Here is a 72,089-nt window from a genome sequence, read left to right as displayed (position 1 = left end):
TTTTTGCCTACACTGAAAAATAGAATATGCTTATCAACATTATTTCTAGATATTTTAAGGGATGAAAATGTAGGGGAAAACATATTAAAACTTAAAAATTAATCATATATTTATCTTTGATAGCCTTCAATATTTGGGAAGTGAGTTTGGAGCTCTGTAGACAAGGGTTCAATATCTCTCACTGACAAAGTTTTGCAATATTAACATCATCATGCAACTTCACAAATCCATGCAGCTTCCAGTCTTTTCAGCTGAACCATGTTGTAAATCCTACATGAGCGTTCCCCAAGAGGTTAGCTTGAAAAGTCATTGCTAGATTACACCAAGCAGCAGAGGTATTTCCATGCAATGTTCTAGCTAGTGATTTCACTCTCTGAGCATGCATGCATGTGTTTGTAGGTTAAACACAACTATGGTTTTGTTCTTCTGTCCTTAAATTTCCTTAAATGTATGCTTGCATGTTGAATACTAGAGATCTCTAGATATTTTTAGACTAGATGGTATCCTTCCGAGAATGCCACTTCATTGAGTCATACTGAAATAGTTTTTGAGAAATATTTAGATCATTCAGTTGAGTAAGTGGTATATATTTGGGGACAAAATTACTTCATTATATTCTCGGTCCAAATCTTCTTTTATTCAGTTCTTTTTGTGAAACCGGAGCACATATCTACAACGCATCCTGCCAGGACATTGACTTGAAATTTGAATCTCTAAATGGGGCAGCTTCAGCTGAGAGTATCTAGACCATCTAGAGAATGAGATCTTAGTGTTTGGCTACATATTGCAATTCTGTGGAGGATTACAAATCTTTGTTCCCTACCTTGCTGGGTAACTAATGTCAAGGATAGACCACTGTATAAAAGTTAGCTGGTGGTGCCAATATACGTACTTTGTAAAGTGATTGTGACTACTGTGTGTCTTGCTGAACTCAAGGCTGTCACTGTACAGTAGGAATGCTCTGAACACAGGAGTGATAGGTTTCCCTGTGGTCCTAGGCAATACCTTGTGTTGTTTCTGTATGGATCTGATATTTAAGCAATAGCTGAGTTTCTAGCTATTCAGTTTGGAGCGCTAACAGCAATACCTAAGTTCAGGTATCTTGAGATACGTGCTGTTCAAAACGGAGCTACCAGTCAATTTAAAAGTCCATTGAGGTTAGCCTGAACTTGTGAACAGGCTGACTGAGTCATTGTTTCGTTCAAGAACAGTAATAATGTCTAACTCCCATGTTGGGGAAATTTTTGATGGCTTAAAGCTACCCATTTATACATTTATGCTTTGTTTCCTATTCTGTGACATAGATCACAGAATGGAATAGAGTACATTTCTTTCTTACAGTTTTGTAAGTCTATATGTTTAAATGTTTCTAAAATGCTATTGGTATAAATGGAAGGTCTTCACAAATTCTGCCATGCAAATGCAAGTAGAGCTACACCTAAAATTAAATCAAAGAGTGATAAGTAAAATACATCTGACCCAGGCAAACCTATCCTCTTCTAAATAATTCATATATATATATGAAACTAGAATATTCCAGATTTCTTCCTTATTATAGGTTTGCACATTGTCACCCACTTTCACAGACTAAAATAAATTATCATCACAGATACTGCAGTTCTGTATTAGTTGAACTCAGCAATGGGGAACATTCCTGGATGCATTCAATTTACTCATCCAGGTAAAATTTACATCTATCAACTATTCTATTTTGGCCAACACAGATTTTAAAGCCTTCTTCATTGTCAGTCTGATGGCAAGAAGGAAGTTTACTCTCTTATTATTTTGCCATGGTATGTTCACACATATATAACTAGAACAGTAAATACTCTCTTAAAACTGTATTCCTTTATAATATCATGTCTATTTTTTGACCATTTTATTATTTCCTTGTTGATCTGTTATGAGTAGAAAGACACTAGACTGCAGGAAGATTTGGAAGAATTTAGTTGTCCTTCACATTAAAGTTACCCCTATAAAACTTTTTGTAAGCCACAATGCCCCTTTGCTGTATTCTGCCCCTTTGCTGCCCACAATGCCCCTTTGCTGAAATTTCTGTGGGAAGCTGGAAGGCTAAGGTGCTACTTGAGTGGTAATACAAAACAGGATTTATATAGTAATGCAAATTGAGTTCAGTTACGATTACTTGGACTTTGTGGTCCTAATATTACTGAGCTGAGGTAATACAAAAAGGTTGTAAATAATGAATGTGCTTGAATACTGGTAGCACTTAAAATTGGGAGGAAGTTCAAAGAACAAACAGATTAACACTATGGCATAGAAGTCTAACCTGTGACATGAGAAATATAACCAATGAGAAGAAAGATTTTGTCTATTTATTTTGTTAAAGAAAATGAAAATAAGACATTACAACTTTTCACAGTAACAGATTTTACATGGATATATGATATACAACTCATAATCTCAAAAAATAAATTTTCAATTAATGCTGATAGATCAAGGTTACCGATTGTTCTTCAAGTGGGGAAATTTTTTCCAGATATTCTACACAACGGCCAACACATTTTAGATCTCTGCATCATACAAGTCTGTGCTGACATCCTATTTATAGATTAGACTCATAATAATTTGATATTTAAACACACATCATACATTTTCAAATATGTTTAATTTCATCTAATAACTTTTGAAGGCATTTAGTTTTTGATATATTTATAACCTGTTTTTCTATTAAATGTGCCTTTGAAATACAATGAGATTTATGTTTTAGTGGAATGCTCAAGGTCACATCCTGTTGTGGAGAATACAGGTGCCAATTTCACAGCCCACTACTCAGATCACCCGACCACACTCCTAATATTTTTGTTAGAGAAAGAGCAACGGAGTTTATTAGATGGTAACAGAGTGCTATAATGTGCAATTTATTTTGGTATGGATTTCCTGTTATAATGACAAGATTATATGGCAAAGCTATATTCCAATTGTTAGAGCTAAATAAATATTACTGTAACTACAGTGACTAGGTTTTCACTTTAACAAAAAGTTATTTTGTATTTCATAGATAAAAGTTGCATAAATATTCTTTCATACTGGTAAGACCATCATTTATCAGTGCTTAGCATTTTCACATTTTTCTCTAGGTCCTGTTTGTTTTATCCAAATTGTGGCTTAGAAATCAAGTTCTCTCTGAACTTAAGTATTCTTTTTTCATTAAATCCAAATATTTAATTTTAATTCTAAACTGCAAGCAGCATATTTTTTGTAATTTGACCTATCTTTTTACATTAGAAGAAAATACATTTGTTATTTTAACTTCTTTACATTACTACAGCTGTAGAGCAAATATTTCAGTAAAAAGTCTTATGCTTCATATTGGATAAATGGGGACACTTCACCATGCTGATTAGTGGTCTGACAGCTCCAAATTGAAGGTTACTTCATTACACTTCAACACTCCGGCCCTGGAGCTGCAAACTCACAGGCTCAGCCAGGAGTTTTACTTTAAAATGTATATATATATATCATCATCATCATCATGGCTAGGCTTTGCAAACGAAGATTTGGGAAGGGCTTATAGGGTTCTTTAATACCTCAAGATAGTGTCAAGAGAACAAAGCACAGACTTGTTCCCAAGAGGTATTTTTTATTAGTAATTTAGGGGAGAAAATAAGGGAACTTGGCAAAAGTTTAAAAAAGCACCACACAAGCTAGACCTTCCACCACCATACTAACCCAGCACATATTAATCCACAACTTTTAAGTCAAAACCTAATCCCTTCAGGTCCAAGCCACCTTAAACATCAACAAAGGAGCAAAGAAAGAGAAGCAGAGGGAGCAAGAAGAGAGAAGGAGAAAGAGGGAGAGATAGATTATGTAGCTACCATTGGAACCCTGTGGAAGACCAGCTCTCACACATCCAAATTGCAGGGGCGCGACACGAAGCAAACATATGCCCTTGGTTTTATCTGCTCTGGTCCCTATGGCCAGCCCTCCAGGTGGGGTCTCTGACCCACCAGCCACTCTGGGGGTTCTAGTCCAGGGTGAGGGGCAATATCCTCACTGTCCCTGCCAAGCTGAACCTGGCTTAGGGGCTGCAGGTGTACTGTGTTATAGTTTTCCCGTGCTGTTTGTGACCGACAGCTACTCCTGAGCTTCCCCATGTGGGCTCCAGGGGCCTACCATGAGGGATATGACGTCACCCCACCTCTGTGAGGTTCAACCCATCCCTTCTCCCTCCACGCACGCACCTACCTATCCCTCCAAAAGGTGGTTCTGACACAACAATTACTGATCTGGTGTCTAACAACACTGCTTCTGAAAATTTCATAGAAGAATTTAATATGTTGGTGAATGGATTCATTAAACCAGAAGATTAAATTAACTGTTCTTAAATGAAATAAAATTAGAAAGTAACATCTAGTATATAATGAATCCATGCACTTTATGTCTTCAAATACAAATGTACTTAGAATGCTTAATAAACAGTTGTGAAATGTAACTTATAGTGACTTTGTAATTCTTATTAACAAAGCATAGACTTCTCTTTTAATTTCATTGTTTTTGGAGATAATTTGATTCATAAAGTAGTAAATATCTTATGGTTATTTATAATAATAATTTCTGCTAATGAAGATCAACTACTAAGAACTCAGGATATCAGCAAAACCAGAGTCAGCAAGGTCATTATGTTATACTGCCAGAATGGAGACATGGAAACAGGCTACCCAGGCAAATGGTTGTGTCACCATTCCTGGAGGTATTTAGAAAATGTGTAGATGTGGTGCTTAGGGATGTGGTTTAGTGGTGGGTTTGACAGTGTCAGGTTAAGGGTTGGACTTGATAATATCAAGGATCTTTTCCAATCTACATAATTCTATGATTCTAGGACACACACTCTACAAGAAATGCCAACAAATTGGGCCTGAAGGCAACAGTAGTCTTCCCCTTCCATTGTTCATTTCTCCCTGGAATATTTTTGCTTTTTGCTGATATCATAGTGCTTTTCCGTATGATGATCTCTAATCATAGAATTGTTTGGGTTGGAAGGGACCTTAAAAGACCATCTTATCGAACCTCAGTTCCATGGGACATCTTCCACTCAATTAGGTTACTCAAAGCTGCATCCAACCTGGCCTTGAACACTTCCAGGGATGGGGCATCCACTACTTTTATGGGCAACCAGTTCCTGTGTCTTATCACTCTCATAGTAAAGAATTTCATCCTTACGTCTTGTAGCAGCTCAAACCCAGCTGTCAGCAAAAAGAGGCTTGGTCAATTTGAGCCATAAACCTTGAGCAACAAGAGCTAACAAGATTCCTGTGATTTGAAGAAGCTGGACCCTTGTCATAAGACCTATTAAAGAACAACCTTATGGATTACACTGGCACCAGCAGAATTAAGAAAGGACTTTTTGAAATTTTGTTATCGAACAAAAGCTGTGTAATCCTGCTTGAAGAAAAATTAACTATCTGGAAACTGCAGTAAAAACTTGTGTAACTCCCTAATTAACATAGCTTGTCCCCTTCATTAACATGTCCAGCCCCAGAGGCCCTTAAAATGTGTTCTTACATTCAATAAAGGATTCCAGTTATACCCCATACTGGAATCATGTTAGCTTTGTTTTTTAGACCTCCACTATGTCTAATCTAAACCTATCTTCTTTCAGTTCAAAATCATTGCCCCCTGTACTGTCACTACAGACCCTGGTAAAAAGTATCTCTCCATCTTTCTTATACTGACCCTTTACATATATTGAAAGGCTGCAATAAGGTCTCCCTAAAGCCTTCTCTTCTCCAGATTGAATGACCCCAATTCTCTTAGCCTGTATTCACAGGAGTGGTCTTCAATCCCATCCAATCTGTTTGGGGTCCTCCTCTAACAAGCCCATGTCTTGAGCTGGCTGCTCAAGAACTGCATATCGTACTCCATTTTGTCTCTCACTAGAGCAGAGTACAGGGTCAGATTCACCTCTTTTTACGCAGACCAGGACACAGTTGGTCTCCTGGGCTGAAAACATATATTGCTGGCTCCTGTCTAATTTTTCATCCATCAGTTTCTCCAAATGCTCCTCAGCAGGGCTGCTCTGAATCCATTTATCCTCCAGTCTGTATTGATGCTGGGGATTGCCTCAGGCCACACACGGGACCTTGCACTTGGCCTTGCTGAACTTCATGAGGTTCACATATGCCCACTCTTGAAGCCTGTTAAGGTCCTTCTTGTGCTGGTTTTGACTGAAGTAATTTTCTTCACACTGGCTGTGTTTTGGATTTATTATGGAAACAGTGTTGATATTATAGAGAAATTTTTGTCATTGCTGAGCAGCACTTACATGGAGCTAAGGCCTTTTTACCTCTCACCCCTCCTGACCAGCGAGGAGCCTGGGAGTACACATGAAGATGGGAGGGGACACATTTGGGACAGCTGACCCCAAATAACCTTAGGGATACAATGTGACATTATGCTCAGCATATAAAGCTGGGGGAAGAAGAAAAAAGGGATTAATGAAGTTTGGTCTTCCTACGTCAACATTATGCATGATGAAGCCTTGCCTGGAAATAGCTGAACACTTGCCTGCCCATAGGAAGTGGTGAAAGAATTTCTTGTTTTGCTTTTCTTGGTTGTTCTGCTTTTGCTTTGCCTGTTAAGCTGCCTTTATCTCAATCTACGAGTTTTCTCATTCCTCCTCTTCTGATTGTCTCCTCCACTGTGCAAGGAATTGCATGGGGCTGAATTGCCTGCTGCGCTTAAGCCATGACCCTTCTGGATGGCACCCCATCCTTCACTCATGTCAACCATATTACACAGCTTGGTGTTATCTGCAAATTTACTGTGAGGATACTCAATCTCACTGTTTATGTAGTTATTAGAGACATTGAACAGTACTGGTCCTAAGGACACCACTTGTTGCTGATCTCCCTTTGGACAAAAAACCATTGACTTCAACTCCTTGAATGTAGTCATCTATCCAATCCTTATTATTTTAATATCCATTCATCAAATCCATAGCTCATCAATTTAATAGCAAGGGTGTTCTTGGGCACTGCATCAGAGGCTTTACAGAAGTCCCGGTTGATGACACTTGTAGTTCTTCCCTTATTCACTACCACAGTCACTCCATTGTACAAGGACGTGAGATTAGTGAGGCATGATTTGATTTTCATGAAGCCATGTTGGCTATCACTGATCACCTCCCTGTCTTCCATATCTTTTGACATATCTTTCAGGAAGGTCTGTTCCATGATTGTTCTGGGCACAGAGGTAAGGTTGACTAGTTGGCAGTTCCCAGGGTTCTCCTGTTTACCCTTTTAAAAAAATGCAGTCACTCAGGACTTTGTCTGACTGCCATGACTTTTCAAATATGATGATGGTAAAGATATGACAGTGTGGGAGGTTCATATTTAGTCATGATATTTCCTTTTTCCATTTGAAATTAAAATATCTGTTCAGATTACTGGAGAAATGTAACTGTACAAATTAGGGAAAGGTATGCAAGCTAAATTTGTGGAAATGTATGTGTCACACTACGCCATATTAAGGTATAAAATACATAACTTAGAGAAGACAATATTTAAATATCAGGTAAAAAACTCAAGTCTGACGTGGTCCCAAAGGGAAAAAGGGGTTCGCCACTCTCGAGATGGTTGCAAAAAATGGCACTTTATTAAGGGAGCTCCGGCTTTATATAAGGTTGGGGCAGAAATCACCAGAAGGAGAGGAGGAACCAGGGAGGAGCATGCAAATAACAACCATAAAAGGGAAACTAGGGGTTGGCACTGCCCATATAGGGAATCTTAGCCATAAAAGGAATTGCTGTGATGCAGCAAGCAGGAACCAATCAGAGAAAGGGATGAAAGGGTATATAGAACCAGGGGAAACTTCATAAAAATTGTTTTTAAAATACAACTGAGGGTAACATACAATAAACACTTGAACATAATAGTAAAAACCCAAGGCACATTGGGGGCAAATTTCTCAGTTGCTTCATATGGGAGTTTCATTCTCTGAGGTACCACAGATCTCTTGACAAATCTCCTGTTCTCTTTTCCATTTCTTGTAGCTTTCTTTATCCTCAATCACGACAAAAGTCCACCACGGGAAGACATTTGGAAGAAACCTGAATCTTCACACTACTACTGTTATTAAGAGTAATATTCTTCTAACATTTAATGTGCTGGCTCTAATAAGTGTTCCTGTTCTGAAGATGATCTTCCCACATAGAAAATGAAATGATCAAAACTAGCAAGGAATTATCTGTCTGTGGTCCATATTGGAGGCTGTATATGTTTATTGCAGAAAACAGTAACATATATAAAAATATTCTCTCATTTTCATATTAAATAATTCCATTTCTCTCTTCTGACACATCTCTGAAGGAGCATAGAACAATCAGTTGAAGTTCAAATAAAGTAGTGTCAAGAATATCCACAAAAATAAAAGAGAATATGTCACATACATCCTAGAAATACTTAAAATATAACTCTATATTGCCTTCTTTCTCTCCTTCCTCTTCTGTCCATCTGTTGTTTATGCTGTAATTTTTGCTTCAGCAGCAGAATTGCATGTTTTTTTCATTAATTTCTGTGGATCAGTTATGATAGACTTTATGATTTAAGATTTTTTTTTTCATGAGTTGTATTTTTTTGATCCAATGAAACAAATATCTGTTTGTATAAGCTAATATACAGCTTGCTTGGTTTTGAGCTCTGGCTTTTTTAGTTTTCTTATTACTGGGTGCTCACAAGGACTGACCTGATTGTTAAGACCTATTCAGCTTTCAAGTGAATAAAGTAAAACCTAAAAATATAATAATTATTATTCCCAAGCCTTCTTTATTTCTACTTTTCTTAAAAACAAAAATGTTACCAAACAAAAAACAGTCCATTTCTATTTAATTGACTAAATGAATCTAATCTCTTTAGCTTATTTTCTAATCAGGCCATTATTACCTTAATGCTTGAGAACAGATGATTTTTTTTCACTTTCTCGTTTATGTAAAAATCCTTGAAAAGTCCTGCTGATTTTTTAATGTATCCATGCTACAGAGGACACACTTATGTAATGTGTGAGGAGAGCACAAAAAGGATTAATATCATCCTGAACTCAAAGTTAATATAGTCTTGCACCAAAAACTGGATAGAATGACATGTCAGTTTTTAAACAACCACTTATCATCAAATATAGACCACATAGAATTCCCATAAATATTTCATGCAAAATGATATCCATCTGTGTCCATGAATTTACAATATTTTTCACTCTAATAACATGTATTCTTCAAGTAATGGGTCTTTCCATCCATCATGAAGTTTCTCCTATAATCATATTTCATATCTGACAAGGTAATCATCTTGCTAAGTCAGCCAAAGAGTTTTGTTATTCTTTATATATATATAAACTAATACAAATATTTTAACTATTTCCCGCATTAGATTTGGACATCGACACTCTCACCAATCCTAAAAGAAACGTAGCTTCTACTATTTAAACACATATCATGAAGAAATGGCTGCAATGCTTAGCACTTACAGGAAAATTCTTCTAAGATTGTCAAAACTGTTTTTTCATCTCAAGGTCTCTTAACCATCATCTAGGTGTGTACTCATGAAATGATGAGATGTAAAGAAACCACTAAAGCAACATGATTCTCACCAGTACTCTTTGAATAGTATCAAGGAGGTCTCAGTACAATGAAAGGAAGGTTCAATTTTGGCATCTTAACTTATTTGTCTGTGCTTGCTAGTTGACCCAAATTGCTTGTATTCTTACAAACTGTAGTAGATTCTCTTAAAATTTGCATTTTTACAGAACAGGCATTTTCTTTCTTCCAAATGTGTGGCTGTGTTCACATTTGCTTGACAATTTAAAGCCAGTGAACTAGTTGGATTTGAAAATTGTTTCAGTGGAAATAGATTGTCCTTTTAGAAATTGTAATTACCTGATCAGTAGTTCAGCATAAGGTTTTCATAAGATTCAGTTATCACCTAAAAATGGGCCTCAACTGGCACTTAGCTAGACACTCAGCATAAAGGAGATTTCTCCCTGATATGGAACACTTCAAGTATTATCTGGGTATGAAAATTGCTTTTTTTCCCTTGAATTCTTTTGTGTAGAAATCGGTTCTTTTTTAAAAAATCTTTGTACTTTAATCTTAAGATTGCTTAATTAGAAGAACATTCTTTTTATTTGTATTCTTTTCAATTATTTGTATCTACCATATCTAAAAAGTGGGATAATATAAAGAATAGACAAGCTTAAAATTAAATTTTTATGTCCTATTTCAATGAATAAACTGTATGACAATTACTAATATACAATAGAGATGACTAACACTCATTACCAACTACAAACAGCATCCGTAAGATTATGCAACTAAAGAAAATGCTGGGATGATGTATTCATCAGTGCAAGCACTGAAAAGAGGTGACTAAATTTGCTGATCTGTGCATTCTAACTTAAGCCGAGAAAGTTTTTTTCTAATTTATTCATTGAATTTCACCTCTCTGTGTTCTTCAATTCTCTGACGGCAAATTAAAACACTCTCAAAGGTATTAATCATTTCACAGTGTCCATAAAATATTGCTTGTGGATTATTTTTGTAAAAATTTAAAAGTAGTATGTAAAAAAATTAATATTCAAAATTCAAATCAGCCTTGTAACATAAGTTAATATGTGAATCTAAAACCTAAATCAGATTCTCAAATGCTTATGTTTTCTTCTACCTGTCCGAAATGGGCCAAATTTAAGTGCTTAATTTTGCATAAATACTAACCTATTTAATTTATCGTTAAGGAGTTTTAGGATAAGTAAATACATTAAATTATTTTAATATTATATTTTCTGCATTATAATAAAATTGTAAGAAAATTTAAAATATTACATTGTTCCATTCCTGAGGGTATGTGAAAGCAATTAACTGCACTGTATGTGTCAAATGAAAATTAAATATCAAATTAGTCAATCTAAAAGTTTTTCCCTTTAATCAACCTATTACTTGTTTTAAATCAAACTCATGGAAGTATATTTTATATCTAGTGTGTTCTAGAAAATATAAATTTGGTATTACTTTCCTGTCAGACATTGTTGACTATATAAGTAAGATAGATTAACTAGCTAATAATGAAATGGTACTAAAGATTTGTCTCTTGTCTTTAGTTTCTCTTTTTGTCTGCTATCAGTCTACCATTTACTTTATTTAAATATGTTCTCATTCAATATCTGTGGGCACCATATGGTGAATTCAGCATATACAACTGCTGAATTGCATATAAATTTGTGCTAGAATTCTTCCCATTACACCTGCCAAGACTATCTTTTTGTTAGACTCTGTTTGCCTATGTATTTATTGCATTACTGTCCGTTGTTATTTTTGAGGGGAAAAAAAAGCTTATTTGTTGTCTGAGATGTGCAATGCATCTGCTATTTTCGAGTTCTCTTAAGTGACTGAGAAAATAACATTTTTAAAGGATGATCTACACAAAATTTTCCAAACATTTCTTATTCCTTTGAAAAAAAATTCATAATGAAAAATAAAATCTATAAAGATTTTGAAAGTTGGTTACAGGGTACATATGTTGAGATTCAACTGATTATCTAAGAAGTAAACTTTCATTTGAGCACCAATCTGTAAATATCAAATGCACACACACAGAGGGAAACAAAATGTAAAAGGAGGTTGTTCCATATATCTATTTCTAAATGGCTCTTCAAATTTCGGAAAGGGTGGTGCTTTACATGTTTTTAATTCCTGTCCAAGTCTGTTTTAGCAGTACTGTTTTACAGTAACTAGTAAACAAAATCTCTGTCTTTATCTTGACCTATGAGCTTTCTCAGCCTATTTTCTTCCCCATCTTCTTGAGAAGTGAGAGACTGTGTGTGTGTCTGGGTGTTAGTCGAAGCTAATCTGGTACAAAAACTAACCATTATTTTCTGTCAGTTTCAAACTCTGTTGTATTTTACCCATTACAGTTCATATTATAATTGTTACTGATATTTATGTTAACAGGAGAAAACTTCAGTATATTTTAAAATCCTGTTTTTAGGAAGCACACTTTTTTAATTAGAGAGCTTTGAGAGGTTGGAGTACTCCAACATATTCCTTTGATTTCAGAGAAAATTTTGAGCCCTGAAGCATAGCTGAGTACAGATAGGGTTCTCTGGTAACTCTTCACAGTTAATTTGGGGGTTTGGATACTAAGAAACAAGAATTTTCTCACTTTTAATGTTTACCGAGGCCTTAACACAGTATATTGCCAGAGGCAAAATACAAACACTTTTTACCTGTGAGGAAAGGTCTTCAGGCTGAATTTCTATTTAATTGAATTTGATTCAACTGGAGCAGAGGTGCCAGAAAGTACCAACAAACTGCATTCAATGAATGTGATTCATATGCCCCTCTGAGTACAAGGAAAGAAGACTGAACTCATTCCCTTCTGTCAGCCTACAAAAAATTACATTTTCTTGTTTTATTTTCTACCACCATATGAGTTGTTCACAGAGAACCTAGCCTGCCTGTTAAGCTTAAGCCTCAACCCTACTGAGGTCAAAGCCTTTAAAGTGGAGGAAGTGTTGACAGAGTTTTAATTGCTTATCAGGTTGTTCTATTATATATGCATTATAAAGTAAAATATTTCATAAGCCAATATAAAAACTGTGAAGATAGGAAGTGTATCACATAAACTACACAATAAAATAGTAATTCTTGTATTATGTAGCTGATTTCTTTTCAATCTTCCTTCTTTTTTTGTTTGTTGTGGCACTATAAGAGGGTCCCAAACAGTAGGACCTCATTTCACCAGCAGTTGACATGCATGGTAATAGATATACATAACTTCTAAAGAAATAATAAGTGGCTTCCTATCTGTCATAATAGTCATACTCCAAGACAATGTAAATGGCTCTTACCTGCAAAAAATGGAATAATGATGTGATAAAGGAAAAAAGACAAAAATTACACTGGTATATATTTAAGTGAATAGAATGTGATTCCAGATAAATAATTGTGATCTAGAATGCTAGTGGTTTAGTTATATGAAAAGCTGCAACTGTAGTCTTTTACAAGAAAAAACTTTAATTTTTTATTACTTTTATCATAAATGGTTTTCTACTTAATTGTTCTTGGTGAAATTTGATCTTTTGATCTTTTTCTCTTTACTCTGTAACCTTTAAGGAAGATGTCAGAATCTTTTGTAAATTCCTCCAATTTAAGCCTAGGGAAATTACAGTGGTTCAAAGCAGGTGGTAGTTAAAATGATTGTATGAAAGAATATTAAAAATATAGACCTGATACTGAAATGTTAAGAACACATCCTTTTCTCTATGCTTTTCACTCATGACATCTATAACAAGGCAGAAAATTAATACAAATTTCCAGACACACAACCCAAGGGATAATGTTTTTCCCCAACTGCTTGCCCAGAAATGCCGTGAGTCATTCTATTGTGTAGCCTTTCATTCTCTTATCAGCTTCAAATTTCCGTTGTCTGTTTCAAATTTTGCAAGAAAAATTTGACCTTTGCATTTAAGCCGAGCTAGTCCAATTGTCCCCTTGCACCTCCAAAAAAAGGACAACACGAATAAACCTTCTAAGAAGATCATTTCCAGTTTTGTGCCTAGAAAAGTGCTCTCTGGATCACTTGAGTGAGTAAACGTCATTTTTGTTTCTCTTATTTTCCCACTTTAGACATAGTAGCAATTCAGAAAATCAGTTTTTAACAGTAAGAAAAAAAAAGGGAACATGCAGGATCTTGTTTCATAAAAAAGAGTCAATATTTTTAATACCTCTGCAGAGGGAGTTAGGCCTCAAGACATTAAGCAAAATTGAATAATAATTTAAGGGAGGTTTCTAGAAACAATAGAAAAGCCCCTGACATCACACCCTTATATTCAAAGGAAACTAGAAGGGATTATAAACTGTGAAAGCATAAAGAGTAATTAAAAAGAACAAACAAGTGGCAAAGGGAAACAAAATATATTCTTCTTTTAAACATGTCAGGATATAGAAGTCTATATGGCCATTTGATAATCAGAATACAATAGGTGTACTGAAAAAGAAAGCAAGCAGAAAAAGATCATTCTTGAGAGGCTTCAGAGGTGATCCTTGCAGGTGAAAAAGGGGAGATGAGAGTCCCATTAGGGAGCTGCTCTCAGTGGGAGACTTATCAAGGATCTATCAGAAACTGTGTGACTGTAGGAGAAGAGGGGGAAATTATTTAGTTTACATAGATTTCAAAAGGCCTTTGGACAAAATATCTCACACAAAGCTTTTAAGTAAATTAGGTGGCATGAGCAAAGCCATTTGTTGCACCGATAAATGGCTGGTTAGGAGAAAGAAAACACAAGTAGGAGTAAGTTGTCAGTTCTTGAAGTGGAGACAGGTCATCAATGCTGGTAAGTAGGAGTCTGTACCATAAAACATATTCATCATTGACCTGGAAAGCAGATTACTGGAAAGAAAAAGGCTGCTGACAATACTGTATTATTCAGGATAGTAACTTTGAAAGCTGACTGTGAGAAATTAAAAAAAGACTAGAAGACTGAAGGGCAGCAAAGTGACAAATGAAATTCAGTGTAAATAATATAACATGATGTACATGGGAGAAAAACAATCCTAATTTCACATATAAAATTATAGGCTTTGAACTAACCATTACCTCCCCAGAGTGATATCTTGGGGTGTAAAAAAACATTTCCTGAAATACCAGTTTGATAATATCAGTGTTCAGAAAGACAAATAAGGGGGACTATTAGGGAAAAAAGACAGGACAAGACACAAGCTACCATAATGCTGATAGCTGACTTTACCACAGCTTAATAATGCAAGCAACTCTGATTGTAAAAAAATGATGCAATAGGAAAAAGTGAAGAGAAAGGTAGCAAAATACAAAATAATTTCTGTACAAGAAATGACAATAGGCTAAGAACATTTAATATGAAAAAATGTTACTTAGAGGAAATATGATAGAGGTCCATAAAATCAGGATTAGCAAGGGGTAACAACATTCTATTCTCTCCACATTAGCAAGACCTTGGGCTTGAGACAGCCATGTCAAGGTTACAATTTAACTTTCCTAGGTAGGGATGCAATGAACAGTTGTGGGAAATACTGTGTCCAGGGTGGAAGTGAAACACGAATTTTACTGTGTCTAGAGGATTCAGATAAGGAACATTCTCAGTGTAGCAGGAAAAATATACTAAACTATGCAGTTTAATCTTCCATTCTTTTACTCACGGGAGATTTTCCAGTTTATGTTCATAATATACACACAGGACTGAATGTGGCCTTCAAAACCCTGAAAGAAAAGGTCCTGAATGCTGCGAGCGGGATGCCCAATGAACTGTGCAAGTAGCACATCATCCATCCAGTCCTGCTGAGCGGAAGCTCTTCTGTTTTAATGATACAGACCTGGAGTATTATCTAACCTGCCTTGCTGTGGGGGACAGTTTCTGCCATCTAACACCTGAGTGTTGTGAAAAACAACTCAATTAGCTGTGTTTGCACATTTGTGTCTATGGGGATCTGACAATACAGGAGACTTTACATGCCCTCACAACATGGACAACCCTTGGTCAGAGTCACCTCTTGTACGAAAAGGTTACTGCTGTTCAAGGTGACAGAAGAAGACACATAGCAGCATTCTTTTCACCAACATAGTACCTATATCATAGGAATCTCTGAAAGGCATTGAAGTGGAAGACTTTTATCAGGTCATATGTGTCAGCTTTGTTCCTGTTCTTCAAAGAGGAGACATAGAACAGCCCTTACTAGCAAAAGTTCAGCATTTTCTGCTGGAAATGAATCTGATTCACAGGGGATGAACATCTGCACACATGGCTAATGAGCAGCACTCTGCAGAAGGAAGGTACCACATCAGTTCTGCCTACTCTCCACAGTCAGTATGTCCTAAGCAGTTGCTTGAAAATGATCAGTGGCTGGGCAGATGTAGGTGCTTCAGCAGACAGATAGGAGCTCTGGAGTCCAGCTGAGTAGAGCCAATGAGGCTATAGGATCGGCAACCTAACAGGCCTCTGTGACTCATAAGATGAAAATTGCCACCAGCACCAAAAAGCCTACCTCCTACATGGCTTTCTGAGTACCAAACCCAGCACGTCCTATCAGAGGAGTCAGAGGGAAGGCTTTATGACAGAGGAGTAGAACTGTCCTTACATTAGGCTGCTCCTGGACCCAAACTGTCTGTATTAATCAGGTCCCAAGTCGATTTGAACACGCAGTCTGCAACAGCGTACGTTCTGGAGATGGTTGTTACAAAACCTTTCAGATGCCCTTTTCTGAGTCTTTTCTCATCCTTATCAGGAAGAAGCATTATGGACACAGCATTTAGATCCACCTTTGCAGCAAAACTGCAAGAGATGAAGTCTGAACTATTAGCCTCACATTCCTTTTAAATATACAATTGTAAAGTTAAATGTCATTTAATTATTAAAAAAAAACCCCAAAACCAGAATCCCTCTTACTGAATAAATTTGATCTTTGCTTACTGGTTTTTTCTTTTTCTTTTTTTCCACAGAAATTTTCCAGTTCCAGGCTGCTTTTCATCCTGATTCTAAGTTATGGAACTAGCACAGCATCTCAAGTTATAAAATGTTTGAAATTTAAAGTTATTTGCATTTCAAATTATACAATCCAGAGTCTGAAAATAAATATAACTTTATTTTCCTATATTTCTGTAGAATAATAAAGTAATATTACCATTCTACCCTGTGATGCTGCCTAACAAACAGGACAACACACTAGAAACATGAGCAATTTAATGCTTTGTAGGGACTACAGTTTTACTTGATCATTTTCCAACTGATGTAAGAGCAAAAGGGTTATTTGAGTCCTATAGACCTTGAACAACCTGACTCAAAATAAATAGATGGGTATCAAACCTTATTAGTTGCTTCAGATTACCATGGGTATTCCCAGTTCACATTTTTATTGTGAAGTTTGTCCTCTTGTATGACAGTGAGAAGTTCTACAAAACTACATAATACCAGTTCTGATCGATAAATGAATAGTCAGAGGTTTTGAAATTGCTTTTAGCTGTTAAAATATCTTCAGACAGCATTGTTGAAAACACTTTTATTTGTGTGTTATATGTATGTAGAAGAAACATGTTTGAAGAATAAGCCATAAATATGCATGCTGGTTTTTGGGAGCTTTGTCTGTAGCTTTTTATAATTCAGCTGTTAAAGCTGAAGATTTTTTTTAGTAGTTGTTGATGTAATCACAAAGCTGAGGCTGTGCCCTGTCCTGCAGTGCAAATAGCAGCACGTCAAAAGCAAATGGCCTGCCAATTAATCTAAGCAATGTTGAACACAGGGAATTTGCTAACTCACAGGCAGCTGAGGTATAGTTTACTTGCTGTGACATCTGGTAGCTCTTATTTAAACAAAAGGACATTTTGTGAATTTCTCATATGTTCAGAGAGGTCTGATGGTGTAACCATTTCAGGTTTGAAAACTGAAAAATGTATAAACAATACTGGAATGTCATAGTGTGGCGTTTTGGAGCTGGCTTCCTACCAAGTCCCCAGTACCACAGCAAAAGCTTCCCCCCAAACCAAGGGAAAAGGTAAAAAACCAAAAACCTAGAGAACCGAAATAACAGAACTAATGCTATATATATATATTTTTACATATATTACATTTATATACAGTTACAATACTATATACATATAAAAACAGAACCCCAAACACCCCCCAAAAAGAAAAAAAAAAGAGAAAAAGAAAAAAAACAGATATAAAGAACAGTCAATAAAGAACTAACAAACAAAATCTCAATACTTTCCTTGAGAAAAGCAGGAACATCTCAATCCAGAATCACCGCATCTCCCTCTCAAACTCGGGAAGAAGGCCATGGCCTCTCAACAAACCACGGGCCCACACCCCCATGGCTTGAGGAGCTGCAGGGAGGGCTGCTCTCTCCAAGTACACCAGAAGAGAAGAAGGGCTTGACCTTCTCTTCCCTCCTATTTGTATGTCTGCTTACGCAAAAAAATAGAATGGAATACTGGGATATGGTACTTCCTTAGTTTCAACCTGGTTGCCAGGAAGAGGCCTAGACCAAACCATTACACAGGAGGTTTTTACATACAAAATATCCTGAATGTGGTTTTATTTCTGGTTTTAAAGAGGCAATAAATGGAGATTTTCTGTCATAACAACAGCATACTGTCACATCCTACAGCACTTCCCATTCAAATCAAATTTCTAAATGGAAGTTAGAATACACTTTGGGTAACATTGAAGAAGGTTGATGATCTCTTCTTCAAGTACCAAAGAGATATTGGATAACTTTGCCTCTTGGTAGATATGAAGCATTTAAATACTCTCACAATGAGAACAGTAAGGGTGAATGGGAATATCAGAATATAAGCCATTTTGTTTTCATTATGTATCTTGGACAAAATCTAGAAATTATGTATTGGTGGTATATATCAAAAGGGAGGAACTGGGAACAATCTGTCATTGCCAACCATCCTCATGTGTCAAATAGGAAGGGAGTCTAGAGGAAGAAAATGGAATGCAGTTAAAGATATACGCCTAATACACTTATTGAACAGAAACCCTCAAGACGAAGGGAAACCTTAATTATGTTGTTTCCTAGCTTTTGCATGCCTGAATTCGCATTCTCATTGTTTAGCATTAGTTTTTATACACATGGTTATACATGTTATGGATTTGAAGATACATATAATGTTTATGAAAGATAAAGCACTATTGGGCTTAGTATCATTATTATTTCCATCTATTTTAAAATATTAACAGACAATAACTGGAGTGGTACATACCCTACATGGACACTAGAGACTGATTAAGTAAAAAAACATGCATTCTCTTAAGAAACACACCCTTTATATCTGTCTGCAGACCTTTGTTGCTATTGTTTAAAAATGGGCTGCAAATCAGACAGCATTTTCTAAAACATGTCAGTTTCAGTGCGACATATCACGAAAATCCCAGTTGAAACTTGGAAAACATTGAGATTCCCTACAACTAGCTAGCACTGTAAAAATCAGTGGTTCTTTTCCAGAACAGAAATTAACCTTTTAACCACACCAGTGAGGAGTTATTTACATACAGTGTGACACTGACTGTCCATCCATGTGGGGAATCCACAGATCTTCTGGTAAGTAAAAAAAAACTAAACACCATGTATTCATGCAAATGATACATTAGTAAACTACATGGTGATCATATTTAAAATGTATGAGCTTTCTTTGTCACTGACTACAGTGATGATGCCATCTAATAAAAGAGATGTATTCAGATTAGACTTCCCTACCACAGCATGAGTGTTAAAAACATCAACTGGGCACTTGGTGAGATTATTTCTATGACTTCAAGAAGGAATTTAAATAGTTCTAATTTTAAAGTCTCTTATATCGAAAATAGAACTTTGGCACTAAGGACTTGTCATGGTTTTAAGTCCAACTGGAGACGAAGTACCACATAGCCCCTCACTCTAACTCCCCTCTCTTCCCTCCCCACACCCATGGAATAAGGAGGAGAATCAAAGTAAAACTTGTATATTGAGATAAAAACAGTTTAATAATTGATTAGAGTAGAATCATAGAATGGGTTGAGTTGGAAGTGACCTTTAAATGTAATCTAGTCCAACCCCTCTTGCAATGAGTAGAGACATCTTGAACTAGATCAGGTTGCTCAGAGCCCAGTCCAATCTGATCCTGAATGTTTTCAAGGACAGGACATTTTCCACCTCTCTGGGAAATCTGTTTCAGTGTTCACTGCCCTCATTGTAAAAAGTTTCTTCCTTATGTTCAGTTTAACTAGTTCAGTCTTGTAGTTTAAAGCCATTACTCTTCATCCTATTGGAACAATCCCTTGTAAAAAGTCTGTCCCAGTGTTTCTACCCTTTGAATTTTGAAAGGCCTCAATAAATCTCCACAGAGCCTTTTCTTCTCCAGGCTGAACAACCCCAGTTTTTTCAGCCTATCCTCATACGAGAGATGTTCCACCCCTTTGATCCTTTTTGTGGCCCTTCTCTGTACCCGCTCCAACAGATCCATGTCTTTGCTCTGCTGAGGACCCCAGAGCTGGATGCTCTCAGCTAGATGTACTCAAGGTGAGGTCTCAGCAGTAGACCATCAGAATCACTTCCTTCAGCCTGCTGGTCACACTTGTTTTGATGCAGCCCAGGATACAGTTGCCTTTCTGGGCTGCAAGGATGCATTGCCAGGTCATGTCCAGCCTCTCATTCACTGGTATCCACAAGTTCTTCTCAGCAGAGTTGCTCCCAGTCACATTCCCCAGCCTGTATTGATACCGAGGGTTGTCTTAAGTGCAACACCTTGCCCTCGGTGTTGTTAAATTGCATGAGATTCTTATGTGCCCACTTCTCAAGCTTGTTCAGGTCCCTCTGGATGGCATCCCACCCTTCAGGTGTGTCAACCACACCACTCAGCTTGGTGTCATCTGCAAACTTGCTGAGGGTGCCCTTGATCTCTCTGTCTATATCACCAATGAAGGCATTTAAGTAGTATTGGTTCCGAAACAGACCACTGAGGGCATCACTTGTCACTTGCCACTGAGCATGAGCCCATTAGCATTCAAGATTTGCTTTTTATGTTTCCCTGTGATTTTTAGGAAGGGAGAACAAGTTATCTTGTTCAGTATATAGACCTTACTAGAATATATTTCTGATTTACTGAATGCTTCTCTTTACTTTTACCATCTGTGGCAAATAATATTATCTGCATATTACTGGCATTTGCAGTGTGCTGTACTAGAAGTTTTAAAATTACCTCGACTTGATTTTTCTTCTTACTTAGTTGCATACTTTTCATACATATTTCTATTATGTATGTAAAATATATCTTTTATAAGAAGACTGGACATGTACCTGAGTTCTGAAGTAAATCAGATTATTTTTGCAACTGAATTATAGTTAATTGTCTTGTTTTTACAAAGGTACAGAATTATTCTTTTGTAAAAGCTCAGTTTTTGTACAAATTTTACAGTTCAATTGTCTTGAAAAATTTAAAAGAATCCTTTCTTTATTACATGAACTAATAAATAAATAAGTTCTAAGGGCTTTATTTCAATATTTTTATATGGAAGATTCCCAAAGTAGAGTAATATGAACAGGTATTATACACTTTGCATTACTACAGAAACTAAAATTTTCCTCAAGATTTAAGAACTTAAAAAAAAAAGAAAATCAACAAATTCTCACCAACCCGAAGTTCACCAGTGGTACCCTCACTATAAAATTTCCCCTTTTAGACAAAAGGCCATTTAAAATTATGTTAACTTCTATTAACTTTGAAAAATCTTTTCATATTATGATACTTTGGGCTGTTTAATAAAATGTAAGTCACTCTACATTTAAAAACATTAAACACAAATCATGTCATGGAAGAAATAGTCTTCCCTAGGAATTAACCTTCATCTTTTAAACTGTGACTGAGGTATTTTTGGAAAATACCTATTTTTAAGTATTAGCCTAATATGTGACAAAATGCCTATTTGAATCAATCTGAGATGAGTACTGCATTTACTCTTTATTAAAATGATATACATTTAAAAGTGCCGTCAGGTGTAGATTTTTGGGTCTGTGCCATACATATTATATTTCTGCCATTTTGGAGGCAGAGATGCAGAAAAAATAGAAATGTCAAGAACCGTGAGGCCAGGCACTGAACTAAACTTTATTCAATCTTCTATTGCCATCTTGTGGGTAGATAAAGAATTGTCTTTTGCATGAAGAAATAAAACAATTTTGCATGAAAATCACGTACTTTGTATAGTTGAATTCCAACAGAAAAAAAGAGCTTCCATAATATTTTGGTTTTTTTTTTAATTTAACTCAGTTTTCTAAACTATATCTTCAGAATTTACAGTGATCTCAGCTGGGGAGTAAAAATTACTTTGAAGATACACTTTTCCCGAGAACTAACTTAATCAGTATTTGTTTCTGTCCTCTGAAGCAAATGTAGGTCTCCCAGTCACAGTACATAGCAATATTCTGGGAAAAGCGGACTTCAAATTGTATCCACTACAGCAATTTCTATGTTTTAAGCAACTCTTTTACAAGACCTTCAATTTCAGAGATTCAGTAAATTTCCATAATCAGCTATTCCCTAATTTTTTTCTTTATTTACCAACAGGAAAAATCTAAGAGTAAGTCACTGCCAAACTAAGTGTATCTGTGCTGTCTATGCTGTTCATTATTTTATACCTTGATTATCAGACTCTCCTTGTCAGGAACGTCTTGTCTTTGTTCATTTCCGATTCACTTCTCTTCCACATTATTTATCTGTGACCAAATTCACAGCTAAAGGCCAAGATGTGGTGGGAGGAATGAAAAGTGTAGACATAGATAAGATTCTAAGATTTGCTGGATAATATATGAACAAAATTGGGCATTATAAGACTAACTTCACCAAAAAAAACCAAAAACCCCACACCAAAAAAACCCCTAAAAAACCCCCAAAACCCACCAAAAAAAACCCCACCAAAAAATACACACACACACAAAAACCCCCCCACACACCACCAACCACCCAATCAACCAAAAAAACCCCCCAAAACACCCCAACCAAAAAAAAAAAGACCAACAGAAAACCAAATCAAACCACCACCAACAAAATCCAATTAAACAAAAAATTTAAACCAGTATGCTTTACAGAAACAGTATTCCTCATTCAACTAATTGATAAAATTAAAAGAATTTGCCTGGAATTTTTGCTTTCATCTTTCTTTTTGAAGTTGTGCCACTGTGTGGCCAGCTGTAATAAGAACTTTAAGTATAAGAAAAGGAAAAAAAAAAGGTCCCTACTTCTGTGGCCTTGCTGACAATAGACTTATGTAACTGAAGGGTCTTATGTTTTGATCCGTCTTTGTACATTTTTGCATGCATTCATTCACTTCATGTCACATACATATTTTGTATTGTGTTTGTAGAACTATGGAAGTTGTCCAGAAATCTGAGTAATACCTTTCATTGGGAGTTTTCCTGATCACCACATTATTGAATCATATTCCAGTTTTCTTGCACTCTCACTGTCTTGATGAATCCTGTATTTTTGCCACACTGCCCTAATAACACAACTTCAGTAAATGGGAGATGAAAGTCATTGCTTTGGAAAGCCTTATGAAGAGCAATGGGCTAAATCCAGATTTTTCACTTTCTGGAGAAGTGTTCCAGAAACATTTGTCAGCTCTTTGACATCTCATGAAAAATGACTAACATTCTTGGCTGTGACTTTTAATAAAAATATCTGTGACTGCTGGCCTGTGCACTGAATACTGCTGTCTGTGCATGTGTCAGTCCCAATCAGAATGTCAGCTCCAGGATCAGCAGCCAGTGCATTTATATATAGGGGACTGGTTAATCTATGGGCTCCAGAGAGGCTTAGATTATAATAAAAGGCATCATTTTGCTTAGGCAAACCTTCCACACTTTTAACTGCAATCTACAGAAGCACAGACTAACTTTAGCTTGATTACCTAATAACTGTAGTTAAGGAAAACAAGTAAATAACTGAAATCAGACTCTGAGATCAGTTGTATAGAGTGGATCACACTCACCACACAACAATCTCTAGGACTGTCCATCTACCCAGCATTTTAGTCTTTGCATTTTACAGATCTTACTTTTACAGAACCATTCTTCTAAATGCTTTTGGTTTAAGTTTTGTAGTTTGGTTGGTTTGGTTTTTTTTTTTTTGGGGGGGGTAGTTTGGTTTTGTTTGGGACTTTTTGTGTGGTTTTTTTTTTTTCTTTAATTGGTTTGGGGATTTTTTTGTGTTCCAAGTGTTTTTCTGAAATAATATGTGGACTGTGCTGAAGCTATAAAATGCCATTTTATGGTAAGACTGTGAAGATGTATGTTGCATGTCCTGTGCATGAAGTCATATGGATTCATTTGAGGGTACGAAGCTGCTGCAAGAATATCAGAAGACTGTAACACAAAGGAAACCCAGCAGATAGTCACAGTATGCCATAGCTCAGTTTCTAGAGCTGTGTTGAGCAGAAATTTCTCACTCCAAAAGAGAATCTAGAGTAAAACTACTATTGAAGCAATGTGGACAGTAGAAGACTATCAGTGGGAGTGAATTTCAGAGCTTAAATATTTTATATGTGGGAACACATCAGTCTTAGTCTCAGATCAATGCTTATTCCACTCAAATAGGCATTTGCCTTGCTGCATGACTGTGTTGTAATGGAAAATTGTGATAAAACTGTACTTTTGCATTTCTTAGCAATAAAAAAAAAAAAAATAATAGTCTAGTGACCTTACATAGACTGTATTATCTTGTGGGAGTATTGCCTTGGAATTTCATGTGACATTATATTGGAAGGAACTGTAGTAAGTGCTTTCATACAGTCAGTGAGTAAGACAGCCAAGCAATGTGGATAATCTAAGGCCCAGTTCTCCATGTCATTCCTTGCCTTCATTTATTTAGACTGAAACACATGTATCTACACTGTGTTTTATGAGCTGCCCAGGCTCAGAAACAGTAGCTTTGTGTTCAGACACTACTGATCTCTGAGTAGGATTTATTCAGTAGATTTATATGTTTTTCAGAGTAAATAACAAATATTCACAGTGTGAACTGCAGAGTCACTGCCTTGAGCAAAGCAACTTTGGTACTAAGACAGGAATGAGATTATTTTAGGCTGTGAATCTTGGTTTCACAAAAACCTTTGTTTAGAAAATAAATAATGTAGCAGATACATTCCTCTGATTGCATACCTGTTTTGAGGTGGACTTAATCTCTGTTAATTTATGTCAAATATTTAAATTTAAACATCCAAAGTTGCAAAAACATCCTGAAAGGTGACATGCTCTACCTGTTGCACTGCTATGGAAGATGTTGACCAGTGACACAAACTGTAATCCTTTTTTTCCAGTAAAAAACATATCTATGATATTGTACTAGGGGATGTTTGTGGCCATGTCCCCAGTAGTCATCTAGCGATCTGTTTGCTTCTGCTCAGAGGCTGGTGATGTTGTGCTATTTATCTCTGATGATCAGTAGTATTTCTAGAGCCTTTAGATGCAGAAGGTCAGAATTTAACTAGCACTTGTTTTGACATTTTTGTGCCATGAGCTTACCATCCGTGAAGATCAATTATCTAGTTCAGTTCAATGTAGCATTCACAGAGATATTAAAATTCATTAGATTTCATTTTAGCACACATGGGTAAATTAAACAATACTTGGGAATGTTCTCAGGATCTAGAACTCAGTCATTTAGATTGTTGAATTGTTGAAATGGTGTTTGGCATGTTGACAATTAGTACAAGTACTTTTTTCCAATATAGTTTGTCTCTGCAAATAGAACAGAATTTTTATGCTACTTGTCCCTTGTAAATTAGGTGACTTTTTTTTGGCTAATTCTCCTGATTAGCTGCCTCCATTTTGCCTAGGCTACAACTACAAAACTTTGGGTACCATATTACGTGCCTAATGGTGGGATCATGAAAAGGAAGGCACCAGTGTTATAGAACATAACCAAGCCAATAAAATGGTAAAATCTTAATTGTTAAAGTGATCATCTTGCATCATAACAGGCAGTGGCCGATGAGCTGCAAATCAGATCATAATTTAAACATGAGCTATTCTAAAATAGGTATTATTTGGGGTAAAGTCATCCTTAATATTACTTTGCTCAATTATGAGTAATAGTAGAATATTCTAATGTATTTGGTTTGTCTGGCAAGGTTTTGGTAGCGGGAGAGCTACAGGAGTGAATTCTGTGAGAGGATACCAGAAGATGCCCCATATCCAACAGAGCCAATATCAGTCAGCTCCAGGATGGACCTGCCTCTAGTCAAAGCTGAGCCCATCAGTTATGGTGGTAGCACCTCTGGGATAACCGATTTGAGAAGGGGGGGTGGGGGGGAATGCTGCACAGCTTCAACCAAAGAGAGGAGTCAAAATATGTGAGAGAAATGACTGCAGACACCAAGGTCAGTTAAGGAGGAGGGGGGGGAAATGATCCAGGAACTGAAGCAGAGATTCCCCTGCAGCCTGTGGTGAAGACCATAGTGAGGCAAGCTGTCCCTCTGCAGCCCTTGAAGGTCCATGGAGGAGTAGAGATCCACCTGCAGCCCATGGAGGACTCCATGCTGGAGCAGGTGAACGCCTGAAAAAAAGGCTATGACCCTGTGGGAAGCCCACACTGGAGCAAGCTCTTGGAAGGACCTGTGGCACCATGGAGAGAGGAGCCTATGCTGGAGCAGGTTTGTTGGCAGGATTTGTGATCCTGTGGGGGACCCACATTGGAGCAGTCTGTTCCTGAAGGACTGCAGTGTGTGGAACGGACTCATGCTGGAGCAGTTCATGAAGAACTGCAACCTGTGTGAAGGACCCACATTGAAGAAGCTTATGGAGGACTGCCTCCTGTGGGACACCCCCACTCTGGTGCAGGGGAAGAGAGCAAGGACAAAGGAGCGGCAGAGAAAAAAATGTGATGAACTGAACACAATCCCCATTCCCCATCCCCCCATGCTATTTGGGAGAAGAAGGAGGTAGTGAAAATAGTGAGTGAAATTAAGCCTGGGAAGAAGGGAAGAGTGTGGGTGGTGGGAAGGTGGAACAACGCTTGGTTTTATTTCTCATTAACCTATTCTGATCTGATTGGTAATAACTTAAATGAATTTCCCCAGGCTGAGTCTGTTTTGCTCATGATAGTAACTGATGAGTGATCACTCCCTGTCCATAACTCATGAGCCTTTCAGCATATTTTTCTTGTCCAGTTGAGGAGGAGAGGAATAGAGTGGTTCAGTGGGGTCTGGCATCCAGCCAAGGTCAACCCACTACAATCAGTTTGGTTTTTCTGGCACCTAAATATATAACAGGCAAATCACGTTGACTAAACCAATCTTTTTTGCATCGCTGAGTACCACTGGGTTTACTGGCAGTTAGTTGTTTGTATTCATGCATATTCAGGAAAAATACAGTCACAAAGAGTCAATGAGAATGCATAAATCAAGGCTATGAGGTGATTGATTTAATTTGATTTCTTGTGCTTTTCTGGTTTTGATGGTGGGTTGGCTTTGTGCTTTTTAATCTGTTTATTCATTTCATGTTATTGGTTGTTGTAACAGAACATTTATGCTCCAGCTTTCTTTTAAACAATGTGAATTACTTCTATTTATATATGCATTTCAGTCTTAATAACTAAACTGTGACAAAATAACACTAATATAAAAAAGATTTCACTTTCACTACAATATTACTTGTGTTTAAGTTAATGTCCAGTTTCACAATAATTTTTTTTAATTTCATATCAATATTCCTGTTCAGCCCACCATGACAAAAGAATTTAGGAGACTGTATTTTACTTATTTTGTTCACACTTGGGTGGGGCTTTGAGCAACCTAGTGTACTGGAAGGTGTCCCTGCTTGTGGCAGGGGAGTTGGAACTAGGTGATCTTTAAGGTCCCTTCCAACCCAAACCATTCTACAATTCAATGCTGAAGATGATTGAGATATTATCCATTAGCTTAATTACAAGAGTTACTCTTCTCTTTGACCTGTCTACATTAGGTTTCATGTGTTATGGTAGAATACACAATCCAAATAGTTGAAGTTCCACAATAATACTCTTCCATATTTTCTTATGACGTCATCCCAACTGTAGTCTGACACTTGCTAATGATATTTTTGGTGGGAAACTATTTTAATTCCTTTAAACTTTCCAGTTCCAATGTGGTGCAAATCACTGCCCATGTGAGAATGAAGTTCACTGAAAATCAGAGAAATCTCTTGTGGCATAGGAAAGCAAATCACACTCTCTAGGGAAGCAGGAACAGAAAGTTATGAGAGTAGCAATTCCTAAAATTACACAAAGTCAGAGAAGGTAATAGAGGATTATAATTTTAATTTTTGTTCTCATATATGATTGTGTATTTTTGAGATTGAGAGGAAAAAATTTTAATACAAAACTCCTTAAATTAGGATGTACTGGTTACTCATTTTAGTAAAATACCAAAATTAATAAGACAATTCTTTATTTCCTAGTTGAACTAGGTATATGAAATAACTGTTATTCGAAATAGTAGTGTTCTGCAACATTTTTTTTAGAAGACTATTTGTCTTTTAAATGGTTGAAAACCATTTCCACAATATCATATTCCCATAACACTTCTGTTTCTCAGAACATTTCATAACATGAAGAGTGGTTGTCTCATCACATAAAAATTAATAATTAGAGTAAAACTAAAATAACAAGAGAAAGTAAAAAATAGAGAGGAGTAGCAATGTGGCAAATAAACAGCAATAATCTGGGAATGAATGTGCATATTTGTTCTACTGTTTCATCTGATACTATAATATAATGGCCAGTCTTCGCGAGCGAAGATTTGGGAAAGGTCATTAACCCTTCCAGCCTGCGCAGTGGATTTTTTAGGTGAGACACAGCGTGCGCTGAACTGAGCCCACCCTTTAATCCTGAGGTTCATCTGCCGGGGCCGAGCAAGCTTGGACAGTGGCAGTGAGGGTCTCAGAACGTAGGTTTGTTTAGAGTGACCTTCTCTTAGATGGATTGCCTCACAGGCCCGCCACCACCTACGACTCCTAGAGCGCTTCCATCAACGCTGCCTCCGTTCAATCTTAAACATCCACTGGTCAGATTATGTGACCAATACATCTGTTCTAGAGCAAGCAGCTGTCACAAGTATTGAGGCCATGTTACTGAGAACGCAGCTGCGATGGGCAGGGCACGTCTCAAGGATGAAGGACCACCGCCTCCCTAAGATCCTGCTCTATGGTGAACTTGCCACTGGCTGCCGCATGAGAGGAGCCCCGAAGAAAAGATACAAGGACTCCCTGAAACAACATCTCAGCCTTGGCCATATTGATCACCATGACTGGTCTACTCTGGCCTCAAATCGGGAGGCCTGGAGACACACCATCTATAACGCTGCTGTCTCCTTTGAGAACACACGCAGGATCACTCTCCAGGAAAAAAGGCAACGCAGAAAGAACCGTGTATTGCAAAATACTCCATCTAAGGAGTCTTTCTGCTGTGCCTTTTGCAATCGGATATGTCTGTCACGTATTGGCCTCATAAGCCACCAGCGTGCCTGTAGCAAATGTGGATAGAGCCTTCCCAAATCTTCATTCGCGAAGCCTAGCCATGATGATGATCATCTGATACTTGTTAAAGCTTATCATAACTGTAAGATAGTTGTTAGTGTGCAGTGAACAGACTGTATTACACGTAATACAAAAATTTTCTTCTAATATTACTTTGATATTGCAAATTCTATTGCATTTCATAGAACCATGGTAAGATACAGTACTTGCACAGATTATCACAAAATCATCTTCAAATAAAACATACACAATCATATTTTGGAAAACTATATAGTTAACAAGAAAAATGCACTTTCTACAAAAGCTCATGATTCTCACAAGAAAATTTTATATATTTAACAAAGACCTTTCTTCCACTACAGAACTACAGAACTTATAAATGCAATACTTCATCTCAGGTAAATTTGTACAAGATGGAGTATTTTGGTTACATTTGTTATCACTCGTTGGGGTTTTTTGTTGGTTTTTATTTTGAATAGCAGTTCAGTATAAGTGTTCCTGGCACCTGCATATGCTACCACAGTGATTCCTGACGTCCTATTCTTAGCCTCTTCACCAAGCTAAATCTCCTATAACTTTGTGTAATAAACCACTAATCCTGCTGTTTCAAATGTTATGTGAAGAAGCTTACATTTCATCTTTATCAGACTGATTTGGAATATGATCTTGACATGTGGAATTCCTAGTAGGATAAACACACAGCCTTACTTAGAAACTGGACTTAAATTCCCTTCTTTTTCCTTATTGGTTGTCTTCCTTTTTTTTCCTAGTTGTGTACTTTTAGGATCATTCAGGATCAAGCCAATGACCAAAATTAAGGGTTAGAGGTAAATGAATATGTACTGCATTACCATTCTTGGATATTTTTCTCCTGGTGAGTCGTGACTGGTCTGTGTCTTCTTACATTAATTTTGGGCAATATTGAATCACATAGCTATAAATTCAATGCAGATATATGTAAAGTGAAATCTTGACCTTCTCCAGAGGTTCATAAGATTAGGATTTTCCTTTAATTTCAGAATATGAAAAAAATGTATTTGTGACACCAGAATAAAATCTTCTGTTTAACTTATTAAATGTCCTCAGTAAGTTTTTTGTTTTCTTTTTGTTTAAAACTTTTCTTAGAACCAGGTAGTTTTCGCAACTAGCACTGGAACAACTGGACAATCCATATGGACTTTCCCATCATATCAATTCCATATTATGAAGTTTTAAGCTATCTTTTCCTGGGCATCTGGGTCTCAATGGGTGGATTGATTGACACAATTTTCACTTATGAAGACAGTTAACTGTCCTTATCTAATGAAGGTCAGAGGAAATGCATCATCCTTACTTTTATTTCGTCATTAAGTTCAGCATATGGTCTAGATCTTGAGAACAAATTAATTTTTGATCTTTCCATTTACCGTTGATCCTAGAAGCTTTTAATAGAGCTTTTTTTAATGGAAAAAATATGAGCTTTTGATATGAAACTGCAGCAGTAAAGCCAAGATTTAATTTAATCAAAACAATTAGTTAAGCATTATTTTAAATCATTGCAATGAGTATAGAAAAAGAGCATGCTATAATATTATTTGAAAATAATGTAAAATTAAAGCTGGACTCATATTTGCATCATTTTCAGAATAAAGAAAAATACATTTAAAATTTTTTTGAGGGAAATGATTCATGTATGTTTTAGGTCTATGGTCATGTTATTTTTATAGTTGTCATTAAAAAATATTTGAACAGGAAAATATTAATTATCTTTTCTCCATAACTGGAGCTTGGCTTTGAAGATTATAAACTTCCAATTATTTTGAAGATGTCTATAATCTATAACTACAGAACTGGAAAAACAACATTGCAGCAGATCAAGAACAACAGACTCCATAGGAATTTGTTTTAATCATCTCTACTAAAAGAAGGTGACCTCTTTACTGCTTTTTATAAATGATATAAGAGTGAAGACAAACCAGTCTATATGGATCTGTTACTTCCCATCTTTTCAGATAAACTAGTCTTGCCTACCTCTGCAGTAGAGGGATCTCATCTATGCTGTGTATCAGGCAGTTTATCCATACTCTGAAGAGGACTACAAGGTAGACATGGTTTTTGATTCATAGTTTGCACATTTTTCCCTTGTATACAGTCTATGGCAAAACCAATTCCTAGCTCAATGTTTTAATTTCATGTTTATCATGTCTAAATATAATATCTTCATCGAAAGCCTAAAATTATTCGCTGCACCATTAGTTATTCATTGTGGCAGGAGGAGTTTCATATCTAGTGTTGCTAGCATGTTACTGGATTTCAAGATCAAATATTTTAGGAACTGGTTCTCATATAGCAACTTCTGGCTTTCAGCAAGGAATTACAGGTGTACTTGAAGGGGTACTTTGAGAATCCAAAGAGGATGAGATCTTCATTTTTAGTTTGATTTTTGAGAGTGATCACAGATTTTTATCCTTTACCTTCCAACATGAACACTCACCACCATTTTTAAGATTAAGGTGCTTTAAATAACATCCTGAATTCTGCTAAGGGGGGGAAATTAGTTGCTCTCATTGTAAATACTCTAGGTGCTGAGTAATTTTAGGATTTGTACCTACCTTGGTGTTAAATTCCTTAAGAGCTTAATACAAGGCACCAGAAAGAGCTCACAACCTCTTCTATCAGTGCTGCTTAATTCTGTGTGTACCTAAATCCCTAGTTATCTATATTTCTGCTGACTACGTGTACATGATCAAATTTATATTTACTGCTTGATTTTTATATCTGTACTTTTAAAATATCTTTTGTATTTGTCTCCACGTGTTTATCTACAGGGACTGTCAGTTCTCAGAACATGCCCATGATACAAAGAAGACATCCAGTGTTCTGTACACTCTTTTCTATTCAGGTGTCTGTTATTTTATAAAACAATCAAGTACATATCAGAGTACAAACCCATTCTGAACCATTCTCCTCTCTCTCTGATCCAATTCCTATGATTTACAGAGGGGAACGACTTTGAGTAAGATTATGAGAACAGCACCTTAAAGTAGAGTGCAATAATGGAGCAGCTTAGGAGATAAGTCTTTAAATCCTTTTCCCAAAAGTAAGAAGATTTTAATTTGGATCTTGCAGGTGCATTTTGTGAAAAATGACTGACACAGTCAAGTACCTTTTCCAGAGGGAGCTCATGGCTGACAGTAAGAAATTCCTCTTACCCTACCCTTACACAATACCCAGCTCAGCCTGCTGATTTGTGTGAATCCTATTCCTAATGGTTAACTCTCATCATGCAATGTGAACTAAGATGGAAACCTGAACTGAGTCTTCATATTCCAGTTGTGTCCTTACGCACTCAACAGGAAGAAATGGGAACTTCCAGAGGGCAATGCTAATCCTTAAGTAGACAAAATTACGGAAATTCTTCCCTGTCTTGGTTGTGCCTTTAAAATGCATAGGAAGAACCTAAGATTTTGTGGTTCTCATCTAAGTACCAGAGACCAAGCACTTCTCAGGATTGTATTTGCAAATACTTTTGGTAGCCACATGTCCACATCTTAAAATATGAACACAATGCAGAGTGACTGCAAGAGGCTCTGGAGTTTCAGATCTCCTGACCTGGAAGGCATCTTGTGGTATACTTGTAGATCTAAGATATAATTATTATTTTCACTGTATATTGATTTTTTTCAGTTTGATTCATTTTCATACCTCTCCCTCAGTATCTGTGAAGCTCTGAAGAATTAACTGAAGTATCTGAAGAAGCAGTGAAGCTGGCATCATATCTTACTACCAAGAGATTTCAAAGTGTGTGTGTTGCATAATTTATGATGACAGAGAGAGGATCAGAACACACAACTGCTTTTAGGTAGTGTTGAAAATCTTAGAGTGGATAGCCAAATAGGACGCAATACTTTTCATACTGTCCTTATAGAGCAACCTTTGCAGTGAACTATTACTAAATATCCACCCAATTTTTCTTCCAAAAACAGCTAGTGACTTGACCTGAAAATGAAGAGTGAATTAATGTCTGTACAAATAGGGAATTAATATTTATTTAATAAGGGGGTTCAGCATGTACAAATTAACTAAACTAAGTCAATTGACCATGTACAGTTACCAAATGAATCAAGAAATTTCTTAAGGGTGACTGATGCCCTGGCATAGTCCCAGATTTGAGCTCTACCTGGATTATTAGAAGTAATTTTTATCAGTGTATATGAAATCAGACACATTGAATTCCCAGCCTTACAGTCCATGCAAACGAGAAGCTTAGAAAGTTTTTTTCCTCTAAGCCTGGTCTTCAACACCTGCAGGCCTGTTCTTGGATATAGCAAACTAAGATTTGTAGCTCTAGAATTCTTCAGGGTAAAGGGATTTAACATGTGTTAAATTTTGACTTTAGGTGGCTGCGGTTTTTTTATTTGTATTTAGGAGAAAATTTTAATTGAAGTATTAATAATCTTCAGGCCTTTAGACTATCTTCCAGTGGGAAATGGCTTCTGCATTGTTATCCCAGATGGTAGCATGCTGTCCATGTTCAAATATTTTTCTTTTGGGATCCGAGAAATACTAGACTAATATGTATAATTAAATACATGAACACATGTGCATAGTGCCTGCACAACCAGCTGTTATCAGCAATTATACTGGAAAGAATGGCAAAGTTTATGTAAAATTGTTATAGGCAAGAGGCTGTTGACAGAGCCAGCTCCAATCTTTCCAGTGATTTAGGCAGTGGTGACAGAAGAGGTGGTGGATGAGGAAGGCTGGAAGGAATTTACTGGGTCTGAAATGATAATGGTGGTATGGAGAGAAAAACTAAGATGTTAAAGGAGAAGGTCTTTACTATGAGAGAAGAATTCACTTTCCACTACAATGAGAGGAGGTGATTAGGGTGGGAGGGAAGGATTGCAGCAAGAAAAAAGGGAAGCTTCAGGGCAATTTGAGTGAAGAGAAGTATTTTGCACCTTTTCTGTTCTTTTGCCCAACTCTGGTTGCCAGTCCTTTTGTGTAACTCGTGTGTGCATAGACCATTTTAAAAAAATGCAAACATACTGACAAAAGTATTACAAATTACTCTCATAGAATAAAATATTGTATAGATAAAGGTCACAGTCTGCTTCAGGCTAAATGCTGAATGAAAATGGGTGGCTGGAAGATTAATCAGGAAAATATAAATGTGGTCGAACAACTTTTATTGGGAATAGTCTACTTTAAATCCAAAATGTGCCTATTCAGGAACCTGGAATCACATTACGCCAAGTGATCTGTATTGCAGTATTAATAGAAAAGGAAAGAAAGAGGGTTCCAAGCATCTAAGCCCTCAAGTATGCAGTTTATTAAGGACCAGTTAGATATTAACACCTTGAATTGTACCCACAAGAATGTATGGAATAATGCAATTTTGGAAGCCCTGCAGTAATGTGCTAGTTTTGACTACAACTTCTAAGCAAGACAACAGCTGCTTCACCAGCTGTAGCTTCCCTATCTTTTCCTAAATAGCAAAGGCTGTGTAGTCATGCAGTGCGAAAGCCAGGAAAATATCAAAGGCTGTGTACATCTTTATACAGTGAGTAATTACTATAATTGTGTCAAATTCACATAAATAAAAATCCAAATAAAACCATCAGACAGTCAGGAGAACTTTCATGCTGCAAATTTCTCTTATAAAAGATGAATTTCTCTTACCAATAGTGTCAGTGAGGGAAAATATGACTAAGACATAAAATTTTTTTTTTTTCCTTTTGTAGCAAAGCAATATCATCGTTACTGTGTGTCACAAGCTGTTGAGGTTAAAATAACAAAGCATTCTATATCATGTTCTTTCTTTCTGACTCAGAAGATGACAAAGTACTAGGACTTTCAAAAGGTAAAAGGTAAAACTCTAGAATACCTTATACTTTGGAAATCTTACAAGGAAAAAGGAAATATGGTATTAATACTGCTCAGGCGGGGTATGGAACTGTGGCTTGAAAACAGTCTTTCTTTCACTGTCTAGGCAAGAAGGGTATTTATTATATAACAAGGGGGCACGAACTAAAGCAGAGTTTCATGCTTTTGGGAAAAGGTTCTAGGTTTTTACAGTACAGCATCATGCTCCAAAACAGGAAAAACCTCTGGGTTTGAAAATGCAAGTGAAGATTTTCTCTGACTCTCAGCATTTGTCCACTGACTAACTCCAAGAAGGACTGTGTTATCAGGAAGCAGTGTGCAGATTACTAGCTGCTTTAGGATCCATTTTGAAACTTGGTGCTCTGTTTGTCACTGTAGATATTCCTAACACCTAATTTAGGGTTTGAGATTTCATTTGATGTGCTTAAAGAATATGTTTCACAGCCCATGTCCTTTAGTTCCCTGAGTTCTTTGCCCTTAAAGACAGAAAAACAATTAAGCAACAAAATCTTCTTGGTACTATAAGTTCCTTGAAACATAGTAATAATTTATGTATCATGAAAAAAAAAACAAACCCTACCTAAAAAGCAAGTGAAAAGGTGAAGCCAATCAAAAAAGCGTGTGGGAAGACAAAAGCTAAGGTAGAAAAAGAAAGCTGAATGTTCTGCTTCTGGCATGTACCACTGCAGAAATTAAGGTTACTATGATATAGCTAGCAAAACTAACTGTACTACATTAGTGTCCCAGTATAAAAGAGAATGTCTTACTCTTCTTTACCCATCTTTAAAAAGGGAAAGGAGAACCCTGGGAACTATCAACCTGTCAGATTCAGCTCTGTGGGAAGACCATGGAACAGATCCTCCTAGAAGCTCTACTAAGGCACATGGAGGACGGAGGTGATTTGGGGCACCTGGCACGTCTCGGCCAGGGGCAAGTCCTGCCTGACCTACCTATTGGCCTTCTGTGATGGAATGACTTCATCAGTGTGAAGGGCTACAGATGTCATTTATATGGCTGTAAAGTATATTTACTTCTGTAAAATCTTTGATACAGTCCCCCCCCAAATCCTTCTCTCTAAATTGGAGAGAGATGGATTAGATAAAAGGACTGTTAGATGCATGAGGAATTGGTTGGACAGTTGCATCCAGAAGGCAGTGATCAATGGCTCAGGGTCCCCATGGAGCTCAGTGATGAGTGGTGTCCCTCAGGAAGTCTGTAGTGGGACCAGTGTTATTTAATATCTTTATTAATGACATAGACAGAAGGACTGAGTGTATCCTCAGTAAATTTGCGGAGGACACCAAGCTGAGTGGTGGGGTTGATGCATCTGAAGGACAGGATGCCATCCAGAGAGACCTAGACAAGCTCAAGAAGTGAACCTCTGGGAATCTCATGGGGTTTAACGAGAACAAGTGCAAGGTGCTGCACCTGGGTTGAGGCAACCCTCGGTATCAACACAGTCTGAGGGATGAACAGATTGAGAGCAGCCCTGCCAGGAAGGACTTTGGGGTGCTGATGGGTGAGAGGCTGGACATGAACTGGCAATGTGCATTTGCAGCCCAGAAAGCCAACTGTATTCTGAGCTCCACCAAAAGAAGTGTGTCCAGTAGGGCGAGGAAGGTGATTCTGTCCCTCCATTCCACTTTAAAGGTCTCTTCCAGTCTAAACAGTCTATGATTCTGTGCCAATTTGAAAGGTTGTCGGTACATTGTTGGTTAGGCTGTGCTCTGACATTATACATCTAACATATACAGTCCTCCAAAATAATTAAGGTGACCCTAGGAAAATGATAGAGGTAGTACTTTGGCATACCAGAGGGCCACAGACTAAAGTGTCGTCACGGAATTTTTGACCAGAAATCTAATGGCCACAAATTCAATGCAAATAATTTTCATTACCATTAATAATTGAGATTCTTTCTTATACCTATGTATGAATGTACCCTTGCTTTGAAGTTATACAAAGGATGAGAGATGAATAACATTTTTAGTATATAAGTAACTATGACGATCAGGAAACACCATTGGCCTAATATTTTCAGTATAAAATAGTTATCAGGGAATGAGGACAACATATGGAAATAATACAGTTTTGATTTTTAGTGGAGTTTTTTCCTTCCTTCCTTCTTTCAAATTTATGGAAAACCTAATATATTATAATCCTTAGTCTTCTTTAACTACAAAAAATTTTACAAGAATTCCTAGTCATACTATTAATTATGTCTTCCTAGACAATGCAATGCTGCTGTTTAGGGGGGCAAAACTCTTATATATTTGTTGGAAAATAAATTACAAATTTATAAAGGCAGTATAAAGCTAAAGTACACAGCTACTCTGTGTACACGAAAGAGATAATTTAGCATTTTGTTGTTTTCTGTTGTTATATCAACAGTAACTTAGAGATTTTAAGGCCTGAGATTAAAGTACTTATGAAAGTAATACATCTGAAAGAGTTTGGGGAAAAAATGTAGCAGACAGTTGTATATGTAAAATTGGATTATTACCAAAAGGACAGCTAAATTTGCAATCTTGAATACACATAGAGAGGAGAGAAATACTGAATAAGTGGAATTTAGTTTCATTAACTTTTGCTATTTGAATGTTTTTGGTTTGTTTTTTTTTAAAAACCCAACTTTTGCAAAATCAGCACACACAACCTAAACTAAATCGCGATACTGAATATCTTTACAATGTTCTTTTTATTATCACTAAGCTTGAAATAAAACTTGTTGCCACTAGAGATCATCATTGCTCTTTGCAGAAGTAGCTAGCATTGTGTTTATTTTAGTACATATCAGTAGGTGCAGTCCCGTTCTTCACAGAGAGCATGTCATATCAAAAGAGAAACACAAGCAGAAATTACTTCCAGTTCCAGAAATTTAATGGCACAATAACAGCAAATGGAGTCCTAGATGCTTCTGTCCCAACACCAACATATCGCTGATGACTTGAAATAACTATAGGTTGGACTGAGTAAATATCAGACTTAGCTCTTGCTAAATATTAACTATTTCCCTTCAGTCATGTAATTTTTAAAGTAATTTAGTCCTTTCACAAAGCTCCTTCATCGCTGCTTATAACTGTAATGAAACAAAATTTGAGAGCATTTCTCAAGTTTTGTATAAAATAGTTTTATGAAAGTATTTTTTTCTTGTTACAGCCTCTTTATTATAAAGTCTGTATCTGCACCAATATTTTTTTTGTTTTAATGAAGTATGAGTTGTGGTAGATTTTTGTTCTGAATATCTATGGAATTTCAGACTTGAATATTCATACAAACGGTGAAGCTAATGCAAATCTTCACAAGGAAATTTAATTAGTCTCAAAGTATTTTGAATACAGTGCTCTACATTGCAGTAACATCAAGAGTATAGTGAAAATAGATCAGGTGGGAATAAAATGGGAAATTACCTCTTTTTTCTTCAGATTCTGTTCAAGCAGAAAAAAAAAAGTCATAGAAACAGTGTCTGCTAAGGAGGCACTGAAATTAAATCCTCAATGCACAAATCAATATTTTTTTTTTGACAGGTAAAGCCAGAACTGAATGACATTGATATTTATATATATTTGTACTCAAAGATCCTGGACTGCGATACTGGATCAAACTTGTTTTCTTCTGTACTATAGTTAGTTAAAGTGTAGCCATCAGCAAGCAAGGATCTTCAGGTAAATATCCTCACCATTACATAGCAATTAGACAATATGAAATATGACAAACTGTGTCTTCTTCTTCCTTAAAAAAATAATTAATAATTAAAAAGTAATACTCCCTCTTTCTAAGAGGTAATACTATTTTGTGTAATAAATAATAATTCCTCCATTAAAACAGAGGACTGATGATAAATCTCAGGAAATATTATCTGCAAAATAAATTTTAAAAAAAGGGAAATTACAAATGATAACTGATCAAAGGGGTAACTATGCTTGTCAACCAAACAGCTAGATCCTATAGTATATTAAAATAATCCCAAGTGTACTATTGGCAACACTAACTATACTGACTTCTGAAGTATGAAGGATTTTTAATTTAGGACTCCCTACGGTGATATGTTGTTCATTTTAATGATTGTTGATTGCTTCAGTGATGTATTTTGAAATATGTCTCTAATCTTTTGTGATTTTTTGTCCTCTTGGGATGCATTTCCAATTGTTTTAACATGACATATGTACCATTTAATTGTATCATGTTTTAGTTTTGAGATTTTTATGTATCCAAGCTTTTCCTAACTGTTTAAAATTATTTACATCAGTTTTCAAAATAAAAATTAGAATATAAAATAAGTAGAAAATAAGCTCGTCATTTTATAGGGTTGTGTAAAAGCTCACTGTACCATGCTTTGGCCTGTTCTAAACTGAGTGACCTAATTTAGTTTGTGTAATACTTGAGTAGAACAAAAGGCCCTTAACAGTGTTTTATGTGTCATGTCCATGATTGTCCATGATAAAACACTGAGGTTCAAACCACAAACCCACACTTTCTTCTTGTTTTTCCCTCACTAGCTGCTAATATTTCAATGAACTTCACGATCTTTTTCAGGCAAGGCTTTTGATTCTTCTTTGGGAAGTGTTAAAAACTTATCAGCTACCTAACCTACAGGTAAAATGACAGCATTCTTTCACAGATCCTTTCAATAAATAATTTATTTGTTCCTCTAGGGAATAAAATTGAAATAATTATTTCTTGCTTCCTAGGCTCTTTCTGTCTCTTCTTCCCTCTGCATCTCAGAAGATATATGGCTTCTGTACTGATTTACTGAGCTAGCAAATGCTTTTAAACATTTTGCTTTACTTTGAACTAATTTTGAAGTATATACAAGTCTTTCCTAATGTTAATACAACAAAAGTTTTAGACCTCAAATATCACTGCCTGTTTCTCACACAGACATATATTAAGTCGAATTGCTGTGTTAGTCAAGGGACTGTGCAAATCCTGAAGATTTTCTGTAAAAGTAAATTTCCCTTCACCTGTCTCCCTCCATTTGAGACAGAGGATTTCCTGGAGTGCAGAGAGAATCCAGTTTGAAAGTTAGCATGTTTCCAGATTATACAGCTTCTCCATAAAGGAATAGAAACTTGAAACACTTTCATGACCCTTAGAGAAAATGAGAAGAACAAATATATGAGAAAAAAATATATGAGTAGCGTAAAAAAAAAGAGCATATTTTGTTGTCCTACCTTGTCATTTATTAGCATGTTCCAGGGTTAAAAATAAATATACACAGAATGATCCAGTGAACAAAGACATAAAAGACAATGAAAAGGAGACTCAGAGATTCAAAAGAAATTAGTCTGTTAATATAAGGCTAATGTTTGTATTTTCATGCCTTCAGTGTGGTTTTAAAAAAACAATTGTAACTGGATTCCAAAATGCAATTGCCATAGTCTTTGATCCTTTCTTTCATCTCTTCTTGTCTTCCTGAGTCTTTTACCTACAGTTAAGACTCAATAGCAAGGTCTAGTAGAGTATGATTCCTCTTCACACTAACAAACAGTGGTTTAGTTTCTTACAAATCACACCAAAAGTTGACTAAAATCTGCATAATATATTTCATGGTAATAACACTATTCATAACAGATTAGTAAAGCCCTCATGCTTGCTTTATTACTTTGTCTTTGCATTGCCCGTATAAACAGTTAAAACCTACTTCTTTTTTTAAATTAACATTGCTTCACTTCTGATGTAACTGAAAACAAATATATAGTGGAATGCTTTTTTTCCGGCATATAAACCTACCATATATCTCCTAAATTGTTGAGACACCTATTTTGGGGGACAGTAAATAGGAAGGAAATAAAGTACAGTATATAATTTGATATGAATTTTGGTGCAAGTGATTATAATTTTAGCAGATGCTACATTGTTTGATGAAACATTTTAGATTCTGAATGAAGAGTCCTTGAAGACCAGGAATGAAAATAATGTCTTACATGTGCAAAATAAATCTGACTTCTCAAGTACAATAGTCATTTACTGCTATCCAGAGTGCTGTGCAATGCAGTCAACACAGAGTTCATCAACAGACAATAGATGATGATAATTCTTCTTCCTTGTGAAAGAATTATCTTCTCATATTTTATAGGTATTGGGCCAAATCCTTCAGTCCTTACTCCAAGACTGATTTCTCAGATCTTATTCATGGTAGCAATCCATGCCAATGAAATACTGTTAGTTCCTTCATTCAGATGAATAAAAATATCAGTTCTAAAGCAAAGGAGACATTTAAGGGAGGAGTAATGAATGAGTATTGTGGTTGATAAGGACAAAACCCTTTAATATATATTTAAACTATTCACTTCATACTGGAAAAAATAAAATTTAAGTATATTATATTGGACCTGAACTTGAAGAGTCTGTAAGAATTTATATTAACAAGCTGAAAAGAGAATGAGAGTCTGGACATTAATTCCTTCATATTTGCAAAATAATTATTGTCTGTGAAAATAATATTGGTTTTGCTGTTTCCATCAAAATGAAAAATCTCACATTATTTATTCTTATTTAGGAGATCATTTTGCTTCAAAATGACAACATCAAAATATGTAGTATATATGTTTCTGAAAGTATACAGCAATTAGCCCTTATAATTTCTATTAGCATTTAATAAATATTGGAGAGAATAAATAGCAACTGGTATCATTTTGGGGGGGAAAAAAAGAACACAGAAGGATAAATTTATGAAATGTAGCAATATTTTATTTTACAGTTTACATTTAAATATCTAGAAATAATCTGAAAATACTGTCTTGCTCTATTAACTCTAAAGTAGCTTGTTTCTACTTTGAGTCAGCACACTATGCCATGTTTTTGCATATAAGATAAAGCACAAAAAAGAGTACAAGACCTATGCTTATAAGAGTCTGCTATGTAAAATCTATTACTGCTGGGTTTGAACCATTTTTTTTTATATTTTACTACTAAAAATTAAAAAAGATAAATTAAACTTATTTCTATGTAGGAAAAAAAATATTATTTGAAACAAAACTCACCAAAAGAAAATATTGAAGTAGTGATAGACAAGATACACATCTATGAGTAAATTTAACCAATAACTTGTGTTCTGGCTGTGTTTACAAATGAGCCTGTCTTCAGCAAAATGCATATTAAAATCTGTAGTATAGGAAATACCTAGTGTTAAATTACAATGACTGGTAGAAGGCAAGAGGAAGCTCATTGTAGCTGATAAACGTAGTTATGCAAATGTGTTATTGTGAGAAGGCACTGAAGAGGGTTAAAAATTGTGCTAAGCAGAAGGTCAATCAGAAATTTCATGGGTCTTTCTGGCCTTGAAATCTATAAAAGTGAGGAGGCAAGCAAGGAAGAAAATGAAAATGATAGTAGTTTTATTTGTCTACTAGATGAATAAAAAAAATGTTGGTTTAGTAGGTAAAGATGTCACTAATGATTTTATTTTTATCAGAAAAAAAAAGCCCATTTGTTTTATTAAAATATTTGTAAATTCACAACAGGTTTGAGTTTCTCTGTATCCATCAAGTAGAGATATTTAATAGCCTCTCTGAGATTCTTCATCTCTAGATTCCTGAGAAGCTCCCTTATCCAACATCACAGTGACAATTTAAGCATCACGCTTATACTTAAGGGATTTATTCTTTAGTTTGTGAATAAATTTTCTTTCAAAGAAAACAGAGACAAGAACAAGCCACAGCTGGGATCTACTGACTTTGTAGGACCTTACTAGGGATTTTGTGTATTTGTAGCTATTTTGCTCCTGGGCAGGAAATGGTCTGGCATGTTGATGGGGACTAGAGAGAGTAAATTACAACCACAGCAGATAGCTATATCGGGGATTATTTAAGAACCATCAAAAGTAGAACTTCCTCTCCATTCATTTATAGCACACACTTGCTCAGTTTCCCCAGTGTTACACTATCTAGGTTTCATCTTCCCCTTACCACAGGGGGGTTCCTGCAGGTCTGGGAAAATCAAGCATAAGATTGTGCCTCTTCACACTGTGCTGCTGCTGGCAGTTAGACATCTTGGGGACCATCAGCCAAGGTCCCTATGTCACCTTCTCCATGTATCTGTCTGATATCTGGGATCTTCACCTGCTTCTCTGACCTTTCCTGCAGAAGGGATTTTCACCTTATCCTTTCCAGGTTGCCTTCTGTTCCCTGAAGTCACACACTTCTTACTTTTGCTAGTATTTTTTTCCTCCTTTACTTGTGAGGAACTTCAGTCTCCAGTTTTCTCAATCTAAGTAGTTGATATACAGAAACATAATGTCTGCTTACTGTCCCAGCTGGTGGTTGTCTCATTCCTCTTTATTAAATCGAAGATTCAGGAAGTGTCACTTTTGCGTTGTCCAATTCATCTTAAAGAAAATTACAGCTAGCTTTTACCAGTTTTAACTAGCATGTAGAAGACTTTCTCTTGGAAATCTAAAAGTTCAGATTTTGACACTCATCCTCCCCTTTCCTCACAACACACACACACAAAATTACCTGTTGCCTTTCAGTATTTACAGTCTATTATGGTCTTTTTCTGCGTAGGAAAGAGTTGACCCCAGGTTGTGTTGTTATTATGTTGCAACAATATACTATGGTTGGTATCGGGAGCTTGTTTCTGTGGCTCTAGGGACAAGACCTTAGAGATGGAACTGCTGAAGAAGAGTCATTTTGATCTCAAGTCTCTGTAGATGGTGGATCACCGTCTTTGAGTAAATGGCAATATACTGAAGTTTTCTCATTTTTGCACCTTTTTTAACACTTCATCACACTGTACAATTTCTTAGCAGAGGTTTCTTTCACTGTGCCCATAGAGGTTCAGCAGAGTGAGGCAAATGTTGATATTCCTTCTGATACACACCTGTGCAGTGCCTGTTTTGAGATTTACAGCTCTGGGAGGCCTGGAGCCTGGCAGAATTTCATCTGTCCTGTGTGTTACAAATGAAAAAAGAAAACCTCGACTCTGAATTTTCCTTCCAATCTTACACAGCAAAAGAACAAGTAGCATGAAGGAAGCACAAAAGGGTATTTCACCAGCTTAGAGTGAGATGCAAGAAAACCCTGTCACTGAGAACCGCATTGAAGACAAGAGGCACTACAAACAATAGATAGAACACAGACCAGAACTGACATATGCAGTAAAAAGAAGAAACTCTTTTCAGTTTGGGAGAGAGAAAAAATGGACTAGAATATGTTCATCCTACACTGAAAAGTTTTTGAGTATGTCAAAAATGACAATGGTTTTGCCCAATTCTTCATTTTCCCTTACAATATCTCTACGTGGCTTTCTCTGAGGTATAAACTAAATTATGCTGATACATAAAGATGGAGAAATGTCTCTGAAACTCTGTAACGAAGGCATATCACTGTTATTTGCATTATGCAAAAAACACACTATGCAACAATACCTTATCTTGTCTATAGGTGGCAGCAGAAGACCAAGTCTCATGAGCAAGTACTCTGGAACAGTGTGTTTAAAGAAACTTATTTGTACGCTAAAGATGAATATTCTTTTAATAATACATGAACATTATTTAACAGGAACTATAGAGTCAATACAATGTGAACAATGACTCCCCCTCTCCATAAAAAAGGCCACTGCAGCCAGAACTGGTCCTTTTCTTCAATGAAGTGAAAAGCTTGTTCAATTTGCTCAGCGTGGGAGTCTTTGTCATTTTTACAGGACGGCACAATAGATTTTGATAAAAATAAAATTCTTTTAACATAATAGCAATGCAAGACAAAATGTCTTGTCTGTCAGCAATGGCCATTAAAAATGTATTAAAATGTACATTCAGCTCTTTTATTTCGTAAAAATAAAAAAGATTGGTAAGTGCTTACATGCAAAAAACCTTCTCATATAGAAAGAAAGAAAGAGAGGGAGCTCAAGAAGGAGGCCACCAGATCTAGGTATGGAAAACACAAGCAAAGTAAAGGAAAAGGGTGCACGAGACAAAGAAAAAAAAAAAAAAGCAAGCATCTCAATGACTAGGTGACTAGATTAAGCCATAGAGAAACATAACTCTAAACAACGCTACGATAGGGTTCATATACGTGTGAGCAAAATGTCATTTAAACTTCTTCGCTGTCTATAACTCATATGTTTTTACTCTACCTTAAATGTTTATTACTTTCTAGAATTAAGATATGTTGATCAATCACTAGGACTTATCCGTATTTCAAGTAAATTATACATTTGTGCAGAAGTATGAGCCTTTTAATTGCATAGCAGTAAACAAGAAAAAAAAATCCTTCACGAAAACATTGCCTTTCTTCCACTTACTGACCCTAGTAAGCTCTTTTATACCTAAGTAAAGTATACATGGTGGATTGTCTAGGAAACAAAAATGGGTAATGTTCACTGTTTGGAGAATGGCAGGGAGAGAAGATGAAATGCTCTAGTACAATCCATGGCAAGATTTTCCAATGAAACTGCTAGTGAGGAAGGAACTGGTGTTTTACAATGCTTTGCAAGGTTCAAAGTGTACATATTTGTGCTGGTCTTGTTTGGGGTACAGTTATTTTTCAGTAGCTAGTATGAGACTATCTTTTGAATTTGTGCTGAAAACTGTTGATAATTCAGGGATATTTTAGCTATTTATAGCCGACACAAGGTCGGGGCCTTTTCTGATCCTCATCCCACCCCACCAGCAAGGAGGATAGAGGTACACAAGAGGCTGAGAGTGATAACAGCCGGGATAGATGACCCCAACTGACCAAAGGGACGTTCCATACCATATGGCATGATGTTCAGCATATAAATCTGGGGAAAGAAGTAGAAAGGAGGGGAATGGATGTTTGGAGTGATGATGTCTGTCTTACCAAGTCACTGCTATGTGTGATGGAGCCCAGATTTCTTAGAAATGGCTGAACACCTGCCTGCCCATGGGAAGTGGTGAATGAATTCTTGTCTTGTGTTGCTTTTGTGCACAGCTTTTGCTTTACCAATTAAACTGTCTTTATCTCAACTCATGGGTTTTCTCACTTTTTTATTGTTCCGATTCTCTCTCCCATCCCAGTGGTGGGAGAGTGAGCAAGAGGCTCTGTGGGACTGAGTTGCCAGCTAGGGTTAAACCACAATAACATCAAAACAACTTGCAAATATAGATTGTGTAAAATATAGGGATAGCACTTGCTAAACTCGGTTTGCTCAGCTATTTCTTCTCTTTCAAAAATTCATAAGTCCTATAAATCCTCAGAGTCCACTGTCTAATTATACTGGGCATTTTGTATACCTTCTCATTAAAAACTAACCTCCTATTTTAATGACTTAGTTGAAATCCTTTGAAGATCAGACTGTTAGTGTCTGAATGCTGTATTCTGAATGATGCCCTCTTTCCTTTATTCCTTTCTGAGCTGTGGTAATTTCTCCTCTTTTTTTTTTTTTTTTCTTCTTTTTTTCCTTTCTTTAAACCAATTTTAGATGCCTTACTTGATTCTAAGTGAAAAATACAGAGATGCTTTGTCTGAAGGCTGCTTCTGCAACCTGACAGAATGGGACGGTCTGAGTTAAGTGTTTAGGTTGCTTTTAGCTAATGTGAAAGAGTCTCTTATCTATTTAGCTGAGGCAGTTGTTGAACAGATGTACATCTGACACCGTGCAGTATTTACAGTACCATATCTTTAACAAATTGGGCTATGTTCATTCCTGCTATAATTCCAACTGACTTCATTCAAATTACACAAATGATTAATTTGTGCTCTGGATTTCAGATGGTAAACCCTCTCCCAGTTTCATATTTAGGGGGTTCATTTTATTTGTCATCAGTTTCTGGCTGGGATCACTATGGTTTGAACAATCATTTTATTTCACCATTTATGTCTTTGGCTTACATCACACAGCCAAAAATCTGAGACAGTCTCAGTCATAATAAGGGGTGTAGAAATCAGGAAATAAATGTATTTTTTTCTTTAATGTGATTATTTCAAAATTTTACTTTTTCAGATCCTTTATGATCACTTTTAATGCTCTTTTATGTATTTTCCACAAGGATTTTAGTCAGAACTGATACTCACTTCAATTATAAGCATTCTTTTTCTGTACTTTTGAGGTTTTCTTTCAGTCATAGAATCATCAAGGTTAGAAGAGATCTTCAAGCTCATCTAGTCCAGTGTTGATGTCAAGAGAATGAAGTACGTTCTTCATTCCACACAGAGACCTCTGGGGTCTCTCACAAACAAGGAATTAGAATTCTAACACTGAAATAAAGAAAAAGATGCTGTTTCTGTTGGAGGCGAAGATAAACTTATCATTCTTTTTCTGCTTTTTGTCATCATAAATCAATATATAGGCTTTACATGGAGTTTCTCTCACAAAACCAAATATATTGTCAATAGCTTTTAAATAAGTGGGGAAACATAATTAATAAGCAAGTTATTTCCTTTTCAAAATATGTACACATAGTAATTTCTGCGTTATCTTACAGATTTTACTGTAAGCTTCCTCATTTATTCCAGTCAAAGTGGCATGTTATATATCCAAAGAAAAATATACATGAATCTTCTTTATTTCCGCACTGTAAAGATGAAAATATAGCTTGCCAAGAAGAACTCGAAGTTTAAAATTCATTACAAATTATCCTGGAAATTATATTTTGTTTATTTTGACAGGTGCAGAGAAAATTCGTAAAATATTTCATCTTCATATTGAACATAATGGGAAATAGGGACATTATTTTGATACATGGTTTTACTAACAAGTTTCAAGATGAAATATTGCCTATCATAAAAAATACACCTATTCACAAGCAAAAAAAATAATAATACAAAAATTGCTAGCTTTAATAAATGCTGAGACTTACTGATTAAGTAACATTTTATATTCAAGGGATTCTCTAGCATAAAGGCCTTTATTGAAAAGGTCTGTTGGGCTGAGAGAAAAGTTTTATTTATTTTATAGGTGCTTGCCTTAAGTACAATTCCCTCATGCCTAGAATAAATCTGGAGTTAGAAAAGCATGAGTGGAGCTCTTATTGAAACAACTCTGCATCAAAACATAAATAACTTTCTATTAGCCATGTCACTAGGTTAAAGAATAGGTATGTAGAATCCAAGCAATTATCAGGGAAACATTGGAACATTATTCAAAACAACCCTGACCTTAAAACTTGTTTAAAGATCTTCTTCTGATGGCTTATGGAAGAAGCCCAACTTAAAAGACAAAAGTGTACTCTTAAAGTGCATTGTTCGGCACTGTAGACCCTCAGTGGCGCAGCTACTTGATGACAATTACTTTTGTGATGACTGTGACTGTGTAATTCAACCCCCAAATGTATTTTATTTTATCGCTCTATTAGAGGAAATAAAAATATCCTCTCCTACTTAATGAAAACTAACATGCACTACAAAGAATGTTTTAGTAGTATATCCAACCAAATGTCCTTGCACTCCAGTTAGTGTGTGGATCAGACCACAAAAATTATGACAGAACAAATGTGTAAAGAATCTGCTTTTCATTAGTGGAAATGATGAAGCCTCTCAGCAAGCTGAATACACTAACAGTGGGAGGGATTCTAATCTGAGGTATTCAGCATACAAAGCTTCTTAATTCAACAGCAAATGTGTTTGTGAGGTTCTGAAGCCACCTATTCAAGGTGCAAGGACTCATCTTTCTCAAATGAAGAAGTTTGTAATAGAATAAAGGGGATCTTCAATCACAGTTTCTTCTGACTTCCTGCAGAAAGACAGAATGTAGATAATTTATGGCATTTAAATATTATTAATAAAGTTCATATTCTTTCTTACTTCTTCTGTAGTGAAATACAGTGAGAGAGTGCTACAAATGTTACACATGATATTCAGCTGTGAAAACACACAAACAAGGCAGAAATATTTGAATAGTGTTCAGTCTGGTGTAGAGAAGGCTCTGTGTATATCTTAGAGCACCTTCCAGTACTTAAAGGGAGCCTACAAGAAAGCCAGAGAGGAATTTCTTACAAGGGCATGTAGTGAAAGGGCAAAGGGTAATGGCTTTAAATTGAAAGATGGTAGGTTTAGCTTAGGTATTAGGAAGAAATTTTTTACTATAAGAGTAGTGAGACACAGAAACAGGTCGATCAGAGAAGTTTTGGATGTCTCATTCCTGGAAGTGTTCAAGGCCAGATTGGATGGGCAACATGGCCTAGTGGAAGGTGCCCTTGCCCATGGCAGGGTGGTTGGAACTAGATGATCTTTAAGGTCCCTTCGGTCTAAAACATTCTAAGATTTTTATGATCATTCTTCTAGCACAATATCTGGTAGTGATACTTGGACAGAAGATTTAGAGGCACCACTTGCATTTTCTGACAGAGTGCAGTTACTCTTTCTTCCAATCTTTTCTACTTTTTTCTCTGCTCTGGAGAGAAATGCTCTGATTTCCAGGCTCCAAAAGCAAAGGGAAGATTCAGTATTTGTCTTGGTGTCTCATTTTCCTTGAGTATGAGAAATTTTTCTTTTCCCTGGACTGCTGTAAGACCCTAGCATTTCTGTCACTCACTTGATGGTTGTATTGACAATTCTGCACTTAAATTTGAAAGCAGAGTACCGTTATAGATGGCAACATTCATGTGAAAGACATTAAACTGTCTTCATCTCAGCAACAAGCACATGCTGTTTAGTTCTGAATTTATCTCTCTAAATCTATAGTCAAAAATTTTAATTATAGGCTAGATTCACATATTAAAGATCAGCACTTTAGATAAACAGTGACCCTTATGGTTCCCTCACAATGTAGAAATGGAAGAATATCACATCTGCTGTGAAAGTATAACCCATTAACCCACCAATCTATTCACTTCATTGTAGAAGCTTATCAGGTTGATTGAACACGATTACTCTTTTCTAAATTCGTTCTGACTACTCTCCTCTTTTTCTTCATGTATTTGGATGCTTTCCAGGAGGATTTTCCCAATCACCTTCCCAGAGACAGTGGTGAGACTGATTGGCCTGTAGTCCTGAGCTTACTTTTCTCCACTGAAGACAACAGTAATGTGTTCTCTCTTTCAGTCTTCAGGAATCTCTCCTGTTTGCCATGACTATTGAAAGATAATTGAGAGGGGCCTTTCAATGACAGTAGCCTGTTCCTTTGGGTGCAACCCATCAGGGCCCACGGCACTGTGTGTGTTCAGTTTGTTCCCACAGGAGGCTACGTGCCTTCTTGCAAACTTCCGGCTTGAGGGGCCTCAGGTAAATACAGATGTTATTTTGTTTTGTTTTGTTTTGGGGTTTTTATTTGTTTTACCAGGGCCGTGTGTGGGTGACCCTTTCTGCACATCCCCAGAGCTTTGCAGTGCCTCTCTGTGCTGCCCACAATCTTTGGCATGTTGTTCTGTATGGCCAAACTGTCTCAGTGTGCCACACTCATTCCTGTTGCTTACTTATTTCTGAAACATCCCAATCTCTAAGCATCCTTTCAAAAAACTTTAAAAGTAGAAGTCTCTGGAGTTTGTGTTAGTGTTGTCTCAAATACCATGTACAGATGTGAAAACTTCTGGCATCCTATTTCTGTTTATAGGTTATATGTGTTCCCTTGGCTACAGCTTTGCACGGGGACCTCATGTAGCTAGCTAATGTGGCACTCTGCTGTGCTTTTGAAATCCTCCTCAGTCTCAGTAAATTTCAGAATTGAATGTTGAATGTGACTGCATTCTCTACTCCTGTGTTTATGATCTGTTAAACCACACTAAAATATGTATGATTCGTATGATCATCTTTGTCAAAAAATCCATGTCTTCTCTACACAGCTGGCCCATTGTTTTTATTGTTTAGTATTTATAAATCTTTAACCATGTGGAAATTTTTACCAGTAATCATTTATTTTTTGATCTTTAAGGATCAAGAAGAGAGGCTCCACATATACTACACTAAGAACAGATCTTTATGGTACTCCAGAAGGAACATCATTCTACAATGATTTTGCATTTACTTTTTTTCTTTGTGTGATTGCATGTAATGAGAAAAAGAATTTGCATCATGCTTATTCTTTAACAGCTTGACAAATGGAAGTCATATGACTTAATGCACTGAAGCAAGAGTTACCTTTATTAACTAAAACTCTACTTTCATAAAAAAATTATCAAGTTTGAAAACAAATCCATTGTATGACAATGAATCACTTCTTTGTAGCAAGTTGCAGGAAAATATTAAAAAGTGCTTTTGTTCTTAACAATACATTTGTAATAATTGGATTTTTTTATTTATTATTGCTGATTTCCATACTATATTCTATTTGGAAAGAAGTATGTTTCTTAGAACGGAGAAGATTAATTGTTTCCGGTATAATCATTGTTATAGGGAATACAGGTTTTGTAGCAGAAATTTAGCATTACGTCTGCAATACTTAGAAAAGCAAAGTGGAATAGTTATTTTATAGTTAATATAAATAGTTATTTTATAGTTAATATAGTATATTTATAGTTAGTTTAGAATGTATATCTAAACACACAAAAGAAGCTTTTACTGATAAAAATACAGATAGATATGCCATAAAATTAAATGAAGCCTGGACCTAACTTTGATGAAATTTGAATCTGGCAGTTAGTTTTACAGAAAACAAATTCTTTACTGGGCTTTACTAAGAATTCAAATCTTAACAGATGTAAAGTCAATAAAAGTTTTGATTTAGATTAGTCACCAGAGTTCCTGTAAGAGATCTAATCAACAACAAAAAAGCCCTTCCATCTTCTCAGACTTAGGTTATATAAAATACAAGAAGATTCTGGAGAGATCTTGCTTGCTTATTTGGTTGCTCACTTTAAAAAAAAAGAAAAGAAAAAGATAAGGTTTACAAATTTTTCATATTGCTTTTACCTATGAATGCAGTGACTATAATACACATCAAACCCTGACAAACACAATTTATATATAAAAGGAGGGAATTTTTTAAATTTTCTCTTTACTTGAGACCAAAGTAGAAGCACTCAAATCTCGAGGAATTGTTTTCTCCCTTTGCCTTAAAGGCCACTAGCATCAGTGAGCCAGCTTCTCTCTGTATCACCACTTCTGCACTGACACAAGCCAGTCAGGCTCCTGATCTCCCTGCTGCCAGAGCTCACAACCCTGTACAGATTGGTGAAGGGGCAGTGACAACCTTGCAGATGTTACAACCATAGAGGCAGTGTTTGTACGGGAGGTGGACTGCCTCCTAATGGATTTCCCTTTTTATGCAGGCTTGGAATGACCTTAAAATACAGAATGCTAATAATTCTTTCTCAGAAGTGGAGTTTTAAAAAAACAAACCCTGCATAAACAGTGAGATTCTAGTGATAAAGTGATATTTGCATCTCTGTCAATAAATAAATAAGACCACAGTCCCTTACTATGGCAAAGGAAACTTGAAACTCTATCAAACATTTCTTCTATAGAAACCAGATGTTTTGTTGCTAATTGGTCTGAGTCGGTCCCTCCCTCAAGGTATGGACATGCTGACTCCAAGGGATTTCTCATTAAATTTGGAAAAAAGTAATCATAATTTCTCTCCCTCATTTCAAGTCACTTTCTGATAAGGTGCATAGGAAAAGTATTAATTTAAACCAAAATATTCACATCTAGCCAGTAAAAGACTCTGGAAGAAGAGTATGAGAGCATGATCTCTTAATTCTGTTACAGACCAAGTTAATCCTTGTACCACCAGTATATAAAAAATAATTGAACTACAGGTATCTGCTTTTAAGGGAGATCTTACACAAAATTTTTTATGATTTTTTCTAATGTTTATTTTCTGTGATTTGGCTGAGTTTGATTAAATACACAGGGGATGGATTTTACCAACACATCTGAAGTGTGATTAAATTTCCAAAGCATACATGGTGAGAACTATATGAAATGACACAGGACATCTGAGGTGTTCTGCATGCAGCTGGTATATATGACACAGGATCTATGAGAAACTCGTATTTCTGGTGAGCAACTGCAAGTCAGGTTGGATATGCTCAGTTATGTCACACACCACTGGATACCTCTGCTTAAGCAATTGATTGCAGTGCTGAACTTCAAGAAATATAAATCTCATCCCAGTTTGCTTTTATGGGGTCAGGATATTATTCCCAGTTTGTGGGAGTTTCTTATTGTTTATAATTACATTGGTAGAATATAATCTAAATATTGACAGTTCGGCAGCAATTAAGAATAAGCTGTAAAATAAAAAATCAAGAAGCAATACTGGAAACTGAGTGCAGACTTCAGTCAGTATTACCAAATAACCTGATCAAAGGTAGATGCCAATTTGGAGCAATTGGCCTACAATCTTCATAAAACAGCCTAAAAAATATGTGTCTAAAGCCACTGAAAAAATGTCTGAGACTTTTCCACTAGACTGTGAATATGACACGAGAGCTGTGTAAACAGCATGGGACTACACAGGGTCCTTTCTGAAGATTTCAAATGGCAGTTCATGCTGAAGTGTGAGCAATTGTATCAAGCCTTGTTTGTGTAGGAAAAAAAAAAGCCTCTTGAAGAGGATATTTATCTCATCTACCTCAAACATATTTTATGAGAAGATGAACTGTTTTTAGGAGGACCCACAGCCAGACCTTTCTACGAGTGCCTGGTTTTAAGTAATTGTTGATGCAGTGTAACTGGAGTACTGTGAACTAAGAAAATTACCTTGAGATGTGTGGTGCAGTTACTTCATAAAAAGAATAATAGGAAGTCATTTAGAAAACACTTCACTCTTTATACAAAAACAATGGGTGTCAGCTGAAGAGAAGGAACAACTTCAGTTTTAAAAAAATCTTTTTTTCTGAAACTATTGAGCATTTTAATATTTTTTTGTTAAATGAGACAAAGGAAGATAATGAAAACTGTATTCCTAAGGTAAAAGAAGGGAGAAGTGCTTTAGAAGTTAAAATGTAAGAATTAATATGGTTTTAATAAGAGAATAAAGAGAACATGGAAACTTTGAAATAATATAGCATGTTCAAGACTAAAGGATGCTGAAATTTTGAGAGGTTAATTGAGAAAAAATTATAGGAATCTGAGATAAAGATGAAAACAGTAGATCAGATTAAGTCCTAAAGATTGCCAATGAATATGCCTGCATAGTCAGTTTAAAATTAATTTGAAGCTGGCATTAGATGCAGCATGGGAAAGCCAGATAGCAATGCTGAAAATATTGGGTGAAGTTCATTAGTTTCTATGTTTATTCAGTATCTGTGATATTCTCAAAAATATACTGGTTACCCATTTCCTTATACTCATGAATTTTACAAAATTCTGTAAAAAAGAGTTAATCTTCTGGAGACTGAGGAAAAAAGCAAACCAACTTTATGATGACTGAAATATGGCATTGCTTAGGTATGTTTTTCACTTTCTTTTTTGGAACACAAAATTTTATTTTAAATTTTAAATGCCCTTCAAGAAGAAATACAATAAGCCTTAGATGGTTAAAAACTCAAGAATGAAATGGGTAAAAATGAATCCAAAGAAATTCTACCAGGTGCTGCTTTGCAAAAATGAAAATCAAAATCACTCCCGTTTAATTGGAGCAGAAACAATGTTTTCTCTCTTTTGAATTCTCATACAATAAATAAATAATTAATAAGTAATAATCTAGAATAAATAAAATAAAAAATGATCAAATAGCCAAATTATAAACTTACAATTTGTAACTGTGTGAAAGAAAATAATCTATTACTGGATTAATAATTTGTTTTAACTCTACTCCGAGGAAAAAAAATTAGTGTAGATATTGGGAACAAAATACTTAGGAAACTTTGAAACACTGGAACACGAAAGAGAGTTGAAAATACTCAGTTTGTCCCATAATTCCCAATTCTTTTAGAATGACTTTTGATTGTCAAAAGTACAACGGATAAGCTTATAGCTATCAATACACTGAGAATAAGACTTAATGTATGGTACAGAATGTTTTCCTTAGGAAAGCTTCTGAGTCACTATGAGACAAAAATAATGTGTGAACAAGATTCAGTTATGTAAACAACATCTAGCATTGCATCTGAGAAGGAGCTGATTCTGTATCAATCTATGTTTTATTTAATTACATTTATTTAAAGTAGAATTCATTAGCTGGCAAATCTGATTAATTTCTATGTGTACACTTATAGTTTAGATCTCAAGCAAGATGGAGTTCCCTTAAATTTGCAAGATTTTGGTAAAATATTATAAAAATATACCTCAGTTCTAATAACTCATTCGCAGGTCCTGATCCTGCAAAAAGAGCACACACAGGTATCTACACACTTATAGTTACATAGATCCTTCTAAACACAACTGGTGAACATTTTTGTATGTTTCTGTACTCCTCTGGAGATCAACGAAAATGCTCTCCTGAGCATGAAAGTCCATGGCATGGGCTTTCACAAAGGCTATGGGAAAGATGTTCATTGTGGGCTTTAACCCCTTTCTGACTTTATTGCGAACCACATCCTCTAACAAATTAGCAGACCTACAGATGTTTTATCAGCTGCACAAGAAGACAAGGTTGAGCTAAGAACAGGATGGTGTGCAGGTCTTATTCTTGTGTTACTAAAATAAAGAGGTTGACCATTTAAGAAATGAGGCTGGTTTATAGTGACTCTAAGGATAATTCTGCAGTGCATTCTCAATATACATTAAGATAAAATCTGGTTCAACTGAAGAAATATGGAATTGAAAAACCACAAACTGTCTACCCTTAAACACATCATAGAAGGAATAGAAAGAATGCTTTGTGCTGAATGCACATATGATTTAACTTGAGGAAATTAAGTGTCTTGTAGCATGTAAAAGAGATAAGGTTAATTTATCACAAACCATTGTCATTAAAATATCTGAATCTGTCTTGACATTCAAAGAAATATCCCTGTATTGACACATAACAATGAATGATGGACTTCAACTTGCATCTCCCTTTACTGTAAACGAAGCTACTGAAATCAGTAAGAATATTCCCACTGACTTTAGTAGGCTTTGTATACAGCCTAAGCATTTCTAATGATATTCTGCATATTTGAAGGGCTTGCAAGAACTGTCTTTAGAAGAATGACCCCAAAAGAGAATTAATCCAATAGGCAATAATAAGGGAATGTTATCGCATAGAAAAATCTTTCTAATCATACGGATCTCATGGTTCCACACTGAATATGAAAAGTAGTCCGGGCTATTTAATAATGAATAGCTTCCATATAGTAAATGCAAAGGATCTAGATAGTCCTTTAAATTAGTGCAAGTGTCACACAAGGCACATGACTTATCCAGAGTCTGCTTTCCAATCTGGCAAAGGATTTCTTATATACTTTGTAAAAGGGACTTTTCCAAACATTGTGGTCTCCCTTGAATGCTTTTGAATTTGAAGGAGTATTTCTGTTTTGGAGCCAAAATTATTTGTTTATAAAATGTATAAACAATTCAGAAGAAAATAATGAAATTCTTACGGACAGCTCTGGGGTGTGTGTCATAAATACTAAAATAAGAATCATGCCCTAACTTCTTCAAGACTCATTGTCGTGGTTTGAGAGCCCCAAAATCCAATTCTCAAGTCCAAGCCCCCCTTCCACATCTCAACCCACTGTGAGATGGGTTTTCCAGACACTACACAAGACTCAGTATGGGGGAAAGGGAATTATATTATAAGCACTGTACAAATAAATAGTACAATACATCATATATATAATCTTAACTATTTCTCCTATGATAAATCAGTATTTATAATGGATCAATCTCTTCTCCCTCCAGTTAAAGTCCAGAAGGGAAAAGGAAAGATCCTTTCCACTCCCAGGGCAGCAGCCTCTCTTCTTCCATGCAGCAGCTGTAGCTGGATTGTGTAGCTGGATCTCCTTCCATTACACTCAAAGGGATCTCCTCTCCCCCCTCTCCTCCGTGGACTGAGATATCAGGGACAAGCTCGCGTCACTATGTCATATCATGAAGTGTAGAGGCATCTTCATGATGATCCATTTCCTCAGGGGATTCACCCCTGAGTCAGAACGTCTTGGGCAGCTTTCAGTTGAAGGCCTTTGCCTCAAGAGTTCTATCAGAGCTCCTGTGCTCTGTCTCAGGCTGCTAGGCTTGGCAGCAGCAGCGAGGGGGGCCAAGGTCACCCTCCCCGCATTCCGTCTGGTCATCCCGGTCCAGCTTCAGGAAGCCTGAGCTTCTCAGCACCTCTCTCTCTGGTGCTGCAGCACTCCAAGACTCCTCTCCTTAAATAGGAGTCCATCTCCTCCTCCTCTCTAGGAGGTCTCAGAGGGGTTTGGGGAGTTTGTTTCAGTTCTTACCCCAGTTCTTACTCTCTCTCTCTCTCTCTGTAGAGCTTAGTCCTGCTCTGTTGCTGGCTCTCTCTCCTTGCAGGAGTTCTCTCTGCATTGCTGCATGCTTGTCTTTGCTGCTTGTTCTCTTATCTCTTGGCTTTCTGCCACAGTCTATCTGTTCGCTGCTGCTCTGTCGCCACTTTTCAGTATCTTCTGCTGTCCAGTCACAGCAAAGAAACTTCCCCTAGCTCTCAACTACAGAACCTGGCCCAGTTTAGTACTGTTCCAAGTTCTTGTAGCCCCCAGCCGGGGGCTGAGGGGGGGCCTAGCCCCCAACGGGGCTCCTGCCCCTTCTCCTCGTGGTTTTACAACATGGCTACTTCTCTCCACCAACAACTACAACACCCTTCTTTTCCGGTCTGGGTGATATATTTTATATATATTTATATATATATATATATATATATATTTATATATATATTATATATATTTATATATATTTATATATATTTATATATATATATATATTTATATATCTGGGTGATATATTTTATTTTATATTTTGCAGGAGCGCTCATTGGGTCCACATCGAGGGACACCACCCCCTCGGGAGTTACCATTTTTTTAACTCCAGGTGGGAAAACATTTTTCCCCCACCACACTCATTTTTCCCTACAGAGCAATACAGCTTCAACAGAAGTGAAGTGGTCACCACACCTGACATATCCTCCTCCATAACTCCTGCACTGTGTGTTAGGTAGGACACTCTCTTGTGCTGTTAGGAATATTTGCTTAAAATTCCACAGACCAAGTAGCAAATGAAGCTCCTATTTCTCACTTTATGAGAACTATACAACTTCCCAGTAGCCTAGATAAACTCATTTTACTTCTCCCTCTCTTTGTCTCCAACTATAAGCTCTTTCACCTCATTTTCTCACTGTCCTGTTCAGGATGGGGAGCAAGAGAACAGCTGGGTGGGTTTTTAACAGCCAGCCAAAACCAAACCACTACAGTGTACAAACTTGTCTCCATCAAAAAAGATGTTTGAAACATTATTTTCCCAATACCTGCAGCTGACCAACAACAGAAATAATTTTTTAGAACACATATCAACCGGCCAACAACAAAAACCAAGCCAAAACAAGCCCTCACATACTTCCGGAGATTTATCATAGAATCATAGAATGGCTTGGGTTTGAAGGGACCTTAAAGATCACCAACCACCCTGCCATGGGCAGGGCCACCTTCCACTAGACCATAGCTGCTCAGAGCCCCATCCACTTGAACACTTCCAGGAATGAGACATCCACAACTTGTCTGGACAACCTGTTCCAATAATTCACCACTCTCACAGTGAAGAATTTCTTCCTTATAACTAATCTAAACCTATTCTCTTTCCATTTGAAGCCATTTCCCCTTGTCCTATCACTATAGGCCCTTGTAAAAAGTCCCTCTACAGCCTTTTTTAAGGCCCCATTTAGGTATTAGGAGGCTGCTGTAAGGTATATCTAGAGCACTCTCTTCTGCAGGCTGAACAGGCACAATTCTGTCAGCCTGTGATTGCAAAAATCTGTTTTGCAATCACAAACCTGTGATTGCAAAGGTTTAAGTAAGAAAAAATATTTTTGGGGGGTGGGTTGTTAACTGTTATTATATCATTGATAAAAACACTGATCAATGAACTAATCCAGGATGTCATGAAAGTATTCTACTCTTATACCACTGATATAATTTTCAAAGCACAACAAGGTTAAAACTCTGTGAAACAGTTGGCATAGTAGAAAGACCAGATGGGATTAATGCCACTGAACTGTAGCCATCTGACTGTTAGTTGCTAGTATAAGAGACTAGACTACTTTAATTCTAAACAAAAGAAGAAGGTTAGACTTTTCCAGAAGGTGGCTCAGTTCATCCTGAAATAAGTCTGTAATAGGAGGAAAGACCTGACAGAGGATCCTGTCTAATTTAATCTACATTTTTATACAGGAGAAATGGAAAACCATCCATTCTTCTGTACTAGCTCAAATTAATATTTTTAATCTATATGTATTTTCATATCCAAGTTCTCTATGGTATGCTTTGTTATAGACTTGTGTCATTCTTGTTTATATCAATAATTTTTCACACATTCTGTCATTAGGTTTTGGATTGCTGTTTGATTTTTGCTTCTTTAACAATATTTAAGGTTTGGGGTTGGGGTTTTGTTTGTTTTGATACGTCAGTTAAAATAATTTGATATTTATTTTGAGTTCAAATGTAGATTCAAAACCCCCTGAATTTAATATTTACAATGTATCAGTCTACATGTGATCTACATGTCCAAGCTTCATTATAGCGAGGAGACATAAGATACTTAGTACTGGATATGATTTGTTATGTTCAAATATATCAAGACTTCTGGGACAGACAGATATGACAAAGGACGTACTGGAAGAAAATACTTTTCTGAAGCTAAAGTTTCAGTGTGATACCCTGGGTCTTCTGTTTTGGGTGGTATTCCATATGTATGTTTAGGCAAACTGATTGGATTTTTTGCTGACAAGCAGATACCTACTTAGTAAATCACTAAATTTAGGTGCTGAAATGTGATGCCTTAAAAAGTAAAAGTATTTTACTCCCAGATGTCACACTGCCCATTCTTCTCCAAAATATTTCAGAAGAAAGTGTAACAGCTAACAAGTTTAATAATGTTACAGTGGATGCTCCTGCATTTATATAGAGTAGTCTTACTCATAATTCCTTGGAATAATAACATTCTAAGTTTGTATTTGTTTACAGCCATAAAGTAAATAAAATATCACAGCTAAAATCCAGTCACATAAAAAATCATAATATTAAGGTCAGAAGAAACAATCCACATATTTACCTTTAAACAACATACTTCTCCTTCTCCAAGACAGCAGGCTTTGTGAGAATTAAAAGGCAAAGAATGTTGCAAATTTTGAGCTGTTGACATAATCCCAGGTTGTGTTTTCTCATGGCAAAAATGGTCCGGGTACTTACCTTGTTGAAAAACTAATGGCAAAGTGTTAATCAGAGAATTGCAATCATATTGGAAAAATGAAGGAAAGAGAAGAATGAGAAGAGAGAGACCTAAATCTATCTCATTTTTCTATTTTTGATTTTGACAATTTAAGAATCCTTATTCTTAATGAGTCTTACCTTATAAATGACACCCAGTTGCAGAGGAAGGGAGTGTAAGGAGCTTTTGGCATCAGAATTCAAAAATATTTTAGGCAAAGTAGATAAGCTGTCTTAAGGAAAAAGCATGAAATTCAATAAGTACAAATGCAAGGTGCTCTTAGACAAAAAATAACTGCACAAATACAAGATAAGTGAAATTATTGCTAAGTATTACTTCAGTAGAAAAAAAATCTGGGAGTCCCAGGAATGAAAAGGTAAATGAGGCAACACAGGATTCCATGAACAGATGATACCCAGGTCTGCTGGAGAATAAAAAAGCTGCTCATCCACATTAACTTTCTGTGTATGTTCCTCACAAAGTTTTGTGGGTAAATCTGCAGGTCCCTAAGGGCTTACAGTCTTTCCATCAGTACTTGCAGCATGAACTGGGAGAGGGAAAACCCTATGCTTCTGACTATCTCCTCTGCTCTTGGGGAAGGCAATGGCATCTGGAAGAAAAGTTGATGCCTCTCCACAGACACACTAAAATTTTTCACAGAAAGCTCAGATATGATCTGCCACAAGTCAGATAAGATGTGCAAACAGCTTATTGGTGTATTTGGGCAACACTATGTATTAGTAGAAACCAGAAATTCAGACTGCTCTCAGGTACAGTCTCTTAGCTGTAATGAAGATACAACCAGTCAGATCGATTTTATGTTCCAGACAGGAGATTGCCTTGGCAGTTAATTTTGTGATTATGAGAGCGTTTTTACTTGTGTGAATATTGTTTCAAGAGTAACTTATTTCAGAAATTCTCAATAATGAGTCTGGTTATATTTCTGGAAACATAAAATAAATAAAAATAAAATACTAAGGTAAATAAATACATATAAAATACTAACACTGCAGAATTAGATATAACTCTAAACCTATTGACTTCCTGATTTATAGCTTCCTGGAACTTCATAATTTCTGAAAATTCAATCTATTGAAACTTTTCTCACATTTAATCTCAGTATAGCTGAACATCTGTCATCTTGCACGGTTATTTTACAACCAGCATTTGCTGTCTACACCTATGTATGTTTAGCTGGTAAATACCTGTTATGTTTCAACTTCAGTTTTCTGCTTTTTGGTATACAAGGACATTTTCATTATCAAAGAAATACAAAACAACACAGAGTCTTGTTATGTACATCAGACGTGTGTAATTTTCCATAACCATAAATAAGAGCTTGAATAACCTTGATCTTCTATTCTGTCATATTGTTTTTAAGCTGATGTAACACCATTGACATCAATGGACTTACCCCAGTATGAAATTGGTGTAATGGAGTGGAAAATCATTGCCGAAATCTCTAAGGGGATATTCAAAGTTCCCTTTACTGTAAGCTGTGTATTAGACTGGAAGATCCATAGTTTGTATTTCCATGTTTTGATGTGTATATCAAATGATAAAGAACTGTAAAACACTCTAAATTGGAAGCTATTCATAACCTTTCTTAATTAAGCATGAAATATTTAATTTTTAAATTGTCATTTTTACTGTATGTTTAAGTATCTACTCAATGTCACAATTAATTTTAACTTTGGAGAAAAATATGATGTGTAGCAATTTAATTTCATACTATACACTACCAAAGTCAACATAATTCGTGGAAATGTAAATTAAATGAGTTGGTTTTTCTTTTTCAACTGAATGATATATGGAGAAGGAGCTTTTACAAAGCTACTTAGCAGACAAGATCAAGATTTCATAAGCCTGAGTGTTCATCTAAATATTAGTTGTAGTTAACTTCTAAATTAGTAACCGTGTACAGGTCTTTGTATTTTTCAAGTAATTTTCCTGAGAGAAGTCAGATTAAACTGTCTTGATTTTCCTTCCCTAATTAAAAGATCAACATGTGACTGTCAAGTGGAAAATAAGGATATTATGTATCTGTTCAGTTTCATACTTGATTTCCTATGAATTTCTGTTACAAGATGATGAAAATACGAACCACAAACCACTTTTTTTTTCAAGCAGAGTGACACACATGGTTTCATTTTTCTTTCACCTCTACAAAAAGTGAATCTAGCTTTCAAAGCAAAAATGATAATTGAGCAGAGTTGTATTAGTGGGAAATGTAGATAACAATGTGGGTTTTGACCACCTTGTGAAATTTTATTACGGTTAGGAAGAGCTTTGTCAAATCAGTTGTATATAATTTATTTTATTCTTCCATTACTTCACATTTTAAAGAGGCAAGATCCTGTTTTTTCAGCTATCAGTGAATAAAACATTTCCTGAATACTTAACTTCCTTAAGAAGACAAATTCTTTTTCCTACCCTTCTTTTATTGTAAGCATTCTTTCTCACACAGAACATATTGTTTAGAGTCTTGAGCAGTTTAATATGTAAATTTTTCACGTTGTTTCTTATACACTGTATTTTTGAACTATTGGTGAGAAAATTCTCTCTTAAGCAAAAGAAAGATGAAGTCAAAAGAAAGGAAACTGTGCTAAACCAAAAATGCTGTGTGATTTACTTTTGTAAAATTTCATATAGAAACATGAATTTGAAAGTGTTCCACAGACGGTATTAGTGGTATTGTCAATACTTTTTCGCTTCACACGGGGTATTTTGCATGTCCTAAGCATGGTAGGTCTAATTCCCTGTCTCCTGTGCTTTGTCATATTATTTTCCCCTGGGAAATGTGCTATCACATCAGAATTATCTATTCATTTGCAGTCGCACTTTATGTTTGCTTCATGGAGGGAAGTGAGTATGTAATGGGCAAGGCAGCAGGGACTGGTGTTAACAAGGTCCTAATTTGCTTTCTCAGCATCAGAAATTACTCCAAGGAAAAGTTTCTGTTGCAGCTCTGCAGAGAATTATGGCAAATTATTTACTCTTTGCCAACCATTCACTCTGATGTTATCTCTGTTGATTTGGGTTTCAGGTGGAGTTTATGGATGATATTCAAACTGGATCTTTTCTACACTTCCAGCTTTCTTCCAGAGCAACCTAAAGTCAGATTTCAATAGACACTGTGGTCCTCCCTATGAATTGCACTGATCTGGGATCATCCTATTCCTAATCGTCTGTGCATCTGAAAACCTCAGTAATTTCAGCTGGCATTTTTGTAGCTTAGGGATTTAGGCCTGGGTCCTAATTAACTATTTCAATTTAGGTTTTGTGTCTGATTTTGATTAAGAATATCTGGAAGAGAAAGGTTTATTTTCTCCAGATACATTTTCATTTTATCTTCACATTCTCTGAATTTAATTCATTTTGTCATTAATCTTTATTTAACGACCATTTTCTTTTGTCAATAGCTACAGAATAGCTTTATTAAATTAAAATGACATTTGTAGTAGTTTCTCACTTCTTTTTGATCACTCTTGTGAGTGTAAATATCAGTCATAAAAATTTATTCATAATTCCTTAAATAGAGTCACATTCAGAAACCAGTTTTCAGCTCTGTGCTTATAAAATGATCAAAACTATTGTTAACTGCTCCTCAAAAAAATAGGGAGGATGAAGATTTTGAAGTGATACTTGAATATGTGTGTCTAGTACTCAGAACACTGGTACTCTCTATTTACTCTTCTAGCAAAATTCTTTCTTTATCTGTTGGTCTCAATTTGTTTTGATTAATATGACAAAACTATCCTGAACACTGCTCTACTGCTTGGTTAAGATAAACTAGTGTTGTTCTGAACTGTTCCACCAGGAAAGAGCAGTGAACAAATTCCTCATTTCTCAATGAATTTTAGTTGGTGTGTGCTAGCCCAATACTACATATCTTTGATACTTACACAACCCCTTTCCATTCGGGCTGTGCTGAAGTGAAAATTTTTATCATTTAGTTTCTTCTCACTACCCACTAGTTGGCAGTCAACCTGCAGCTTTTCAGTCACTAACTTTTTTCATGTGAGTGTTGCCTAGCATAGTGTGGGCAAAATCAGTTGTATTGGTGCAAATTTCTTAATTAAAATGTTCAGTCCAGTCTGCGACACAACAGAGTGCTCTCACACAGCACTGGTAACAAAAGTGTGTGTGGAACTACCCCTAGCAAGGGACTGCTAATGTGCAACTGGGGATGCAGTGACTTTCCCACAATTCTGCTCAATCTCACACCGGTCAAAACTCGTTTTGATATCAGTAAATTTTCTCCGTTAGTCTAATCTTAATTAGGACAATTCTAGAATTCCCCATCAGCTGTATTGCACTGCATGAGGACTAATTGATTTCAGCTGGACTATTTATAAACACGGACATCTACTTATGCAGCTGAGCAAGAGCTGGCATAACTGAGCTTTAACAGATGTCCAATTTCAAGATGCTGGGCTTAGTTTTTGCTATGATTCTGATCATAGAGTTTCTTTTCATAGAATGTTTGAATTGTATTTTACAGATTATTAATGTCAAGGTATAAGTAAAGTGTTTCTTAAAAAAAAAAGAAATATTGCTAACTTTTGAAGCTGTCATTAGCTGATTATAAATAAATACTTTTCTAAAGGAGTTGATCATGTATTTTTAGAGGACTCTGTGATATTAAAAAATATATCATATGAAAAAACTAATAACTGACAGAGGTCACAGTTACATAAAGAAGAATTGAAAAATGGAAGAATATAAGAAAGAAAGAACCACTTGCAATCATGGAGGAGACAGATACATCAGTGCAAAGTTGTCACAGTTCAGCTCAGGATCAAGCTGGCTGCAGGAATCATCATAAATATCTGACAGGTTGAGGTTAAAGAAAGTATCTGAGCATTACAATGGCTTAATAATAGAACCAGGTTTGAGTGTACAGATTTGTTGAACACTTAAAACTCCTGGGTTTTTTTGAATAAATTGACAGCTATTAACAGGTGTTTTTTATTGTTTTTGTTTTATAATCTATCTTAGAGAAGATAAGGCTTTAAAAGGATTTAATTCTTAATTTAATTTTATTAGTGGAATTTGGAAAGGGTGGCTGATTCTAAGGAGGATTTTGATTCAATATTGTGAGTTAATATCATAATACATCATCCAACATTTAGCGATCAAAATTATCTTGGAAGATTTCAAGTTACTAAATTTTGCTCATAGAAATTCTTAATCTAGAAATCTATGAATGCTTTTGTAGTATGATGGTACTATCAAAATACAGTAAAAAATGAATAAAGCACTTGAAAATATTTCCTCTGCAAATGTAAGATAGTGTCATGTCAGCATAAGATACCAGCTAATGTACATTACAGCTTTGAAATTTGAAATTATCACAATAGGAAGAAATGCATCAACTTACATACTGATAGCAATTTTCTCATTGTTTCTGCTGATCTGTAAACTCAAAAAAAATTGTTAAATGCTATAAATGTCTTTATTAAAATTACAATTTCAGCCTAATTTATTTTAACAAGAATTGTAATGTATTCTGCCCTTTGATCTCTTAGCTTGAAACGCTGCCTGTTGTTCCATTATTCCACCATCCATTTGCAGATAACAATACATCAGAACCTTTTTCTTGCTGCAGAAACAATGCCCTTTATTTGAGAAAGGACATTGTTTTGACAGATAAAGTAGGCATTTGATAAATTGGAACAGGTTCTGAATTATTTTGAGGGGAATGTGTGCTACATCTGTCTGCTGATTTTCCACTGAAGCAGTGCTTAACTTTCTTGTCTGTTTGTGATTTATTGAGCTGCAGAAAAGGTTAGGAAAATTTCATGGCTCTCCTCTTATAATTTGTAAGTGAATCAAAAAGCATTTGTTACTGTTTATGATGCTCAAAAGACAGAATTACCCCAAAACATTTATACACAACAAAGACTGTAGTGACAACAACAACAAAGGTAAACAAAATAATGATCTTCTAAATTATTAATTATACAAATACAACACTGAAAACAAATTCAGCTGTTGAAATGCCTGGTATGTTGTTAAAGATTTGGGTGTCTATTCAGACACATTTTTAAAGGATATAATTAGAGAGTCTTATTACATATATTTTTTCAAAATAGTTCTATAGTTTAATACTATATCAAAAACTTCTCACAAGCTAATGTAAAATCCTGACCACAAGGAAGTCAAATGACCTGTATTACTCAGCATTTGGATCTGAATTTAATTGCTGGAACAGAGACTATTTTTTGTTGTTTGAGACATCCTGTGGGATCCTGTCTAACCTGCAAATGGAAACGCCATTATATATGGTTTTCTTCAGTAACCTGTGGCATTTCAAATGGCATGCCTGTATTTAGGCAACCAAATCAAGCTGTAAGGATGAAATCCATCTTCAGACTGTTGATCCTAAAATTCAGTAGTTTCAATGTAAGTGTTCATCTATGAGCCAAGATTTTAAGCTTTCATTATAGTTAATGGAGAGTTTATTAAAACTTCGAGTGTAATCTGGTGAAGCTGGAGGAACTCACTAATTTTATCATTTTATTTGTGTGAAAATAATTTTGATGCTTTCTATTTCTCTATTCTTTTTATTTCATTCATCTTAGATGATACACAACTATATTATAATGAATATTAGGTATATACAAAAATATAAAACAGTAGATGAGATGCCTCTGAGGAATAGCTCCTTCATTCACTGAAACACAACTACTGTATATGGCCTTTGTTTTGACATTTAACCCTCAAAAGTTAAACTTGCTTGGTTGGTTTCTTTTTCTATAAACTTTCTGCTGTTGATCTAACTCCCATGCTGTATATTTTTAAAAATTCTTCATTAATAACTTATACAGGGAAAGCACACATGAAATTGTGTTCACTGGTAGATGTAAATTCAGTAGTTATTATCCATCTGGGATTTGTTTTTGCTACCAGTTTATTTTCCCATTTGAGAATGATTGTGAAAAACTAACAAAGTGACATGATGCACCTCACAGGTTTAAGATATACAGTTACATTATAAATGCCTTATCCCATTGTAATTATAAATTATTTACTTATTGTTTGACATCAAAAACCAAGTGTATTCAGTTGCTCCCAATCACAACAGCTGCTACAGAACAGATAAGATACATTGGCAAACCATGTTCCATAGAAACAGGAAAATATTTCTAAAGTTTCATGACATCTGGTGTCCCCAAGCAACCAAAACTGCACACTCAATAATAAAAAGGTTCAATGCCATTAAATATTCTACAATTTAAGAAATATTTCTTGTACAATTCTATAATTAAAAATTGTCCATTTTCTTTTTGTGTCTCTGTGTGTGTGTGTGTGTGTGTGTCTGTGTCTGTGTCTGTGTCTGTGTGTGAGGGTAGTCAATGACACTTGCTTTATAATATATTGGACAAAAAAAGGAAATAAAGAATTAGTGAGTCAGGGAATCATGATATTTTTACCAATGACAGAAATGTAGAAAGAAGACTCTTCAAATTACAGGAGAGGAATACGATTTGATATTAATCAAGGTAGAAGAAATAATAGAAATTAACAGTATCAAAGGACTTTGTTTACCATACCAAGTTTTGGTAGCAGGAGGACTACAGGGATGTCTTCTGTGAGATCAGAAGCTGTACCCCCCTCAGAGCCAGTTTCAGTTGATTCTGAATTGATCCCACACTGTACAAAACTTACCTGCTCTGCAATGCTGCTGGGTCCTCTATGATAGCATGTTTATAAAAGGGTAAAAAATAGTATGCAGAAGCTGTGAGTGAGAGGAGTGAGAAAATGTGAGAGAAACAGCCCTACAGACTCCAAGGTGAGAGAAGAAGGAAGGGAGGAGGTGCTCCAGGCACTAGATCAGAGTTTCCCCTGCAGCCCATGGAAGACCATGTCAAAGCAAGTGTCCCCGCTGCAGCCTGTAGAAGACCCTACACCGAAGCAGGTGGACATGCCCTGAAGGAAGCTGCAGCCCGGGGAATAATAGAGTGGCTTGATGGGCACTCTGGCAATCTGGGAAATCTGGCAGCCAGCCAATTTAACCCACCACAGACTTTCAAATCAAAAGGAAAATTCTCTGTCTTGAAAAATCATCCAAACAGGTTGTTAATGTTTTTCTGCAGGTGTGGGTACAGTTATCAAGAGTAGCATTTACTGTGTGTTCTGAAACATAGAAAGATAAGTTAGAGGGAAAAAAACCACAACAAACTGTATTGCATTCCAGGAATATATTCTAAAAAAATACTTACAATAGATACAGTAGTATGTTGTGTATACATTTATTTAAAGTATACTACGGGTGGTTACAATTCATATTATATAGGTATAACAATAACATTTCCAAGTTGTCCAAACTACTTGTAATATCTGTGTCCTTAACTCTCTGTGAGCAGGCATTGAGCAAAAGTGGTAGAAAAAAAACCCCAAACAACTAAACAGCTACCCCAGACAATAAGAACAACAAAAAATACCACAAAAAAGAAACCCTGCTTTACTTCCACTCTTCAACTATCCCAATTCACAGTCTCATACACCAATATAATGAACAAAGCATAACAGTAAAATTCATTTTGAAAATATACATGCTGCTCCACTAGAGTTGTGGATGGCACAGGCACCTTTTTCTTCTGTTTGCGAGTTGACCTAATGCCTGCTCAGACTGCCTGCTCGCATTGCTCTGCACTGCCCTGCTCAAGGTATACTGAAATAGTGAAGGTCAAATCTTGTTTTTACTTTCAGTGACCTCTGTGCTTAATCTACAACCAAGTGGTATTGAGGTGACTTATTTATTGTTTAAACCCTTATGCCTCCTATTCAGCAAACATCCTGAGAAGGCTGCTGAATGAATAATAAAAGACATGTTCAAAGGCAGGGGGATATTCACAAGGAAGCAAGTGACTATAGAGCTGGTAATGTGATGTTATAGTTAGGGCTGGAATGGTATTTTCATTCAAAGTAGCATTTTTCAAATGCTTTTCATTTCACTACCTGTCAGGAGGATATTTCTCATGCTTGTTCTTCCCCCTCAACACAGTATTTTGGAAAGAGTGGTAAAATTCTATTGAGCTATATTTGAGAGTTTAATATTGAAAATCTATTTTCAATAGCTAGGGAATTATTCAGACTCATCTCTCATTCTCAGATAGTTCCATATGTTTTATTCAGAATACTGTAAGGACTACTTCCCCTAAACCAGTCAACTTTTAATTAAGTTGATATTAAGAGAAGTACATACAGTATTTCAAATTGAGTTTGTCAAGGGTTCAGAAAAATGTCTATGACTTATTTGCTGACTTTTATTTTTGAAAATACACATTTTTATTAAAAAAAAAGATTTCATGTGATTAAGAATGTCTTATCTGCTTGCATATCACTGTGCAGTTTATATAGGATAATGAACATCTAACATTTGACATCAAATAGGGATGACAATTTTAAAATGGACCACATTTTAAACACTCATCAACTACTAAAACTTTTTATTGCTCAAGTCATGGTAGTGGGATGCGTCCTTCTGTTTTCAACTTCTCTATTAACAATGTTAATACTTTCTTAATTTCAACGTTTTATTGGCTCGGCCTTTGATTTTTTGGGGGGTTTTAAAAAATTTTTTATTTTTATTTCTCAGTTTGCTTTCTAAACCAGTGAAGGGTTATACGTGTGAACAGTGCAGACCTGTGAGGAACAGTAACTTTCTACCCCTATCAACTGCAAGCAGATTTTCTCCTAAATCAGACCTCGTGTCTTATAGAAAAAATTGCAGCATGTTGAGATTGGACATTTGAATCTGTCTCCAGCCACTAACTGCCTATCCTACTTGTGGAAGATGCCATCTCTGGAACAGGAAGAGCCAAATTGTTTCCCAGCATTTTCTTGAACTTACAGCCAGTCACATTAAAGTAAACTAATGCTGAATTCAAGTTTCTTTAGCACATTAGCCATGATTAAGATCTAGGTTTTCATTCATCTGCCCTTGCCATAGGGACAGCAGCCTCTGATAACAGGCTGGGGCAGATGTGTGAGATGAAAAATGCATTAGTTTAATTCATAGCCAAATATGTGTCAACACTGTTAATGTAAATGGGCATAACTCCATTCAGGTCACCAGCAGAGGGTCCAAGTATACAGACTGAAAAAAAACCCCAAACAAAAACAAAACCAGAAACCAAAGACAAAAAAAAAATCAAAAATAACCAAAACAACAAACAAAAACAAAATAATGAAAAAAACCCACCAAAACAAAAAAAAACAAACAGAAAAAAACCCAAACCAAAACAAAACAAAAAGCTAGGAACACTTTATGTCATCCATAAGCTTAGAGCTCTTTAAAAACAGATCACTCCACTAAAGTCAATAATACTGAAAGAAAAAAAAACCTTGAAAAAAGTTTGAGACCTATCTGATTTATAGAATCTTTTTTTTTGTTATTATTTTCACCACCGTGTAAGCTGTCATCTGATAAAATCTATCGTCTATTTGTCTATTACAAGAAAAAATATTTCTCTTGCTAACTGTTGCCATCAGACACTGTGGAAAACTCATGAGACATTAACAGCTCAAAAGAAAATAATTTTAAATCATCTCACTCTGAATTGATAGTGAAGCTATGATTGTGATTATAAATTACTGATAATGATTAGGTTTTCAGCACTTATCTCACAGTTATTTTAAACCCGATAATCATTTAGAAAAGAAAGATTTGAGTTCAGTCATATATCTCTGCAACATTATCTTGGCTTTCTTTTTCTAGACTTTATCTCTGTTCAAAACCAACTTTCATATGCACACAAAAATGAAAGGACATGCTGCTTGGCAATAGAAAGCCCAAGGCTAAATTTCACCACAGGGATACTGAGAATACCCTAACCAAAAGTTTATTGCTTAATGGTAGATGCATTTTGGGGGGAAATGTGATGAGAGTAAAGGGAAGACAACACTATTTTATAATATATATATCATCATCATCATCATCATCATCATGGCTGGGCTTTGTGAATGAAGATTAGGGAAAGGTCTCTACCCACGTTTGACACAAGTGCGCTGGTAGCTAAAAAGGCCAATATGAGACAGGCATGTCCAGTTGCAAAAGGCACAGCAGAAAGACTCCTGAGGTGGTAAATTCTGCAAGGCACAATTCTTTCTGTGTTGTCTTTTCTCCTCAAGGGTGATCCTGCGTGCGTTCTCAAAGGCATCAGCAGCGTTATAGATGGTGTGTCTCCAGACCTCCCGATTGGAGGCCAGAGTAGACCAGTTATGGTGATCAATATGGCCAAGGCTGAGATGTTGTTTCAGGGAGTCCTTGTGTCTTCTCTTTGGGGCTCCTCTCATGCAGCAGCCAGTGGCAAGTTCACCATAAAGCAAGATCTTAGGGAGGCGGTGGTCCTTCATCCTTGAGACGTGCCCTGCCCAGCGCAGTTGTGTTCTCAGCAACATGGCCTCAATACTTGTGACTGCTGCTTGCTCTAGAACAGATGTATTGGTTACATAATCTGACCAGTGGATGTTTAGGATTGTACGGAGACAGCGTTGATGGAAGCGTTCTAGGAGTCGCAGGTGGTGGCGGTAGATGACTCATGATTCAGATCCATATAAGAGAGTAGACAGCACAATGGCTCTGGAAACACTGATCTTTGTACTTTTCTTCAAGTGTTTATTTCGCCAAACTCTTTTATGAAGCACTATATGCCTTTGCTAACCTGTTGTCTATCTCTCCGTCAATCTTACCATCCGAGGAGATGAGGCTACCCAGGTAATTAAACTGCTGGATTGATTTGAGCTAATGGTGATATGGGGATGATGGAAGACTTCCTGAGGTGCTGGTTGATAAAGAACTTCTGTTTTCTTTAAACTGACTTCCAGCACAAAGAGCTCAGCAGCGTCTGCAAAGCAGAATGTTAAACGCTGCAGAGCTGCTTCTGTGTGAGCAACAAGGGGGGCGTCATCAACATAGAACACCCACCCTTTAATCCTAAAGTTCATCTGCCAGGGCCGAGCGAGTTTGGACGTTGTCAGCGAGGTCCTCAGGACATAGGTTTAATTAGAGTGACCTTCTCTTAAGTATA

The sequence above is a fragment of the Lepidothrix coronata genome, unplaced genomic scaffold (assembly GCF_001604755.1).
Source record: "Lepidothrix coronata isolate B3197 unplaced genomic scaffold, Lepidothrix_coronata-1.0 Scaffold150, whole genome shotgun sequence".
NCBI classification, from domain to species: domain Eukaryota; kingdom Metazoa; phylum Chordata; class Aves; order Passeriformes; family Pipridae; genus Lepidothrix; species Lepidothrix coronata.
The sequence above is the reverse complement of the archived record's forward strand: the minus strand, read 5'-3'. Positions refer to the sequence as shown.